At 27.3% G+C, this 72,089-nt stretch overlaps 1 protein-coding gene and 2 long non-coding RNA genes across 4 annotated transcripts; all 3 read right to left on the reverse strand.

The window, feature by feature from the left end:
• Positions 1 to 14,350: 14,350 nt before the first annotated feature.
• Positions 14,351 to 18,817, reverse strand: LOC136076892 (uncharacterized). The gene is made up of 4 exons (XR_010636658.1): positions 16,547 to 18,817; positions 16,179 to 16,275; positions 15,099 to 15,187; positions 14,351 to 14,544 (listed from the first exon to the last, which is right to left on the reverse strand). It is a non-coding gene; the product is annotated as an uncharacterized LOC136076892 (long non-coding RNA).
• Positions 18,818 to 28,503: 9,686 nt separating this feature from the next.
• LOC136076484 (uncharacterized) lies at positions 28,504 to 31,340 on the reverse strand. The gene is made up of 6 exons (XM_065789846.1): positions 30,925 to 31,340; positions 30,403 to 30,496; positions 29,370 to 29,656; positions 29,132 to 29,263; positions 28,941 to 28,988; positions 28,504 to 28,617 (listed from the first exon to the last, which is right to left on the reverse strand). The coding sequence occupies exons 1-6, from the start codon at positions 31,317 to 31,319 to the stop codon at positions 28,563 to 28,565; spliced, it is 1,011 nt and encodes a 336-aa protein (XP_065645918.1). The 5' UTR covers positions 31,320 to 31,340; the 3' UTR covers positions 28,504 to 28,562.
• A 9,198-nt stretch (positions 31,341 to 40,538) lies between these two features.
• On the reverse strand, positions 40,539 to 60,222 carry LOC105850481 (nucleoredoxin-like protein 2). Of its 2 annotated transcripts, XR_010636659.1 has the most exons (6): positions 60,040 to 60,219; positions 59,544 to 59,624; positions 51,841 to 51,918; positions 41,773 to 41,842; positions 41,193 to 41,230; positions 40,539 to 40,879 (listed from the first exon to the last, which is right to left on the reverse strand). It is a non-coding gene; the product is annotated as a nucleoredoxin-like protein 2 (long non-coding RNA). The 2 variants fall into 2 exon arrangements; XR_010636660.1 differs by lacking the exon at positions 59,544 to 59,624 and having other exon boundaries at positions 60,040 to 60,222.
• Positions 60,223 to 72,089: the final 11,867 nt, after the last annotated feature.

The raw sequence follows: 72,089 nt of genomic DNA on the forward strand, positions 1-72,089 counted from the left end.
AAAACATAAGATAATACAGAAAACAGTTTCAACTAAGTTTGTTGTTGTTTAACTTCTATACTACCAGGACATCCCATAATGCATTGCGCGTACGGTTACTCTCTAAAGTATGTAAAAACGAAAGAGTCGATAAACCTTTTACGTTTACAACAAAATTCACTTTTTATCTCAGTTATTTTTTAAACAGCTATTTTCATAGCCACAAATCATATTATAAGTATAACTTGACATAATTTTTTACAAGTGATTAACGGTTTTATTATTAGTTACTCTTTTTACCTCTTGGTTTAATCAGGTTCATAGGTTTAATCAGGTTCTTGGTTTAATCAGGTTCTTTAAATCTTGGTTTAAACTCTTGGTTTAATCAGGGTTTTTTTTATCAGTGTCTTAAAAAGACACTGATAAAAAAACAACAACAACCTTTTAATGTACTATTTAAAAAATCAAAACCATAAAACAAGGAATTGAAAGTTCATGTTAAAAACCACTCTCCCGCTCTTGTTTCTTAAGTCTTGAGGAAAAATCCAACTATCCTTTTAATAAGCACCTAAAAGTGTCGGACGTGTACCCTGCAACCTAACCTCATCCAAGGTTGTTATGACTTTCATAGTCAATGTCTAATCAATACTTTCATCAAAGAATTTCCTCTTTTTGACAGACAAGGGTTTTTATATCAAAGGCAAAACAACTTAACTGTCTTTAAGTATTTTATTTATGACTGCATTAGTTTAAAGCGTATGCCTTAATATGTTTTAAATGATATGTGGCTATGAAAACAGCCGTTTTTTTAACTCACGAAGATGATACATACTCTTTTAATTGACGAAGCCGATGTTTATTTGATTTCTCAACTGTACACCATTGTTGTATAAAAGGCTAAAAAAAAATTCCATAATGCAATAATAGTTTAAAAAACTAATATTATAATTTTTTTTTGTATTTGCAGTCACTGCAATACCTTACAGTTGATTTAGGTGCTAATTTCAAAGATAAACATTTACGATGAAATCAGTTATCGCATGAATCACTTTTAAACTTAAAAATGCAAAAAAATATAGCTTTATTTATAGGATTGTTTGATGTAAAGGGGAGTAATTCTCTTTCTGATTCTATTTCTCTTGTTGCTAACTCTCTCAAAATAAAAGTATTCAAAAAAATATCACAATTAATACATTCTCAATGAAAGAGGTGTCAGGCTCAATGTGCAATACAACAAATTTACTGGGTGTCCACAACACAAAGTCACAGTAATTGACTCCAGTTACTCTCATTTCAAGTTGAATCTGGAAAAAATATTGGTGTTCTTTTTTTAAAAAGTAGTTTTAATCTGTATATTTTCTCTGCAAAAATATTTGAAATTAATGAAACAGACGGCGTTTCAACTCTAGCATGAGAAACTTGATGGAAAGTGGAGCCAGTTATTCGACCAACTCTTACTCTAAACCAGGAATCACATAGCGATTGGTTTCGTGTTGTTTCTTCAACATAAACTATAACGTCAGAAGTCAAATTTATTTGTTTTTTTTTTCATCAAAATAAAATATCAGTTGCTCATTATCAAATGATTTATAATTTTCATTAAAAAATTTTGGTCTTAAAGGTGTTGGTAATTTTGGTATGACAACAGATTCCATTTCAATAATTTCCTTATCAAAATCTTTAAACAAATGAAGAGCAGCAGTTTTGGGCTGCGCAGATTATATTTCTGATAAAAAAACATTTTTTTCTTGAGGTGTTGGAGAAATAGACATTTTTCTTATTCTCTTTTTAGAAAGAAACCAGGGAGCCAAGAATATTTTTTGTAAAAGTTTGGTTCCATTGACAAGGCAAGTCAGTTGGTGTGCCCGATGTCATTCCAATACGAACAGCGGCTTCAATTTTATATAGCATTGCATCAACATGTGAGCATGTTTCGCCAAGACTAAAAAATAGATAAAAACTATAAAACTATAGTTGAATTTTTGAATTCTATTTTCACTAATTTTATATAAAAGAGACATACCCAGCCATCAGTTACAGTTAGCAGTTAAAACATTACCAAGAGAGTCTCAAGAGCAACCCAAGGTTTATGGTTAGAAGATGTGGTCCAATATGAAGGTCAAACCTCGCATTTCAAGATAGTAATATCTTAACATACTTTCAAATAAAAATAGTTTGGACCCAGCCATCTTGAAAGAATTTCCAAGCCTCTAATGCCTTATAGTTTTCCATTGCTATAAATAGATACCTAAAAAACGTTAACATTGAAAATAATGTATATGCATTTTGTATATACAATATTTTTTTTCCATAATATATAATATAAAGCATATTATAATATATATCCGTGTAAATACATTTTTTTACACGGATATATATTAATTTATTTTGTTATAATAAGTAGATATGTACCGAAGCTTTGTTGTCTTTGGCACTACAGATAGCCTAATAAGTTTCAAAATATAACAAGAATACATTTTTTTTTTAGAATTATATATGTTATATATGTAAACATAAAAATTTAAAATTTAAAATGTGTGTGTAAAATAATTCATGTACTTTAGCAGGAAAAAATTAGCACTGAAAAAAAAAAATGAATCGGAAAAGAAATCATAAGGAGTGCAAAGGTATAGTCTGTTTTGGATGTTGCAACAAGAACAAACAATGTATATCCCTACAAAATACGGCTCAAATTGCTTTAAAAAATCTAGTAAGGAAGCATATAGATAAAGGTTTTGATATTAAAGTGAACTCCTATCCTACTGGAATTTGTCCGAAGTGCAAGACTGCAATATATAAGAATGAGGTATTTATCTTTTTTTATCATTTTTAATTTGTCACATTTTGTAAAAATATTTTTTATTTCTTAAATGCAAGATAAAAATATTTTTACAGAAAGGGAAAAATGTTAAAAGTGCAGAAATCTCCTGGAAAAGAGGAAGAGTTACTATTTCAATGCTTGGCAGAATACAAGTGGTGTCTGAATTATGTCAATGCCTAATCTATATTCTGGCAAGGAACACTAGAATTAACATTGAGATGAACTTAATGGAGTACATTGACCCAATCTTACAACAGGAAAAAAAAGTAGTCCAAATTCAAGTTCTTATACTAATGCGTCAATGTGTGGAGATTGTTTTCAATATATAGGAAGAGGTATTAGACACCCTGGCAATAGAATATCAACTGCTGAAAACTTAGAAAAATGATTATGTCAAAAGATCTTAAATTATCTGAACAAGTAATATCCAAAATTCTAAAAACAATTATTGGGGATAAAAAGCAGAGTAAGGTTAAACTACCAACATGTGGAACATCACTACATGTACTCCTTGGAAAAAATATCTCTCCAAAAAAGATTAGTTTAGATACAGTATTTAATATTAAAAAAAAACACGATCTGCCTGAATGTGTTATTAAAAGTATGTTGACTGAAATAAAAAAAGATGTTGGTCGATTAGGATTTGAAACCAATGTGAAGATTGGTGTGAATAGAAAGTCTCATTTATTAAATCAGTTTTATTGCGTTCAGCAGTTGACATTTCAGCAAGGTGCTAATTATGAAGAGTTTAAAAAAGATGTAGTATATATTGAAGATATATCTATGCTTGTTGATGAAATATGCAAACAAAGAGATATTGTTCTCCAAAAATCAATTGTGAGGATCGGTATTGACGGCGGCCAAGGGTCAATTAAAGTTATTATAAGTCTTTTTTAATTAGAAAAACTTAAAGATCAATTAAGGAACCAAAAGGAATCGGGTGTAAACAAAGTTATTTTATTGGCAATTGTCTGACATGTTGAAGAAAGCAGCTACATATTAACCCAAATAGTCCACTTTCTCAAACTGCGTGGGTGGAAATACTTCCTTGCATCAGATCTTAAGCTGATTAATTTCATGCTAGGATTATCTGCCCATAGTGGGAAATATGCTTGTGCTTATTGTATTGGTGCAAAGGACAAATTTAGAACTTTTAGTAGTTTATCCCATCAGTATCAACGATTTGTTCATGCAGGGAAACCACACAAGTTGATGCAAAGCTTCTTTAATATCATCAAGCCATTTCTTTTTGATGAGAGCCCCGATAGCCTGGTATTGGATGTTATACCTCCACCAGAGCATTTATATGAGCATATTATCACACAGGTGTTCAAAGTGCTATTTTCAGATAAGACCTTAACTAAGTTCTTAGAAAAAAAAACTGTTACTCAGCATGGCTACAATGGCGAAGGATTAGATGTTAATTATCAAAAAGTTCTAAAATCATTAGATAAGATGATAACTATAGCGCCGCTGAAGTACCATGAGTGTATTAACACACTAAGAAAATTTAAAGCAGGTAAATATTAATAAATGAAATATTATTAACATACTTAAGGATCTTAATAAGATGTTTTGGAATGACATTAGATCCGTCTTATGGTTACAAAATTAGAGTTTTCATAGACTCCATGGACTACATGAACAATTATGTTGAAGAAAGGCTTAACATCAGTATGTCACTCGGATGGAAGTATCATATCATTAAATATCACTTGAATGATTACTTGGACCGCCATCAGATGTCTATCGGTCTAACATCAGATCAAACCTTAGAAGCTGTTCACAAGAACATTAATAAGACTATCAAGAAGTTTAGTGTCTCTGAAAGTAATCCTTGTCATGGAATAAAACTGAGAAGAATGGCTGAGACATACAGCTCAATGAGATTACAAAGCTTAAGTTGGTTAAGATGAAGAACTTGTATATATATATAAACTACTATAATATACTCATAAACGTCTTTTAATCTCTTTTTTTTCCTGATTTTTTTTTTAATTTATGTTAAAGATATGAGAATGTTTTTTAAATTCATTAAAATATTTTTTTCTTAGCATCTTAAATTTAATATCAAAATTTGATTCGAAAATTAAAAAAAAAAAAATACATTTATACAGGGGTGGTGGAAAGAAATAATATCGGGGGAGGGTGCTAAAAATATTTTTTTAAACTTTTATTAAAATAACTTTAATCGCTTCAATATAATCTTAATCCTATACGTTAACATGTTGTTAAATAGTAAGACAACTGTTAACATATAACTGGAATTAATTTAAAATAATATTAATTTTGCAGAGGTTTCTTGTTGATTTATCATCTTTTTTTACATTTAGCGTCATTTGCAACTATCAAGATTAAACATTTTGAAATAACAGACTTTAAAGTTAAAGAGTGGGGGAGGGGAGACTTTAAATACCAAAGCCCCCAAGTTTTTTAAAAGTAAGGGGGCTGAAGACCCCTAAGCTCCGCCAGTTCCGCCAGACCTATATTTATACATCATCACTATAATTTTAAATTATAAGATTACTTCTGCTCTATAGGGTCTATTTAAACTATCTGTAAAACCACAGACAACAAGGTTATGACGGTAAAAATATTATCACTATTAAAAATAAAAAAATTATCCAATTCTTAATTTAGGAGTGGCTACGATTTTAATTTTAATCCCCCTATCTGGGAGCAGTGCATAAGGAATAAAACGTTCTTGAATAAAATTATCAAGTCTGTAGATTGTGATGTATATTATGAACACTATTTGGCCCAAAACAAAACGAAAATAATGCTTCTACTAAAACAAAAAAGTTAGTTTTTTAATTAAAAACCTTCCTACGCCACACAGTGGCGTAGAAAGGTTTTTAAATGTTTGAAATAACCAACTTTTAGACAAAAGAAAATTCCCAATTTTTTTTACGTTCATATGTATGAAAAAAAGGTTCTTCACACAAAAAAGTTACTGTGATAGGAGAGAGGGAACAAGAAACTCAAAAATCTTAGCGTCCCACCCCTACCCTAAACATGAGGTCAATGAGTTGAATTATTTATGCTTTCATAATTATAAACTAGTTATGTATTCATCAACAGATTTCAAATTTTATGTTTAAATTATTCAGTGTTCAGTTTTTATGACCATGTAAAGAATTACCCCCTCCCCCCTCAAACTTTACAAAAACTGAAGACTGAATAATTTAAATATGAATTTTAAAATCTGTCGATGAATACATAATTAGTTTATAATTATAAAAAAATAAATAATTCAAATGATTGCCCTCACGTTTAGGGAAGGCGTGGGTGTTTAGGTTTAGAGTTTCTTGTTCCCTCTCTCCTACCACAGTAGTTTTTTTGTGTGAAGAACCTTTTCGTCATACATATGAGCGTAAAAAAATTTGGAATATTCTTTTTGCTTAAAAGCTGGTTATTTCAAACATTTAAAAGTTTTCCTTCGCCATGGAAACATGGAAAGCACATAAAAATACATAAAAAGCAAACATGTAAAAATCATAATTTGCAGATTATAATAATAAAAAATGGAAAAAAATACACGACAAAGTAATGATAATAGTTGTAGTAATAAAGAAAAGAAAATTAAAAGAATATTTTGATAATTTTTAATATGGATAATATATATATTTAATAATGTCTAAAAGTTAGAATAAAATTCTTTTTCAGAATTTTCTGAATTGATTTTGTTTAAGATGGAGAAAAGGTACTTTAAGATGTAGTTTTTTGGACTCATTCAAAATGCATACAAGGTTCCTGTTCCATAAACAGACGCACTGATAAACAATAGAATGTTCGCCATACTACTGGGTTTTAAAAGATGATACATTTACTTTTTCATTGTATATATTTCTAGTAGAGTAGGAATGTACCGTAATAAGTGTAAATTTTTATTTAGGGAGTCAAAAACAAAAAGAAGAATAGCATATTTTACTAACGCTGGAAAGGTTAGAATGTTAAGTTTTTTGAGGACTTCGATGTATCCGATTTTATTGGTTGGAAGTTTATTATTCTAATGGGTTGACGCAACTTGATAATGTGATTGTTTCCAGCCCCCAACATTCAAAACAATAGCTAAAATGAGATGAAAATTATGGATAGTAAGTATTTTTAAGTGTAACTTTATCAACATAATGACGAATTATTAAAAGCATACCGTTAGCTCGAGATCGCAGTCAATAACACACTTATATATTTAATAACTCTCTAAGGCCGTTTTTATTATTAATTTTGATATTTATTTCAACATTTTTTCAACATTTCAGTTTTTCGGTGTTATAACATATTAGGCTAGTATTTAACCAGTGAACTATGCATTTTAGATTTTTTCATAAAGAATGATACAATTTGTTGATATGTAGGGGAGAGTGGGGTAATGGCGAACGCGGGGTAACTCCGGACATGGTCAAAACAACACTATAGAAAAGTAAACTTGACAATTTCTTTTTACCTGCTGAGAGGGGATCCCATGGGCAGTTCCAGACGTGCATTAGTGTATTGAAGCTGCGATTGTTGTTTACTATAATTTGATTTTAACATTTTCTGATAACTTTATGCATTTTTTTTTCTTGAGTAACTTTCTACTGCAGCTTCTATGGATATAAAACCTCTCCTTTTTTTGTTGTAGTTGCATAGTATAATTTTTGCACTTAGTTATTACAGTTAGCATTTTATTCCTTACTTACCCAACAGTGTTTTTGATTGCCCGGTGAATGCCAAATTTGATTTTGTTTAACATGAAATCATGTTAAAAAATAAATAAAAACAAAAAATACCATTGCAAGATGATTTAGTAAAAGGAAGCAATTAAATAAAATTACAATTTATAAAGTTACATTCATTACCTTAAACCACAAAAAAATTTTTTTTGCTGTAAAGCTTGTTATGCCACAATAAAATATAAGGTGCTTTTGCTTGTTTGTAAATAGTCTAAAGTTTTTTATTAATAATATAGTAATATTTTAATAAAAAAGTTTCTGTGTATTAAATGAATATTAGGTTTAAAATCAAAAAATTTATTATTATACTTAATCATATATATATAAATATAATCATCTAAATAATTTACTGCAAGATTAATTATAAATTGATTAAATCAAACTTCATTTCAATTCTGTAAAAATTTTCCCTTAAATTGAATTATTCAAACAAACTTTTCATAACTAAGTTGTATACAGTTTACTAAACTGTTTAGTGATGCAAAAACGTTTGTCTAGTTTGTCTCAAAAAATAAAAGTCGAACCTTTTATAAAACGTATATATATGTTATATAGATAACATCATCATCAAGCTTAACATTCTTTTCTTTAGACTAAAGAAAAGAATTTTAGGCTTGGTATCTGATGATGCTAAGATTTCAATTTTAACAAATCATTTCTTAATTTCTTTTGTGATACCAAGGTTTAGTAGCACAAAAGAAATGGATGCAACTGTGATTAAAAACTACGTTAATAGTCCTCATTTGTATGGAATATCAAAAAGTCCCGCACGTCCATTCACATTAAGTGACAGTGATAGACGAAGGTTGATGAGAAAAGCTTCAAATTCTTTATTAACTGCACGTCAAATTACTGCGGAAGCAGGTGTGACTGCTAATTTACGTACAGTTTAGCGAGTTATTCATAATGCTTTTTACCTTTCGCGCAAAATACTTCAGCGAAGACCACCTTTGACAACAAATCACATAAACAATCGAATAACTTTTGCAAAGGACCAGGTAACATGGAAGGAAGAGTGGCAACAAGTAGTATTTTCTAACGAAAAACGATTTTGTCTTGATGAGCCGGATATATGGAATTATTATTTTCACGATTTGCGTTGGTGTATGCTTGGGCACAGCTGTCACATGTAGCGTTTGAAGGTGGTAAACAATATAGTTCACTAGCTGACTTGAAATCATCCATCGCATTTGCATGGGATGCAATTGACATTTCGTACATAAAAAAGTTGTATGATTCTTTACCTTCTAGAATGATTAAAGTGAATTAAAAAATGGTAAAAGTACCCACTATTGATTGTTTAAAGCTGAGACGTCTTTTTATATAAATGACAATTTATATGAATTTTTTCCAAAAGTGTCTTATAATTTTGTCGCACTAAAGTTTTTTTTTTAATAAAATGCGAGTTAGGTTTAAAATAGACTTTTTTTAAATGTTGTTTAGTCTTGTAATCCATTTGCTCTCATTTACTATAAAAATTAGTTTTTAAATATAAATGTATAGTAGAGTTTTATAAATATTTTGGGGTGTCTTATCATTATGTCGCGCAGTGTAGAAGTAAAGCGGTGTGTCATTAATCCATTTTTTTTATCCATTTGGCATCGGAATGTAAAAGAAAATCAAGATTAAGCGTGTCATCCTAATATTTTTTCAAAAGTTTAAAAAAGATTGAGTGCCTTTTTGAGCTTTTTTTTTTAGATTTTTGTTTAAATTTTTTTATATATTTTTTTTATATTTTTATTTTAAATTTAGTCAGCATTATCATGGAAGTATTAGAGATGGAAATGTAACGCTATTGGAATTCCTTAAACCATGCGTGAAATCTTTTGTTCACGATAGAAAGTCATAAATACGATAGAAAGTCATAAATAGTTTCACTTATGTCGAATAATGTGTAAGCACTAAACTCGCTAACTCAATTAATTTCGAGAAATTCTTTATAAAGGTAGAGTTTCCACTTATCCGTTTTTCTACGGAAACGGGATGAGAAAGGGAATAATAATCAAGTGAGCATGCGTAGTTTGTGGACAAATTAAACCTTATACTACACATGCCCACGTGACTATTTTTTCCTTTCCGTGAAAAAAATGATGAGTGGAAACTCACCTTAAGACTTTGAGGATCACGTCACACATGCTTATATTGTGTTTTGATCTTAAAGAAAATAAATATAATAATTAAAATAATAATATTTGTTTTATGCATTAAGTTTACCGTTTGGCTTTCGTCACGCATATATTAAATAAATTAAAACTAAGGGTTCTGGGATCGGAATGCGGACAAACACCTCAAAAATGTATAACAGCAACAATATAAGTTATTCAGTTTTCAATACAAAATCTCAATAACTTTTTGAATTCTTGCTTAGTGTTTGTGAATTTTTAAGAGCTGATTACAACGAAAGCTTTCGTTTTGATCAGTTAGTTTAAATTTGACATTTTAAAGCCCAACTTCTCCAAGTTTTTATTTTTATCAGTAGATAGTTTTCTTTGGCAATAAGTGAAATTTAATAAACGAATGAATTTAATAAATCTTAATACGCTCAGGGTTATATTTTCCAAAAATTATCTAATTACCCCTCCTTAGTATTAAGCACCTGAAAGTAAACGCTTTAACAAAAAGTATTCGACATGGTCAGAGTAATATTAACAAGCACTCTAAACATTGACAGTTAAATTATATTTTTCAAAAGAAAATATTGAAAATTTATTTAGTTAATACGTTTATAAATTTATTTTAAAAGTTGCAACCGTAAAATAAGTACATATTTACAAAAATGTTTAAGAATATGTTTTAATCCATAATTTTTAAGAAAGCTTAAATTTTAACTCAAAAAGAAAAATTTGTTCAAAATGGTTTTTATTCCTTTTAAATTTACTTTTTCTTGTATAAGTACTGTATAAGAATGACATAAAGGAATCTTTACATACACATAGACAAAAAATTGCAATTAGCGAAAAAAATAAAAAATTTTACAAAGATAGTCAAGCGCACAAGCATTGTTAAAAGTTTACAAATTATGAAGTAACATAAACTAATTTAGATGCTAGTGCCAATAAATAAAGCATTACTCGTGCTTTGTAGCTAAATATATATGTTCATTGAGTCGTTCAAAATAAACTCGTGCTTTGTAACTCTTTTTGATTGATGGCCTCTTCTTTTGTAAACTTTCACACACTTAAAATAGTGCAGTATAAATAATTTTTTGTTTATGTAAAAGCAAGTATTTTTAAACTAAACTATCTTGAAAGTTAATAAACTCCAAAATTGCACACTTCTGAAATAAAGCCACATCATCAACGTTACACTGATATAAAATTTGAAACATGCTCATGCTTTTTTAAAAATAAGTATTTTAAAATAAGTAATAAGACTTTGTTTTAACTCTCACACTCCTTGATTCTGTATTTATATCAGAACTAATGAAGAGTTTACAAATTTCTTTGTTAAGATGATTATACATATTATTTGCATCTATGTTAATATTATTTTCATTATTTTCGACAAGAAAATCTACAAGGTTGAATAAAGTAATAAATAATAATTTATTACTTTATTCAAATAAAATAAACAAATGATTTATATAGCTTCTTATCTCTAAATTAAAGATAAGATTAAATTGTCTTGAGTAATTTTTAGTCTAATATTGTTATATCAATAAAAAACAATTAAAAACTGACAAATTAAATTATTTAGCCAATGAAAAATTATTTTTCATTGGCTAAATAACTAAATTAGACTTAAATGCGTTTTCAAGATTCATTTCCTTACAACAAACAATAAACGAGTTTTGGACGCGCCATTTTAATTATGGAAGTTAAAAAAGCTCTTTTCGCGGTATCATTAGAAGTTTATTTAAAACATCAGCAATTTTCCTAAATGCCAACAAATCAATAGACTTTGATGTTTTAGAAATTATTGATGGCCACATTGACATATTTAAAAATTACGAGTTGCTTGTCTCTCGATATGAAAGTCCTGCTGCAAGAACTTTTTTCGTAAGTTTTATAAACAGTTTAAACTCATTTTGTAAACGCTAATATGATTGTGTAATAGTAGTATTCATCTTTGTTATAATCAAGAAGTTTAATAACTAAATATCAATTTTTTTATTTTAGATGCAATTTGGCTTAATTTAGTTACATTTGTTAAAGAAAATTGGTGGAACAGGGCTAGTAAAAACCAGAGCATATGTTATGTCGCGACGTTACTAATTTATTAATGTCAAAAATAAACATGGATAGTTCAGGAAATTTCGGAAAATTTTCATTCGGAAAGTCCTCTATATGTAAAGTTGTTCTGTGTAATTCCAACTTTGATTTATGAATGTACATTTAAAATGCTAACTCTTTTGCCCTATTTTTTGCGGTTACAAATCAGGTTACAAAATCAGGCGATCAGGATACGAATGTAGAAGATTATGTTGCACAAGAACAAGTGCATGAAAAACAAGCGGTAGATGGTATACTAGGAAGATTTTTGATAATTCATAAACCAGAGAAAACAGTGATACAAAATATTTATTTATTTGAGTTTATAAATTTTATTAGTAATCTTTGACTTAATCTTAATGTAAACTTTAATTTTCTGCGAATGAGATTAAATTTAAAAAATATTTGGTAGAAATTGTTACTATAAAGTTTACACTGCAAAAAGATTGATCATTTAATTTTTCTTAATTATCAAAGCATAAACAAGTATAGCGCACGAACATTTTTTCTCTAAATCCCCACTACATGAAAACGTTTTATATATGCTTATAACTTTATAAACAGTTTTATAATATAAAAGTATAGTATAAGTAGTATAGCATAAAAGTTTATAAACATATTGAAATAGTTATAAAAAATATAAAAAGTAAGACCAGATCTTTTATAGCTATATCTTATTTACCAGTTTTAAGACCTATTTAGGTCTTATTACTTATATAAAGTTAAAAAGTTATAACGCAAATTTAATTTATGTAAGTTATAAAGCTTAAATAAATTCAAATTATGCTAACTTAATCAAAGAAACTATTAGACAAAGTCAAATAGTTCAATATACATTTACTTAGACTAAATCATTACGCTTTATATACGTTAATTAGACTAGATTTAAACGTAAACTAGATAAAATCTAAACGCTTTATATACGTATAATAATCCTATCATAGACGTCTAAAATACGTTTTAATATACACGTTTTATGAATATATACGTTTGAATATAGACGTTTGTTCTAAACGTTGATCTGGATTTCATTCTAAACGGATAATCGACCAAATTTGAACGTTTTGTCAAAACGTTGTTTTGATGTTTAAAAGACATTTGTGTGTTTACTGGGCATTTTAAACCTATAAATGTTTACGTTTAATTAAGGTCGATTAAAGGTTTACAATATTGAATAATGTAAGTCGATATTCTAAACGTTAGATCGACGCTAAGTAAACGTCTATATAAAAAAAGTTTGAAATATATATTTCAAGTTAAATGTCGATTTTTAGTCAAAATGGGTAGCTAAACGTTTTATCCATTTTTCGAACAATTTCGACTAAATATTGACCAATTGTGAACCAATCTGTGTTTACTGGGTTTTTTCCAAGTTTGTCATCGAATCTTCAGTTATTCCTATTTTTTTTTAAATTATACCAGCTGGCAAACGTTTAAGGTGGCAAAATCCGATGAAAATAAGTCCTAATAACATTGTTTTATTGCACTTTTATACACATTTTCTTCAGAATTGGTTGTAAGTTTCATGGCATTTTGTTTTGTTTGTCCACATTCGATCCTAGAAAGCTTTGCAAAAAGTTTATCAAATTTATTTTTAGAACCGCAATAGTAACCTATTTACGAAGAAATATAATTTGTTTATAAATAATGTTTATTTGGAACTTTTTTTTATATATACATATAAAAAAAGTTCCAAAAGCGATTATGTATTTCTAAAAAAAGGAAGCTTTTATAACTTAACTAGGACACTTTTTTCACTCCTCCAATTAAAATGTCGCAAGTTAAAATTTCAAAACTGACCAATGTTTCTTGATCCTTGTTTGAGTTTATTTTGCGCCGATTTAGACGATATTTCGTCTGACTTTTTTTTCCCGTGAACTCTAGGAAGTTCGAATATATATATATATATATATATATATATATATATATATATATATATATATATATATATATATATATATATATATATATATATATATATATATATATATATATATATATATATATATATATATATATACACACTGTCCGGAAAAAGTTTCCGGTCACTTAAAGTTTTAAAAGTTTTTTTATCTATAATAAATGATCCCAGTCGGCAAATTTAGTTGTAAATGCGCATTAGAAACTCGTTTAAATACGTATCGATGTGGTATGTATGTTAGCCATTTTATCGTGTCGAATACGCATTAGAAATACGCATTAGATGCGTATAAAGACAGGTATACAATACGACGCCTACTGAGTATCAAACTCGCATTTGAAACTCTTGTAAACACGTATAAAACACGATAACCAGAGAATATTCAATACGATATATTCCTGGTATTACATGCGCATTTAAAACTTTCCAGAATACGCATTATTTACGAATATATGTTAGCCATTTTATCGTGTCAAACGCGCATTAAAAATAGACATCAAATGCGTATAAAGACAAGTATACAATACGACGCCTACTGAGTATCAAACTCGCATTTAAACACGTATAAAACTTGATAACAAGAGAATATTCAGTACAATTTTATTAACTAATATGAATTCATAACATAATGATAATGACTAGCAGTAAGCAACCCGTAATATGGGTTATGAAATATTAAATCATTAATAACAATAAAAACACATTAATAACTTGATATATTATCTAAAATATTAAATACAAATTTATCTATAAATATTTTAACTTTGACTCCGTATCAGCAACGTCATAACTTATAGGTAACGACATAAAGATTGCATTAACATCAGTTGAGTTCTTTTTAAAATCTGTCACAACACAGGTACCAGAAAAGGAAAGTCAAGTAAAGCCTGCAAATACCTAAAAAAAGACATGAAAAAAAAAATTACAATTTTTAATTACAAAAGTACTATTTGCATTTCATTGTTAGTAGAATTAGGATAATAAAAACAGAAAATATATATTCTGTGTCTACAGAATAATTTAAAAAGATTATAAAAAGGCTAGACAACACAATGTATACATTGTTACTATAGTAACACTGGCAAATAACACCACAACTTAATAAGACATTTTATTAACTTAAATACTTGGACTAAAAAGATTTTATTTATTACAATATTTGAACAATCAAGGGATAATTATAGTTAAACAATTTGAGCAACTATTTCATAAAATAGCAAGCAACTCGTAAAATATTTCAGTATAATATAAATGGTCATTATCATTTGTGGTATTAAGAAATACGTAAGAGCTCAGTAATTACATAAGTTTTATTAAATCTCCCTCTCATCTAAGAGAGAGGGAGAGAAAGAAAGTGTTTCCAAAGCACCATGTTAACAAATGTAAAAAAGCACGGAATAAATAGTAGTAACTGGTTTTATTATGTTACCAGTAAACAAAATTATTTTTACCTCGATGTTAATTTCCAGCATTTCTTAATTAAGCTCCAGCTTCTCTCTAAGTGTTGAGTAATGATTAATAGAGTAAATTTCACATCATACTAAATTTACAAAATTAAAACCATGTTTCAACAGTTAGCTAACTAATTAAAAGATGACAAAGGGAAGACAAACTAAAAAAAAAAATGAAAAAAAGAACATAACTATGATAGAAATTATAAAAAAAAAATAATTTAGATTTAAAAGTGTTAATTGTTACTATGAATAGTTAAACTCATACTTTGCTTTGTTCTAAAGTGTCTAAAGTAAAATCAAATTAACAGACATTAACACTGCTTTACACTGAATTCTGTCAAGTAAGTTTTTTGCATGCCGAGTTGCATTTCTTATATTTCAACAACGATTAATTTCATCCTGCCTAGATCTATTTTTTCATTTGACAACTATTTTTAAGTTGCCTATTAGCATTTACATTAATAACTTCGTTGAGCCTAATACTATCTATTTCAATTTCACTGCTATCATTAAACATATTAATCTTACTATTGTTACAATTGAATAAATGAACGTAAAAGAATCTTACAAATTGTGATCTTTTCTAATCAAAGACTTTATTTAAACTTAAGATTTATTGAAATCCATATCTTTTTATATGTTTATGTACATAAGTCGTTTATCAAAAATATTAAACAATATTTATTTACTTCAACTATTTTTAATTTAACAAAGAATCCACAATCCACAAAATTATTTTTACCTTAATGAACAAAAATAATAAATGCACAATCTTGTATAAAAAATTGAAGCAATGTCAGTCAGTATATTTTACTCTAAAGTAATTATATATATATATATATATATATATATATATATATATATATATATATATATATATATATATATATATATATATATATATATATATATATATATATAAATATACAAAAATATAGGCAGATTTAAATTTATAAACTTTCGTGTCAACAAATTACAGTCAGTTTTCCATGTTAAATATAAAAATATATATCTAATATAATATATATCAAATATAAAATAAATCCAATATAAAATAAAACAAAATAGTAAACTTACTCAAACCAGTATCAGTTACACCGTGTGAAGTAACTAAAAAACACTTCAGTTCTTTTCAATCACTCTAAAAAATAACTTTCAGCTCTTTCCAAAAGCACTAAAAAATAAAACAAAACTTGCTTAGCTGAGTTGCCTAGTTTATAAGAATCTGAAAACAGATAAGTAAAAGCCAAAAACAAACAAACATTTATTTGTTAGAACTACTATATTTAAACAAATTAAATTAAACAAAGAATAACGCCAATTTTCCTTAAAAGCTAAAAAAAAATTTCAGCTCAAATTTGCTTGCAGACCTTGCTTGTAAAATAAAATGTGAATAAGAAACACATTTAGAAAAGCCTAGATAAAATTTATAAAAATTTACATACATTTGTTCTTTTATATCGCATAAATCCATCATATGATAAATCTGAAATGAAAAAATGTAATCAATAAGTAAATACAAAAAAAACATCAAATATGAATCAAAAATCAATATATCTGATAGAGATAAGATGTCATGATAAGAGAGTAGTAGTTGTTAAATATTGTTATTTCATGTTAGCTTTTAGAAAACAAATCATGTTGGTACTTCATGGTTCTAAAAATTCAAATTGAGATATAAACAAAATGTATATACGGCAAAATGATTTCTTGAGTGGCTTTTAGTGAATTTCTTGAGTGGCTTTTAGTGAATGATTAAAAGCAGTGAGTTTCAATAATAAAACCACTTATAATTTTTAACAATAGACACCAACATAAAGGTAAGTCAAATGTAACAACATTAGTAACATAAATAACAACTTTACGCAAAATCTTGCTCAACACGTTTGCCAAGTCACACACTTTGAAAACATGGAAACAACATAATATAAACATATATAATAACTATAAAACACAATACATTTATTTAACTTTATATAACATATATAAACACCTCATATAATATTTATATACACAATAGATACATTTTATACTATTTTAATGACACATATTTAAAACAATTACATAACACATATTACCACATACATATATTTATCAAAAACTTTTTAACTTTGAACATAATATAAACATATATGCAAACTATAAACATATATAACTTGAATTGCGCGAACAAAAAATTTAAAAATAACATAAAAAAATCTAAAAAGATTCATATATATTCATATATAAAAACATATATCTCGTAATAAAATATCAAATTATAATCATATTTAATTTAAATCAAATACTTATTGAATAAAGAGCAAAAAATAGATAGAAGAACTGCAATCCTTATAACAAAATTTAACGTTTAGCAACAATAAAATGTCAGTGTTGGCTCGAAATTTTAATTTATTTTTCTAAATTTTTTAAAACAGTACAAAAAAAAGGTAATAGCATAACAGAAATGTTAATAAAATAATAATCAACATAATAAAATAAGCAAGGTATGAAATGATAGGATTTATAATATATTTGAATTATATTAGTTTAGGACTTCATAAAACAAAATAAATTTAAAAGTAGTAATAAATATTTTTATGATAAAATTTTAGTAACTTCTTTAGTACAAAAAAGTACTGTAACCGTATTGGAGATATGCGATACTGCTTTAGCAGAACGATATCTCTTCATACAACTTTTCATGTATTCCTGACTATTCCTTTTCATTCCAGACAAACTTTTTACTAAATTTCTCTAGAGAAAACTTTTTAACTTAAATTTTGCTTTCACAATTTCAGTTTAAGCATGCGCTTTAAAGCAAAGATTTTCGTTTTTCCGTTATATGCTGATATTTGATCAAAATCGGGTACGATATCGTATCCGATTTTGATCAAATATTAAATAATACGTATTTTTGATAAATAAGTGGTATTGAACTCGAATTCGAAACTTAAAACTAAATGCGTATTTTTCTGGTATCAACGGCGGTATGTTATACGTGATCAATACTCCGAGTATTTACAATACTAGATATGCCGTTTGGGATATTAAATTTTAAAATTCTTTATAAGTCATAAATTAATTCGATTAAGATGTGCTGATGTTTTAAATAAACTTCTAATAATTGATATTAATTTTTAAAATTGTATATAAGCCATAAAATAATTCAACTAAGATGTGCTAATGTATTTTGATTATTTTTAGACTCAAATTTAAATTCAAAAACAAAGGCTGAAGACAAGTCAATTATACTCTCACGTAAACGAAATAGACGATTAACAGCCCAAAAAGTAACATCTAACTTCAATGCTGCTTATTATAAAACTATTTCAGAAAGAACTGTAAGACGTCGCTTGAAAACTGTTAGCTTAAATGGTAGAGTAGCTGTTCGAAAACATTTTTTAAAACGAATAAATTAGAAAAAGAGGCTTCAATAGGCTCTAACACATTCAAATGGACAGATATAGACTGGCGAAATGTATTGTGGACGGACAAATGCAAAATTCTTGTTTTTGGAACAAAGCGACGGATCTATTTGCGACGAACAGCTACTGAAAAATTTCATCCACAGAGTATACAGCCTAATGTCAAACATGAAGGATGGTTAGTAATAGTGTGGCGCTGTTTTCCTTTTAATCAGGTTGGTAATCTCGTGAAAATAAATGGAATTCTTGATAAGAACGGATATCATAAGACATTATGTAGACATGCCGTGCCTCGTGGAAAGCGTCTAATATATATACTGTTATATATATACATATATATATATATATATATATATATATATATATATATATATATATATATATATATATATATATATGTATGTATATATATATATATACATATATATATGTATATATATATATATACGTATATATATATATATACATATATATATGTATATATATATATATACATACATATATATATATATATATATATATATATATATATATATATATACTGTTTTGTATATATATATATATATATATAAATATATATATATATAACAGTATATATATATATATATATATATATATATAACAGTACTGTTATATATATATATATATATATATATATATATATATATACTGTTATATATATATATATATATTTATATATATATATATATATATATACAAAACAGTATATATATATATATATATATATATATATATATATATATATATATATATATATGTATATATATATATATATATATATATATATATATATATATATATATATATATATATATATATATATATATATATATATATATATATATATATATATATATATATATATATATATATATATATATATATATATATATATATATATATATATATATATATACAGTTGCGGACAAAACTACGTGAACGATTGCAGATAGTTTTTTGAAACAAAAGTTTCAACACCTTAAAAAAAGTTTTTTCTCTAATACTATATATGATTGGATAGAGCGTTTTTTGCTCTATAAGATTGTGTAAAGTGTATTCTTTAATAATACGTATAAAATCATAGATGTATAAACGATAAATTAATTTCGAAAATTTTGAGCGACAAAACCACGTGAACGATTTATAAAAGCGTCATTTTTGATGCAAATTATATTATATTCACATCGAAATCAGTGCTTTTAAAAATCGTTCATGTGGTTTTGGTATTCTAAGAACTTACAATCATTTAAATTTCTCAAGATTATTCTGTTTAACATCAAAAAATTTAAAAAATTAAACTATAATGGTTCGTCAAACTGATTCAAAAATTGAAAGCTTGGTTTTGCGTTTGCGCAAAGAAGAAAAATGGTCCATTGGGCAAATTGCAGCTCATGTGAAGATGTCAAAAGGTGGAATACATAAAATTATACACCGAGAAAAGAGCAAAAAGATCGTTAAGAAAGGTGGTCGTCCACGTATTACGGATAAGCGGTAATATTCCTTTAATTTTATTTTTTTTAATATTTAATCTTAATAATATTAATGTTAATGTTAATTTTAATGTTTAACATTTTATTTTTTAGTACTGATCGAAAAATTGTGCGAAAATCTCTTGAGAATCCACATTTGACAGCCCCTGAAATTCGTCTGCAAACAGGCATGGAAAACGTAAGCACACGAACGATTCAAAGGCGTTTAAACGAAGGAGGTCTTTATGGGCGCAGATCTGCAAAGAAACCATTCCTTAAGCCCAGGCACGTCAAAGATCGCCTACAGTTCGCTAAAGATCACTTAAACTGGACGGTTGAAAATTGGAAAACAGTTTTGTGGTCGGATAAAAGTAAATTTAACATGGTTTGCAGCGACGGTCGAGGTTATGTTAGGTGTCCAGTAGGTAAAAGATTTGCAAAAGAGTATACAATAGGAAAATTTGTAAAATTTGTAAAATTTGGGGGTGGCAATATAATGGTTTGGGGGTGTTTCTCCTGGGCTGGAATTGGTCCGTTGTACCGTGTAAACGGTATAATGGACCAACTACAGTACAGGGAAATATTATCTAATCAAATGTTGGCACACGCTTGAGAAAAAATGCCTCACAATTGGGTTTATCAACATGATAATGACCCTAAACATACAGCTTTGACTGTAAAAAATTGGCTCATAAATAATAGCATAACGGTTTTGAAGTGGCCTGCCCAATCTCCCGACTTAAATCCAATCGAAAATTTATGGATTGAAGTTGAGCGACGCTTGGGAGGTCGCAAATTTCAAAAACCGGATGAACTTTTTCGAGCCGTACAGTATGAATGGGAGGCATTACCAAAACAGTTACTAGAAACTCTTGTAGAATCTATGCCAAGACGGTGCAAGGCCGTTATCGATTCTAAAGGCTATGCAACTAAATATTAATGTTTTTTTTTTTTTAGAATCAATTACTTGTTGATGTTAGTAAAATTATTCTTTTACGTTTGTATAATCGTTCACGTGGTTTTGTCGCGCAAAATATTTGATGCTTTTTGAACATTTAGATATGTTTAATTTTAAACAAATTATTAGAGAATACACTTTACACAGTCTTATAGAGCAAAAAACGCTCTATCCAACCATATATAGTATTAAACTATAAACTTATTTTAAGACATTGAAAATTTCATTAAAGAAACTATTTGCAATCGTTCGCGTAGTTTTGTCCGCAGCTGTATATATATATATATATATATATATATATATATATATATATATATATATATATATATATATATATATATATATATATATATATATATATATATATATATACATATATATATATATATATATATATATATATATATATATATATATATATATATATATATATATATATATATATGTATATATATATATATATATATATATATATATATATATATATATATATATATATATATATATATATATATATATATATATATATATATATATATATATATATATATATATATATATATATATATATACGTTTTGCTGTAAATTCAAAACATTCACACTATTGCTTTGTTTTTAAATTCAATAAAAAAACAGTCCGAGTTTGCATAAATTATTATTATAACTTTAGGCATTCATAAATTTAATAGTTTTATTTATATTGCTCAGTCAAAGTTATATTGCTTTGTTTAAAAATTCAATAAAAAAACAGCCTGGATTTGCATTAGTTTGTTGTTTCTAAAACGATAGGTTATAATTTTATAATGAACTTTCAACTTAAGGTTGTTCGCCGTAAAACAAGAACTTTTCGCATTTTTGTCTTCCGTATTTCAAGTTGGTATTTTGCGGAAGTTGCGCTTGCGCAAATTCACCTTCAGTAACGCATTATACTAAAAAAAATATAATTATTATTCCGTAATAACCCTTTACAAAAAGAAAATTGCGAAACAAATCGTTTCAAAAGAATACTTGCGAAACAGATCCTTACGGAAGGAGCGTTTCGGAATAGACTCGAAAGCATTCATTTAATTGTTATACAAAAAAATGTTATTATTGATTATATAAATAAATTAATGTTGTTAAATAATTCTTTAATAGTTTTTACATATATTTATATATATATATATATATATATATATATATATATATATATATATATATATATATATATATATATATATATATATATATATATATATATATATATATTTAGCTACCTCCGCAACATGTCTCTATCCCAGTGTTTATATATATTATATAAACTAAAATACTAATTTTTTATATATCATATAAAAAATTAGTATTTTAATTACTTAGTTAATTATACGTATTTGATTCATAAAACGTAATTAAATATATTTATTATGCTGCGTTTCGTAAGTTTTTTTCCATTACAGGAAAAGGGATCTCAGAATGTTAGGTATTTTTTAAGATCCTGCTAAGCTCCAAATATTTGAGCATATACTTTGTTTTCACTTTTATTAGTTAAAGTAATACTCCGGCTAGATTGCAAAAATGTTTTAATAATTTTATACTATAGTTTTCATATGTCTTAAGATAAAAATTTAGAACATTGTTTTTTCATTAGGAACTTCAGAATGTCAGGTTAAATAGTAGGTAGTATTGTTGCCAATATTGCTTAGGGAATCATGAATTTCTGCATAAGTTATTTATTTTCCATGCTGAATATATTTTTAAATATTTGGTTCACTTATCTTTTATACTTTTTACATTCCACCACACAATGCTAGGTTAAGGGACCTCAGAACGCTAGAAAATTACTTGACAATATTTTTTACAATATTGTATTTTTTACAATATTGTAAGTTTACTAGAAGTAAAAAAATGTATATAAATATATTAGGGTGGTTCTAAAAACAACTTTTTTTAAAAATGACTGCTGGCACCCCCTGAATATGTTGTGTATAATGAAAAAATGCTGGATTTGAAAAATTTTTGAATATAAAATATTTTAAGGGGTTGCTACCGACCCTCGAACATTAAATAGATCCCTAATATTATTAAAAAAAGTTTTTCAAAAGTATGTCATGTTGGGTCTCAAATGAAGCAAAATTATATAAAAATTTCAAAAATATGGATTATTTTATTAAAATTTGATTATTTTAGATTTTAGTGAACAGAAAATAACGTTTTTAAACAAAAAACAAAAAATAGGGTATTTAACAAGATTTTTCAAATATAATTGTTTTTATTAATGTTTTTTTATAAAATGATTCATATTTTTGAAATTTTTATATGATTTCGCTTTGAGACCCAACATGACATACTTTTGAAAAACTTTTTTTTTAATAATATTAGGGACCTATTTAATGTTCGAGGGTCGGTAGCAACCCCTTAAAATATTTTTTATTCAAAAGTTTTTCAAATCCAGCATTTTTTCATTATACACAACATATTCAGGGGGTGCCAGCAGTCATTTTCAAAAAAAGTTGTTTTTAGAACCACCCTAATATATATATATATATATATATATATATATATATATATATATATATATATATATATATATATATATATATATGTATATATATATATATATATATATATATATATATATATATATATATATCACCAGTATGTTATTTTGGAATGATTTGCTTGGAATATTGAAGTAAAAATGTATACCAAAAAAGACGTCTTTTGAACGTTCAAAAGACATCTTTTTAGGAATTAAATGACAATCAAAATACTTTTTACATTTCACCACACAATGCTAGGTTAAGGGACCTCAGAACGCTAGGAAAATGAAAGTTAATTAAAAAAAAAAAGAAAAATTATTTGCATTTAATTTCATCTCGACGTTATGAAATGAATATTCTGCTTATAGTTTCGACACGAAACCTCATTCAAAACACACTTTAGTGTGTTTGCTTTGTTTGCTTTTTACGAGCTGAGCTGTGTATTCATGAAAATATCGAAAAGGATCAAATATCAACAGCAGTAACAGTTTCATCTCCAAAAGATGTTCGCTGTGGCTCAGCAAAATATTGAAAAAATAAATACGAAAGTGCCATTGAAGTTTATCAAACAATATCTGATAAATCAATATCACTGGAAGAAATACCTAACTTGTTGCCTGTAACCAAAGTAACACCTAAATTGAAAAAAGAAAATGTTAAAGTTAACTAGGTTCACTGCTCAATGTAGGGGAAAAAAAATATTGGAAACGGTTTCTTTATTCAAGGAAGACAAAACCAAAAAGGAGAAAGCAAATAAAAAAAGGAAATCTAAGCTACAACAACAAATTGAGGCATTCTTTGAATGTAAGGAAAAGTGTACATGTGGAAAGAATGTTTGCGCAGCAATAAAACTTCGAGAATGCTCGTGTTGCCATAATGTTTTGAAATCTACAGTAAAGCATCATGCCAAGATAAAACAGGCTTAAATCCGAATATGATCAAACCCTTTTGTAAAATATTCGGTTTTTGTGAAAAATGTCTTCAGTTTGAGTCTGATGAAGATAACATTGAAAATTCCTATAACTGATTTTATCTAGAATACAACCTAGCGTTCTCTATTCGCCTCTTTTTGAATTAAAGTTTACCTTGATCTTATTTTTATATTTTTGTTCATTACATTTTTTTTAAGTTGGTTAATGTTATAAAAAAAAAGATAAAAAAATAATAACTTAATTTTGTTATATAGTTTTGATTTGGTACATCAAAACGTTAGGTGCGGCATTTCAAAATGCTAGATATTTAAAAAAGCGATTTTAAGAAAATTGGATTTATTCTGCGCACGCATCTTTTTAGCACTGTTTTTGGAGTCTTAAGGCAACATTTCTGATAAGGTTCTGCAAACTTATTTTCAGAAGGGATTGAAATATTTAAAATTATTAAAAAAAATAAGTTGATTGCTTATAGACTATTTTCAACGTCTTCGTAATTTAGATTATTTTGTAAGGATTATATGTAATATTTTTGTTTATGACTTTATATTCATTAATCATTATATACTTTAATCAGATTATTATATTCTTTTATCAGATTATTTTATTATTTAATTCAGATTTTTATATTCTTTTATCAGATTATAATAACATTATATTCTTTAATCAGATTATCCAACGCTTTTAGAATTTAATTAAAAAAATAGAGTTCTATGTTGGTTTAATTCAAACATGACATTCTGAGTTCCCAATACATTCTGAGGTCCTTTTACCTGTAAGCACTGTTTCGCAAGTTGCGATGCGAATGAGTTTCGTTTCAAAAGAAATTTGGTTTTTTATCATTATTTTTAAAAAAAAAACCCTAAAATGTTCATATGTTGCAATACTGAAAATAAAATTTTATTATAAACATTTTGCTACAAAAAAATTTAATTTTTTACAATTATATCCGTATGGCCAACAAAATTTTTTTACAGACTTCAAAACGTCGTTTAGCGAAAGAGCTCATTTCGCAAGTGCGACTTCCGTAAACGCTATTTTCGTATGAAGCAAAATAGTTTTATTTCGTAATTAAACTTGCGAAAGGCTACATTTCTTAAGTAGCATTTGCGAAATGAACATCGACGGGTTTTTTTGTTTCGTAAAATTCGGTACGAAAAAAAAAATTCCTGATTCTCAATATCCTTTCGAAAGAATTTTTTTTTTCCGTAATTATACGAAATCTACCGGTTAACAACTCTATTCCAACTAGTATTTTTTTTGTCTTAATGTGTATGTTATACCAACACCAGCACAAAAAGAGTCTGCATTACTTTATTTTTTATGTACAAAGATATTAGACAACTCAGATGAAGCAACAGTTTCAATAACAAATGACTATGCAAGGGAAACATCTTTAAATGTTGCCTGAAAATCCTCTATAGAAATGATTTTTCCAGGGCCAACAAGAACTTTTTTTTTAGTTTTAGTTTTTCTTTAACCTCAAAATTATCTTACCTCTTGATTTGATGATTATTTATAAGTATACAATGAACCACAAAACATGATTGATGTAGCACTCTTACAACTGTTTTGAATACATTCAGGATACTTCACTCCTTTTTAAAATATGCATCGTTTGGTTCCAGAATTATCTGACGAATTGTTTTCATCGTAGTTAAAGATATTACTAGAAGGAATATGTTTTTCTTCATCATACTTTAATGTAGTTTTCAAATTATCAAAGAATTTATTAATTTCAGAATACATAACTGATTGAGACTTTTAATATTCTGACTCATTCGCTGAGTGAGATCAGCATTGTGATATTAAAAAAAAAAAAGAGCCTCTCTTTCAGAAAAGTCATTGTAAAAATCAGAAACAATTCTGCTCCCGATAGTTAAAATTAACTTTCCTAAAACACGAAGATCCATAATATCAAAAGAAAAACCCCAAGCAGCAACAGCAATAACATGTTGTACAATTGCTAGTTCTTGTATATTTGAAAAAACTGTTCGTTTTCCAGGTTTTTTCGGATTAATTTTTTTAATCTTGTTATAAAAAGTGTTAACTGGCACCCCGTGAATACCTAACGCTTTTTTATATGAAACCATTGATAGCTACTATAGCTTTTGAAATATAGCTAATGTAATTACACACAAAAATTACTTGACAATATTTTTTACAATATTGTAAGTTTACTAGAAGTAAAAAAATGTATATATATATATATTAGGGTGGTTCTAAAAACAACTTTTTTTAAAAATGACTGCTGGCACCCCCTGAATATGTTGTGTATAATGAAAAAATGCTGGATTTGAAAAATTTTTGAATATAAAATATTTTAAGGGGTTGCTACCGACCCTCGAACATTAAATAGATCCCTAATATTATTAAAAAAAGTTTTTCAAAAGTATGTCATGTTGGGTCTCAAATGAAGCAAAATTATATAAAAATTTCAAAAATATGGATTATTTTATTAAAATTTGATTATTTTAGATTTTAGTGAACAGAAAATAACGTTTTTAAACTAAAAACAAAAAATAGGGTATTTAACAAGATTTTTCAAATATAATTGTTTTTACTAATGTTTTTTTATAAAATGATTCATATTTTTGAAATTTTTATATGATTTCGCTTTGAGACCCAACATGACATACTTTTGAAAAATTTTTAAAATATTTTGTATTCAAAAGTTTTTCAAATCCAGCATTTTTTCATTATACACAACATATTCAGGGGGTGCCAGCAGTCATTTTCAAAAAAAGTTGTTTTTAGAACCACCCTAATATATATATATATATATATATATATATATATATATATATATATATATATATATATATATATATATATATATATATATATATATATATATATATATATATATATATATACCACCAGTATGTTATTTTGGAATGATTTGCTTGGAATATTGAAGTAAAAATGTATACCAAAAAAGACGTCTTTTGAACGTTCAAAAGACATCTTTTTAGGAATTAAATGACAATCAAAATATCTACAAGTAAATGTTTTTATCATTGTCTGAAAAAACAAATATCATATGTATAAATAATATAAAGTAAATATCAAAGACACAGGCGTATAACAACTTCAATTTAAATCGAATTAAATAAATATAAAAAGATGATAAGACAATACCATAAAATAAATATTTTAAGCTCCTATAAATATATCTCTATATTGCAACTAATTTATAATACCGAACTGTTTCACGTATTATGTTATAAAAAAGATCAGAATTACTTATATGCAGTCATAAGGAGCTTGAAGAAGACTGAAATTAGACTTGTCAGCGAGTACCTTTATACTAGACGTGTAGTAGACATAAGCAAGTTAGTTCACTTTGTAATTAATGTATTTATCATTAAATTTTTTTTTAATAAAGACTATTTTTATTCTTAAAATAAAAATTTAATTAAAAAAAAGTTATACATAAATAATATTTTCTGAGCTAACCTTTTAAACTCAGCACCCCAATTCCTAGCCTAATAGGGGTGTCATTTTTCTTAAGTTTAAATGGTTTCTTAAAAAAACTTGGCTAAATTATAATATTTCTGTATTAATATTTCTAAAAAACGAACAACAAGTAAAACAACAATTAAAAGAAGCTATGTACAAATAATCTGTGCGTAGTAATAGTCTATGCGGTAGTGGTGTAATGGTAAAGCCCTTGCCTCAAAAGGGAAAAGTTCCGAGTTCAATCCCCACCAAGTTCTTGGTAGTAACACGCTGAGCTTATTTCTCAGCGCAGCGGCCTTGTTTAAAAGGTTCGTGTTTCGGAGTAATATAATTGAAAGAGGGTTATAACCACAACTAAAGTAGCCTCCTCGACTGTAGTGGCCTACTCGGCCTTGGGAAGATGAATTAACTTGAAAAAGAAAAACTGTATTTTATGTTTTTATATAATTATATTATTGAAATGAAATATGCTTCAGATGCAATGCAAACGAATAGAGGTTCGATACATAGGTAAAACAAACACCTTAATACAGACGCAACGTTTGTTTTTTACGTGGTTTTAACAAATGTTTTTTTAATAAAAAAAACAAATAACATAACTTATATCCAATAAACCTAAAGAAGAAAAAAAAAAAGATAAAAAACAAAATATGATATATTTAACTCATAACATAAGATACAATGTTACAAAATATATTAGAAATAAGTAAAGGGCTCTAGTGGCGTTAATGTTGAGACGTCGAGGCCCAATCTAATAAAAATAAAAAAATTTGATCAGGAATAAAATTACACGAGATTTACAAATTATTAACTGTAGACAACACGTTAATTATTGTTAAAACTTGAAATTATATATATATATATATATATATATATATATATATATATATATATATATATATAATATATATATATATATATGTATATATATAATTTTTTTAAATGCAAAAGCAGTAAAAAAAACAACGAGAAAAAAAAAAGATTGTTGATTAATAAAAATAAATATAATATAATATTAAAAACAAGAAAAAAAAAAAAATATATATATATATATATATATATATATATGTTTACCTTCGTCCATTAGCCATAATTAAAGCATCACTAATTAATCTATACTCCCTATAAACAAAATGAAAAGCATAAATAACACAGAAAAAATCAATTTTCAATACTATTATTCTAATAAGTGAGATCATAAAACTACTTTTTTTAGAATCATGTAAAAATTGTAAAAATAAGAAATTTAACGGTTTTAAACTTGCTTTGTATTTTCTGTACAATAATTGATTGCCATTTTAAAATTGACGTCAAAAAGCGTTACATCTGCTTTATTTTTTAGCAAAACTTCAACCAAATCCTTTTTTTTTGTCTGCACAGCGAGCATGAGAGGTGTTCTGAAAATTTATATTTTAAATTATTTTAAATTGTCATAAAAAATCAAGCACAACTAGAAGTACGAGTCCTATAAAATTATTTTGTTAAAGTTTCGGAAAATATTACCTTTCCTTTAAATCTATACTATTTACATCTTCATTTTCAAGAAGCATTTGAGCTACTTTGATCACGGAGATGTCCTCTCTGGCATAGCATAACTTATGTAAATAATTTAAAGTCTCTGCTTTTCGTGTACTTTTTTTTAAACGGTCGTACATACTTTTTATTACCTCTATTTCTTGGTCACCGTACTTCTGCATAATATAACATAACGTAGCCCGAATTATATTGTTTTTGATGTAGGTGTACTTCATCAAAACCTTTACGCATTGTAATGCTCGAATTTCAACAGCCTAAAATATTTACAAATTTAATTAAACAAATTCTGGAAATTTTTTTTATATAACATAAAAAAAATTAAAATCAACAAAACAGTACACTGCCTACATACTGGGCCCCCTGAATTAGTTTGTAAATATAAAAAATATTTATACTTGAGAAAAAAGATAAACATTTAGGTTTTTGACTTGGTTGTCTTTGTTTTTATATAATTCTAGTTTTGAATCCCGCTAAAATTAAATTGAATTTCAGTCGGAAACTAGACCTGATGGAGTGGCCTAGTTTGGTGGCCTATAAAATTTCTGAAAATTATCTATGGGGCACCTAATATTTAATATAAATTCCTATCTGGTAACTTGTTTCCTAGTGCAATTTCAAGTTTGTGTGTATGTATGTATGTATGTATGTATGTATGTATGTATGTATGTATGTATGTATGTATGTATGTATGTATGTATGTATGTATGTATGTATGTATGTATGTATGTATGTATGTATGTATGTATGTATGTATGTATGTATGTATGTATGTATGTATGTATGTATGTATGTATGTATGTATGTATGTATGTATGTATGTATGTATGTATGTATGTATGTATGTATGTATGTATGTATGTATGTATGTATGTATGTATGTATGTATGTATGTATGTATGTATGTATGTATGTATGTATGTATGTATGTATGTATGTATGTATGTATGTATGTATGTATGTATGTACCATTATAAAAATGCTGTAAAATATAACACTATACCTTAAATATTAACGTCTTTCCAAAACTATGACGCTTATTGATATTGGTTTTTTCAAATACCGTGCAGCCCAATGATGCACCAAGTTGTAATAAACTATAAATAAAGCATTATGTATTCGATTTTTTTTGTATCTTAACATTATTAATTATGATTTCTGGATCAAACTTTTTTTGACAAACTGATAAAATTAAGAATCAGTCGGAATTAAACTTTTGAAACGACAATAATTTTATAAATTATTATAATGGTCTAAGATTTTTATTACAATCGTATAAAATAATTTTATTTCTTATGCAGTTAAAAATTCTCAATTTAATTTATACTTTTAAGTATATCAAAAAATTATAAAATCGATGTTGATTATTTTCGTTTATTTTTTTTCCTTTCCTAAATTGATTGCGTAATAAAAGTTTGTGTAATGCAGATTGCGAAGACAATATAACTTACTTTTTTCTTAAAATGACCGTCAATGAATTTATTTAATTTTGATGTATAAGTTGATAAATAATACAATCAAATACCTGAAAATCCTCGGCAAAGTATATTCTTTAGGCGTTTTATTGGAATTACTTTTCCAAACTACATTTATTTGAGTTTTTTCTGAAAACTCATGTTTTGCCTTAATCAGGACTTCTTGGTCATCATCTTTTTGAATTGTTTCTAAATGATCTTTGTTTGAAATATTTTCACCAGCTTCGCTTGAAATATTTTCACGGATGAGTCTGTATGAAACCAATTTGATATTTTTAGAAAAATATTTTTCTTCTCTCAGAAATGTTGGAATTTCCTTAAAAGGTTTTAAATCAAAATTTTTCTTTTTTAACCAAATGAATTTAGATAAAAAAGACTTCTCTTTGACTAAAGAGTACGTTGCTTTTGAAGAACGCAAAAATTTAATTATTTTCATGTCAAACATTTAAATAGTTTTCCGAAAACTAAAACTTAAAAATCTATGACTTTTTTTAAAATTGAAAATTTGACGTCACTTAAAAAATAGTACATATACAGTGACTTCAATTTTCGTTTTGTAATGACGTAACTTTAAAAAAATAAAAAAAATGAAATAAAAATAAAAACAACAACAACAACAACAAAAACAACAACAAAATCTCCAGTAACATTGCAATCTTACTTTAATAAAGAAATCTTATTTCTCATAAAAATATCTTTAGTAAATATCATAAATATCTTTAGTAAATATCATAAATACCAAGTTTTCAGAGAGTAACTTTGTCGTTTCCTTTACCCATTTAAAGTTCGTACCAAATTTAATCTCATGGAACTTTTTTGTTTAGAAAAAATTTCTTCATATTTTAAATTAAAAACAGGATATTGTCTTCACCGGCTTTTGAAAAGGTTTAAGGCAATGCGGCATTTATTAAATATGCAATTTTATATATTGGATTTCAAATATACTTTTTAAAAATGATTTAAAAGGTTTGAATTAATTAAATTTAGAAATAAGTTCCGAATTACATGGTTTTAAGTTTAAATTCAAGTTTACAAATAGTATAATTACTAATGATGCGTAAACACCTGATAATAATGAATAATAACATAAGAATAAAATAATAACAACTCCAAAAATCATAACGTTAACAATAATATTAACATTTATAATAACTATAAATAATAAAAATGGTATTAATAACAATAAAAATAATGGTATTAATATAAATAATGATATTAATAAAAATAATGGTATTATTTAAAAATAATGATATTAATAGCAATAAAGGTAATAATAATAATAACAATGATAATAATAACAATCGTATATTTAAATATATCTATACTTATTTACATACGCACATACATACATATACTTACACATTCACACACATATTAACACACAACACACATACATACACATACACACATTTATACGTATACATATACCCATACATGCATACGCACATACACATTCAATCACTGTACTAGGACGACAAAAAAGCTGTACATAAATTGTTAAGATTCTTAAAAAAAAAAAAAAGATTGAATAAAATATAGAAGAGAGAGAATTTTTAATAAGACGATTAACATTGATATATTGCTTTTATTGATGTTATTATTCTAATAGCTATCCAAATTTTTTTAATTTATTGAGAAAATTATATCGAGAAATTATATCGAGAAATTATATCGAGAAATTGAGCTTTTAGTTTTAAAAGAATAAGGGAGATTGTTTCAAGCATTGGTGCACTACAAAGATATTGTTGCATGAAGAGGATCTTAGGAAGTGAGAATGTTTGTTACATATTTGAAGGAAAAAGTTCTTAAAGGAAATTGGAAGTTTATTAGGAAGATAATTCCATACAAAAAACAATTTAAACAAGTAATATCGTCGTTTAGCCTAAGAATTTTAGATTATTTATACAGCAGAGAAACATTGTCAAATAGGAAATTTTGAAAGTAAATAATTTTAAGGGCTTTGTTTTGAAGTAAAACTAGTTGGTTTAAGGGACCTTTTTTTTTAATCCAAATCTGACACGCATGCCTAAGGTGCGATCTAAATATGGCATGATAAATAAAACGGGTGACAACTAAAAATCTGGAATGAGAAGAAATGTTAGTTTTGATGAAATAATTTATTCATAACAATTTTATATGGTTGATATATAATTGATGACAATTTAAAATATAAAATAAAATTAATGGTTTTCCACAAAGGATACTTTATCCGCTTCTCAACGCAACTTTGTTTTAATGTTCGCGCAAGCTGTTTGTACACCAGTTGTGTCCATCTCTTTTAAGTATTTTTTAATTCTATGATTGAGTTGTGAAATATTTCGAGCTTTCCAACCATCCTTGTACACTAAAGAACTTAGTTCTCCAAAAAAATCTTCAATTGGTCTACAATGAGGAAGATTGGTGGGGTTAACATTCTTCGGTACAAAAGGAATATTTTCGCTTTGGAGGAACTCAGTAACACTTTTCGCAAAGTGTGACGATGCTTTATCGGGCCAAAATATGTAATTATCATCTGAATGGAATAAATGGGATTAAAATTTTAGTCAAGCATTGGTTTCTGTAAACTTCTTGGTTGACAGCTAGACCACTTTCCTTGAAAAATGGCTCTGAAATTCCTCTGTCGGAGACAACAATATATAATATTACTTTCTTCTCAAATTTGCTTCGCATTTTGAATTTAACATCAGGTGGTGTAACAGAAGAGTCGTCTGTGTAATAAATTTTGTTACCAGGCATTTGGAGCTTACTTAAAGTAAAATAACTTTCATCATCCAAAATGAAATTTTTGTTTCCAAAATGTCTCACAAGATAACGACAATCTTCTTTTACTTTAGTAATTTGACTTTCGGTGTAGGTTGGCGATTTATGCTTTTTCCTTGGTTTAACTTGAAGCTTTTTGAGTTATACTGCTGGGAACACTCAAATATTCTAGCGGCATTGCGCTAGCTAATGCCATCTTTTTTTTAAATCGAGTTTTTTACTTCTTCAAATTTTTTGTGGTCATTATTGTGGGCTTTCGTCCGGATCTTTGCTTTCTTTCAACAGTACCACGTTTTAAAATATCGTAAATTGTACTTTTCGATATACCTTTTTTCAAAAAATGTTCTACAGTAAACATCTTGCCAATACTTTTATGGCGTTCATGAAAATGTACAACACGTTCTCGAAGAAGCTTCTCTTTAGACGACATTTTATGACAACTAAATTGACAATTGTCAAACAAAAGCTATAAAAATTATTACTTGAATCATACACTACTTGATAATGTTTCGAAGTGGCAAAGTTAAACAACTGAATATGACTTGCGCACAATTTTTTTTGTCCGGATTTTTAGTTGTCACCCGTTACTCATAAGTATTTCAAAATTTACTAAATGTCTGATCTTGGCTAACATTCCAATTGATTGGCTTAACTTAGTCTGTAAGTAAGTTTGATGGTACTTAAAAGAAAGACTCTCATCCAGCCAAACTCCAAGGTACTTTACAGTTTCTGACGAAGTTAATATTTTTCCATTAATGTTAAAAGTGCATTGTTCCTTGTTTTTTTGGTTTTTGGTTTTAAAGACAACTATTTTAGTTTTTGTAGCGTTTAATGAAATTTTATTTGCTCTAAGCCAATAAATAACAGAAAATATGGCCTCATTAGTTTTTAACTGCATTTTTTCAAGCGAATCTTCAACAATTAACAGGTTAGTGTCATCAGCGAAATGGTATGTTAAAACATTATTAATGCAGGTGTTTAGTTCGTTGATTTATACAAGGAAAAGCAGAGGCCCCAATATTTTATCCGTTTAATAAACTTTGCAGATCGATGCACTCATTCCAAACCACTTTTTATTGAAATGAAAGTTCTCAATATTTATGTATTTGTGGAAAAATGACATATCTTTACCCGTTTTTAAAAATCTCTTTTGTTTGAAGCCAATAAATAAATATACACTTAGAAACTATAATTTTATACATGAGCCCTTTTGTCGATTCAAGTTTAATCAGTTTTGTATTGCATATCGTGCACCGTATCTTTGGAATAAAATTGTTTTGTCCAATTTCGACATGCATTTTGCTTTTCCCATTTTCAAATATAAACTGAAAAATTTAACTATTTTAATGGATGATGTAGTCAGGTTTTTTTTGCAGGTCGAGGAAAACAACACAAACAAACTTTTTTTTATCAAGGCCATTTCTTGAAGTTTCTGTAAAATCAATTAGCGCTTGTCTTGTAGAATGATTACGTTTAAATCCGTATTGTAATTTATGAAAGCAGTTCAAGGTATCAAAAAAGCTGTACAGTCTTTTGTGCATAGCTTTTTCAAATATTTTTCCGATGTTTGATAACAAAGAAATAGTTCTGTAATTGGATGGTTCAAGCTTTGACCTATTTTTGTGAATTGGAATAATGTTAGCAATCTTAAAAACGTCAGGAAAAATTCCTTTTTTAAATGAGTTATTAACCATTTTAGAGAGTGATTCAGATATAATTTTTGAAGATTTAAATTGAAGTCGGAAGACTATTAGGGCCAATGCTTTTCAGACTTTTCTTGTCCCACGCATAAGAAAATTGGGATAAAACTTGCTGGAAGAACTGTTATCAACATTTTTCTTAATAATAAAAGAATTATCTCTACCAGCGAAGTAACTGTTGATCATGTAAAATCTTTTGAAAAAAAAAATTTAAAAATGTTTAATAAATTATTTATAATGTAAGTATTTTATTTTTTAATGAAAAAAGAAAAATATTTTAATATTTTTTATAACTGTTCTTGTTTCTTACATTGTTTTTACTAATTCTAAATTTTAAAATAAAGACTCTTTTTATTTATTTATTTCTTAATAAATGTTCTTTAATATCTAAAATTATGAATATATACAACTTTATTGGACTTTTTAAATTTAGAAAGTAAAAAAATTTTGAAAATGTTCAAAACGCATTAAGTTTTTAAAACATTACGATTTTAAAAACTGGCCTTCTATTTTTTTCTTCAAAATGCAAAACATCCGGCCATATAAATAAAGTAGGCCATGGTTTTAATTACTTTTCTTAACGATTTCTTTTATTATTATACCGCTGACCTCGTGTTTGTTTTGCGCGGACACCAAAAAAAACACAAAAACAAACAAACAAACACGGTAATTCCGCATCAAATCACCCAAAATTTAGAAAATTTTGAACCATGGGTCTTCAAATTTTTTAAAAACCTGTTTGGCTATTGCATCTTAAAAAGAAAAGTTAACATATAAAATTTTAGCTAAAAATGTTGAGAGGTTGACAAGATACTGCAATTTTAATACTGACCTGGTTTCCTAAAATGACCCGGTTTTCATAACACTCTGAAAAAACATTTTTCTTAAAATAATAAGAAACAAAATGGCAAAAACATGAAAATAAACATATATAATGTTTTTTTGATGCTGAATTCAATAAATGTACTTAAAATGCTAAAATATGAAAGAAACATGCTTAAAAATTAATAAAACAACTAGCTTCTATAAACCAACTTTGGGGCCAAATATCTCAAAACACCCCCATCAAAAAAATTTTTTTTTGCTGTTAATATTTTCAGCTGTTTATAATCTTACTAGGCACAAAAAATCTAACTGGAAAAACAACTAAAACATACGGAACTTTAATTTCAAAGATGTATTACTTTTTCAAGAAATTCCCAAAAAATATTTGTAAATAAAATAAAGTTAATCGTAATTTAAAAAGTTACTTAAATATACAAGATTTGTAAAGGTATCAAAGATGAAAGTTATTTTGACTGTGTTTGTAATAGTTTACAATATTGCTCCCATTTTACTTGTACTTCCTCAATTTCAGCATTTTCAAACACATAGTTTCTACCAGAACTAGAGCAAGCTTGTGGAACAGATAGTTTTTTCAATATGTTGGTGTTTGGAATAAAACAGTAGTCGTCTCTTTCAGGCCAGTTAAAACAGATTGATGGACCATTCGGATGAAGAAACTTAACTTTAGCATCAACTTCATCTAAGTTGGTTTTATTTACAATGCCGATCCACCACTTCTCATCACAGACTACAGCGGCATAACAACCTAAAGTGACAGTATCAAGTTGAGATATGTCTTGTTTTTTTTTAAGATTGTGGATTATTGTATAATTAGTGTCTGTACTACACTTCTTTGCCCCAACCTTGTTATCTCCAAGATGTATAAATTGATGAAAGCTACGAGTACCTGGTAGAGTTGTTACACCAGTGTACCTTTTTTTGCTCTTCACGTTGCAATTGTAAGTCCAATCCCTTTATGTAAATGAAGTTAACAACTTTGATTTTATCAATACAAAATTCATGCATAGCTTCTGATGTGAGAATTTGGTTTCTGTACGGTTGTTTTAAACTTTCTTGTGCTGTTAATCTTTTTACAGTACCACCAATCCCATCGCATGGTGACTTTCCGTGGGACGTGGCAAAAAAGTTCCATTTAATTTTAAGGCAAAATTCGCTCTCTAGTTGACATAGATTGTAAAAGCTTTTACAATTTTTGTACTGTTCTGCGCAACCATCAGTGAATAAATGTAATTTGGACAGATTAGAAAATTTTATTTTTAATATTGGTATGATCAGTTGGAATATTTTGTACACATAAGTTACATCATGTATAATGTCATCTGATATAAAACAGTAAGAAATATGTTTCAGTTCACCTTTATCATCTTTATGGTATATGACTAATGGATGTAAAGAACATTGTTGGGTGTTCCAATGATAGCTCTGTATTTCATCTTGGACAACAAAAGCATAATTTTCAGCAAAGTCGCCAATAATGATAATGTTTGATTGATCCATATATTGTTTCAGTTAGTTAAGGTACTGTGATTGAGAGTGAGCGATAAAAGAATGAGCTTGTAGCTTTCCAAAACAAGATGCTAGTAGTTCAAAAAACGTTGGAACATCAGCTGTTAAACTTAATAGTGTTGCACGGTCAGTAGTTTGCCATTGCTTGTAGTGTATCTCAAAATCATCTTCGTATTCTCCAAAAATCTCATACAAATATTTGGTGAGGGGCTCTTTACCAGGACAATCATCACACTGTGCAAGCATGCATTCTTTGTTTTCTACTGAGCAAACGGTTTTTGAAAGTAAGTCCTTATACTTTAGTCCAATATTTAAAGCATCTACTAGCAATATGGCATTTTGGTGATAAGAACAAACACAAACAGAATGTGTACCACTTGCACCTGGCATAGTTCTACATAAATCACTTGAATCATAAAAAAGTTTAACAGAATCTTCTATTTCTTTTTGTAAGACTTTCCCTTTATTCAAAAGTGAGATAGCCAACAATCCTTTTTTATTAAAAAGTTGTCTAGCCTTTTTTGCTTGGTATTCTGTAACTGCAAAGTTATTTTGCACTTCTAATGTTGACCAACTTGGGGGTGCCGGTGTTAGAAGTTGAACAATAGTTCTTTTGTCAGAACATAGAATTTTTTCTTTTATCAAGCTCATAATTTCATCAAAGTTTTCAGCCTTCTTTTTAATGTCATTTGGTTCATAACACAGTTTTGAGGGAACATTGAATTGACTTTCAGTTTTTCTAGTAAGGTTACTTACCATTTCGTTGATGCGCGCAACTTTTCGCTTTCCTTCTGAGAGTATATGTTTTGATGACTGAGATTTTAGAGGAGATATAATAAAATTTTCAATTTCTTCATTGATCTCCTGTCTTTTTGATTTAAATGATGATATTAGAAAATCTTCATCTTGTTCACCCTGACTTTGCTTCTCTTCTTTAAGATCTGCTTTTTTGGCAATCTTTTGCTTACAGGCTTTGCAAAGTTTCTTCCCAGGAGCAATATTTAAGCTACTTCTCATCATGTCTTGTGACTCATTTATCGTAACTACTCTAAGATTTTCTAAAAGTAATTGAATTGTATATATAATTGCATGTAGCTTTATGTATTTTGTATATAGTATAATTGTATGTATAGTTGTATATAGCTTATCTGCACAATTGTTTAAAACATAGTTTATGTTTTGGAAAACACAAATTAAAAAAATATATATATTAAATTCTTAAATTCCACTTTTACTTACTTGTAATTTTCTTTGTATGTTTTGAATGGATCACAGCATGCTTTCTGCCATATAAGATACATTTTAAAATAATTTGTAGCATGTTTTTCACATAATGCTGTTAAGTTTGATAGTTCAATGTTACAGAGTAATGATTTAGCTATTTTTTCTTCGTTGCTTAAAGTTCCAATAACATCTTGTTGGCCTTTGCATGCATCTGATGTCATTAACCCAATAGAACACATCTTTTAATAAACTACTTTGTATAAATGTATTTCCTTTAAAAAAAGAGAATTCTCCTACTTAATTAAAAGAATTCTCCTACTTAAATAAAAGAATTTTCCTACTTAATTTTTAGTAAAAAAAAAAATTTAATATGGAAATAATTCAAACCTTTTCAGAATCCCACTGTTGTAAAATTTTTTACACTGATAGATATTGTTAATAAGTTATCATTAAATTAAGACTTCCTTAAATATAACAAAATTGTTTTGTTTTTTTAAGGAGACAAATAGAATTCTGTAAAATATAATATTTTACAGAATTCTATTTGAAATTATTTTAAAATAGCTTATTGAAAATTTGATACATCTTTGAAATTAAAGTTCCGTATGTTTCAGCCGTTTTTAAGTTAGATTTTTTGTGCCTAGTAAGATTATAAACAGCTGAAAATATTAACAGCAAAAAAAATTTTTTTTGACGGGGGTGTTTTGAGATATTGGGCCCCAAAGTTGTTTTATAGAACCTAGTTGTTATATTAATTTTTAAGCATGTTTCTTTCATATTTTAGCATTTTAAGTACATTTATTGAATTCAGCATCAAAAAAACATTATATATGTTTATTTTCATGTTTTTGCCATTTTTGTTTCTTATTATTTTAAGAAAAATGTTTTTTCAGAGTGTTATGAAAACCGGGTCATTTTAGGAAACCAGGTCAGTACTAAAATTGCAGTATCTTGTCAACCTCTCAACATTTTTAGCTAAAATTTTATATGTTAACTTTTCTTTTTAAGATGCAATAGCCAAACAGGTTTTTAAAAAATTTGAAGACCCATGGTTCAAAATTTTCTAAATTTTGGGTGATTTGATGCGGAATTACTCATATATAATTGTATATTAATAAATTGATTGTAGAGACAGTTCTATATATTTATTGTAAAATATTATATGTTAGTAAATTGATTGTTGAGTTCCCGCTTAAATATCTATTTTCCATTTTCATTTTTGTTAGCTGTATTACTCAATTATGTTAACGGGTAAGGATGATTAGACCTTTTCTTCTGTCAACTCCGGTCGAAATTTTTACAAGTTATATTTTTGTGTTTTAAAAACATTGTAAAACTTGCTTTTAAACAACAAAAAAATAAAAAAATAACGAATAAAAAGTAATGTTGTATATCAATTTTAGATGATAACGTGAACATTTTTTGAATATTTAAACAGATATTATAAAGATCAATGGTGTTTACCAAGCCGTGCTTAGGAGGATGGGAGGGGGTTTGCAAATATTATAATTGATAATATGAAGATTAATGGTGTGTACTTAGTGGTGAAAATTAAATTTAAAGTATGAAACACATTAAATTTCGTTTTTAAATTATTGTTTCTAAACAAATTTGATGCAAAACATAAATTTGTGCCAAAACGTAATTTTTTGTTATAAAAAAACTTAACATCACTTTAAAATTATTTACTTTACAAAACTATTTCAAATACACAAAGTACATTTTTAAAATAATTAACTTACAAATTATGCATAGAATAATATAATTCAAGAATAATTTTTAACATTTATCTTTTACATTTAATTATTAATTTGTATTTTTGGAAATATTTTAATAATACGTTTCTAAAATGCAGACGACTAAAGTGGGCTTTAAAAAATCAACTTTAATTTCTCCAATCAGCAACGGCTGTTGATGGTTCTTTTTCAGAGACATCATTACGACCATTTGCCGTAACAAGAGACCCATCCTCCACAAAAAACAATAAAACAAATATAATATTATCAAAACATTCACATAAATAAACAAAAAACTGTCACAGCACTCTAACATCATCTTTGTTTTTAATTTGCAACTATAATTTCATATTTATTTTTGTATGTTATAAATATAAATTATTAACAGCAAGTTAAAAGACTTAGCGTTGTTTTTAAAAATTCTCACATGTTGATCTTATACGATCTCGTAAATTGATCTTATACGATCTCGTAAAAAAAAGTAAATATAACATACTTTGGTAGAAAATAAATAAATATGTATTGGAAAATTCTATTAAAAGTTACCTTTCTACAAACAATCAATTTAGGTATTCCGTTGACATCTATAAGCAAAACAAAACATAACAGTTATTTGATAAAAAAGAGCAAAAAAAAAACAAAGGAAATAAAACAAAATTAAATAAATAAAAAACAGGGTATGAATTTTGTCTGTGAAAACAGTTATAAAAAATGACATTAGCAATCGTCTTTCCTGTATTATAAGTTTATTTCAGTTCGTAAGGTTTACTTAAGTTTATTTCAGTTTGTAAGGCTTACTTAAGTTTATTTTAGTATGGTAGGGTTTCTTAAAAGTATAACTTTTCAATGGATCATTTATTAAAGTAACAAAATAAATTGTTTCTGTTTCAATACCTTAATTCCCTTACTTTACCTTCACTCAACAGACTTATAAACCGATTATGATATGTAATTTCCTAATGGGTTCATAAGACTGTGAAATTATTCTCGCTGCACTGTGAAAATATTTCCGTCTGCATACTTTTAAATAAAAATATATAAAAATGAGAAATCTCACAAATTTTAGTTTCTAATTTTTATCAAAATCACAATGTAAAAATAATACTAATAAAACAGAAACATTTACCAAATTTTTCCTTCAGCTCATCCACTATAGCAGAGCCATATTCCACACAATACCAGTCACCATGAGCTTCCTACTTAAATTGTTGTAAAATTAAAAAGTGGCATTTAATACCAATTAAAACTACATTTAACTTAAAATTATATATACAATATTTATTTATCTTATCAATACACGCTATATGCTATCATATAATATTTTAAAATTGAACTTAATACTGCTGTCGTTACTCATTCGTGAGTGTTTGACACCGAATTCACGGCAGCCATTTGAAAAGCCAAATTTTAAATTTAAAAAATAAAATTTTATTAAAACTGTATTACATTAAATGAAAGGAAGTTTTAAGATTATTTAATATCAAAAAAATATAAAGGTTTTGGAGTTTGCAGCTATTGTACTACTCCCCTTTTTAAAATATTCTGGATCAAAAAGACAGAATTAAAAAAAATCTATCAAAGTAGTATTATAGTACGTTTTATACTTTTATCAGCCAAATGAGCTGCTTTAATCTAAAATTGCACGAGGGATTGTCGAATCAACAATCCCTTTTAAAAAAGGTTTTTTGATACACCTTAGTTATTTATATTATTAACATATTTATAAACAAAAAGATATTCTATAACTATATTAATTATTGCTAATGGTAATAAACAGATTTAGAGATACTTTAGAGATTTATAAAGGTTTGATAAGAAAAGCAGATTTAATGACCTAACAGCGTGCACATTGATCATTGTCGATGTGCACGCGGTCTTTTTTATAGATAAGAATTTGTATTGTTTTGTTTGTACATAAATTTTGTGCTAATTAATTTTAAAATATTACCTAGCAACGCTGTTAGAAACGGCACTTTTTTTAGCTAATCAACAAAGTCATTTTTTTCTCCGTTTTTAAACTTCAGAGAAAATATATTCAAATAAGGCATAAGCGTATGAAAAATGGTTATTTTGAAATATAAATTACTATATTTTAAGGATAGTATACCTTTAAGACACTAACGCACATGGTTTGTTTAAAATTTGAAATATAATCAGGCGGGGTAAAGTGGGTCTATGTATGTAAAATATTGATATGTAATTATATTATCGAAGTTGTTGTTAGTAACATTATAAACCTATTAGTTTCATCAAACCTAACATTTTTTAGAACTGTTAAACTCTTATGAGTGAAGTTTATATCTTTGAAGTATATATTAAGAAACATGTGTATTTATTTGTATTGAAACAATACGTTCACCTAGGTCAAATAAATATTATATAAGACCTATTTGGTGTTAAAATATTTTTTTTTGTGACATGTTATGATTTATGCTAATTTCTTTCACTAAAAGTTTAACAGATTTTTCCTAAATATTACTTTAGAAAGTATTTAAAAAGTGTCAAGATAATACAAGAAAAAAATAAAACCAAAGTACAATGTTATAGTTTGGAAAAAGCAAATATGTTAGTATGTGGAAAAAAAAGACTATTTATCATGCTGCTAAAGAATGTTCGGTTCCAAAAAAAACATTTAGACAAAAAATAAAACAATAAGAATTTAATGCAAACAAACGCGAAGGTCGTAAAAGTGATAATGATGTAACTATGATTGTAGCTGCATTGCAGTATTGTTAAAGATATGGTCTTCCATTAGATGCTTTTGATATTTGTAATTTAGTTGCTCAATTTTGCACAACAATGAGGATGACAACTCCTTTTAAAAATGGAATTCCTGAGAAAGATTGAATAATTTCTTTTAGAAAGCGTCATGTTGATAAACTTCGATTACGTAAACCTGAAATACTTACATTTTCGATAGGTAAAAGTTTAAAACGTGTAGTAATGTTTTTATTATGAATTATATCAGACAAAGTAGTAAAAAATAAATTTTTTACTACTTTGTCTGATATAATTCATAATAAAAACATTATACCAAGTAGTAAATAAAACCTTGACGAGACTGGGCTATCCACAAATCATTTAACGAAGAGAGTATTTGTTAGGGAAGCGCCAAACGTTCGGCAAAACCAAACGTTCGGCTGTTTTGCAGAACGTTTGGTTCGGCTGATCCTTGGCCGAACATGCAAAAAATGCAATGCAAAAATGCAAAAAATGCAAAAAATGTTCCGCCGAACATGCAAAAAAATGCAAAATTTTGAAAATATAATGTTTTTTTAGATTAGACTTCAAATTTAACTCATTTGTACCTATCAGGTAGTTACAGTAAAATAAGTTAAATTTTAATATAAAATTTAATTATTTATTTTATTATATTATTATTAATTTTTTAATTCAAACATAAATAACCACAAAATCCATAATTAAAATTAATTAAGAGTAAATAAAAAAGTACATATACAGTCATCTACAACAACACATCATTCGGACAGTCTTAATATTCTGTTAACCGAACCAAGAGTGAAATTTCTTTACAAAACTAGCTGCTTCGTGTATTAATTCCTCCTCTGTCATTTTTTGGTAGTTTCAAAGAAAGCTGAAGGTTTCTGAAGAAATCTGTTTTACGGCGCTAAAAAGAACTGTAAGTCCTACAAAAATATTATTTAATGTTACATAAAAAACTTGCTTTCGGAATTAAGACTTCAAGGGAGATTCGCCTCACTCATATTACTCACATTTTTATCGTAGAATTGTTTTCTGCTATCGTTCCTAAACAATTTTATTTCTATATCAAGGCTAGATGCAACAAGTTTAGCTTAATTCAAAATTGCTTTCCAATTGTCACGAATAGCTACTAATTGTGAAAGTAAGCTTTCTATATTTGAAACCTCAATCTCTAAAGTTGCGTTACTGGCTTGAATGGCTTTGTTGCAAATGTAATTAGGAATTAATATTCTGTGCTACACGAATCTTATTTCTAGTTTTTAGAGTAAGATTTAGCTGAAGCAAGTCTATAAAAGCCAGCTTTACTCCTGGAAAGTGAGCTACAAATGGTTTGACACTCTCTATTCGATCTAACCATCTGGTGCCAGATATGCAGTGAAGAGAACAATAAGATTCATGGCGAACTAGGTAACGTAAAACAAATGTTATTTGCTCAACATATGTTGAGCAAACCGCATTTTCTTAATTTCTATGGGCCCTGGTGTGGCGCGACGACAGCACCCCCTCTCTAGAACCTGGTTTTCACTTCGAGTTCAATAGCTAATGTTTATATTTAAAATTAGCAATAGTTCGGTTGCCGAACCGTTCGGAGCCAAATACAAAATATCATGGCCAAACGTTCGGATTCGGTGTTCGGCCAAAAACCGAATTTGGCGCATCCCTAGTATTTGTACATCCAAAAAGCAAAGATGCTTATGAACTGGCTGCTTTTTCTGGTAAAGCTATGTACTCTGTGCTCTTCTGTGTGTCTGCAGATGGAAGATATCTTGCACCATTTGTTGTTTTTAAGGGAAAAGTGCACCTGTATTCTAAATGGATTGAAAATGGAAAATTTGGTACCATAAAAGCGGCCATGGATAACCATATCGAAATTTTTTGTCTTCCGCTTAATTGCTCACACGCATTACAACCGTTAGATGTGGCTGCCTTCGTACCATTTAAGAATGAGTGGAGAAAAATTTTAAAGCGGTTTGCAAGAGAAACACAACACAAAAATATTGGTAAGACAAATTTTAAAGGATTATTGAAACAATTGTGTCAGAAACTCTCTCCAGCAAATGCTATAGCAGGATTTCGTGGTACAGGTGTCTCACTATTAAGTAAGGACAAGATGGAAAGAAGAACAACTGGTATTGACTTTCTCAATCAATCACCTGAACGTTATAGCCCTAAATCGGTAAGATTACAAACACCAAGATCAGCTATGCGAGAAGCTTTAAGGTCAATCATATGTTCTAATGTATCTGCAGAAACAGCTGCAATAATGGAATAACAAAAACAAAAAAGGAAGAGAGTACAAGCAAAATTTAGAGAACTCCTTACAAATGAGAAAGTCAAACGACGGTTACTTAAGGATCAAGAAGTTAGAGAGGAAAAAAATCAAATTAAAAAAAAAAAGTACAAAAAAAACTATTACCTTTACTGAAGTATCAAAGAAATACCCAAAAAGATAATGTGGGTCTATATAGGCATCTCCAAATAAAGGCTTCCCAGACCTATTAATAGTATTTTAAGTAATAGTATTTTTTAAGAAAGTTTGATTTTAAGACATCTTTTGTCAGAAAGCTGATACCTAAACTTTGCTTTTTTTTTAACTCAAAGTCAGAAATAGGTAAAAATAGGCTCAGATTACCCCACCCCACCCTACTCATTGTAAAAGCAAGTAATGATATTTTTTATAGTTTGAATCTTATTAAATCATTAAAATATTTTGTTTCTTTACTTAGAAATATTGTTCATCAACACAGCCAAATATGGTTTGAACAAGTCTAAATATTGCATTTCAAGTTATTTTAAACTGGTTATCACTGTTTCTTTACTAGACCATCTGAGTACTGAGTTTAACACAAAGTTTGATGATACAATTTTAAAGTGTTATAAAGCATCTGTCCTTTTTTTTTTTTGAACCTGTGTTTTTAATTTTTTCATTATAATGTTTAATTACTTTAAATTCAGTGTTCTTGTTATACCGGTTGGAAATACCACATCATATCTTTAAGTGTCTTTTATTTACCAAAGGTTTTATTAGGTTTATTTATTATTACCAAGGCAAAGGCTTTATTAAGGGGGTTCGACCTGTGGGAAGTTTAGTTGAATTTCACTTAACTGGCTGGATTTCAAAAATGAACATTATAAGCAACAAACCTTTTCTTTACTAAGGCGCCTAAAAGGTTATACAAGAATGGTAAGAAAAAGTTACAAAGCAAAATGTTAGATAAAATCTAAAAGGTTTAGTAAACAAGATTTAACAAGTTTGTTACAAGTATATGTGAATTGTGTTTAAAATAAAATTCAAATTTAATAAGAGTACAATTTCATAAAATATCTCAGCTATCTTTTGTTAAACAGCTATTTTCATAGCCAGACATCTTTGGAAAACATTTTTTAGCATTGTACAGCTATAACAATTAGTTTTTTTTTGACTCTTGGTAAGTATTTATAAAGTTAATTTTTAAGTAAATCTACAAAACTATATAAAAAAAACTTACACAGCAAAATATTTAAAAAATAATTTTTGCAAGATAGTGTTAGGACGTAGTCTTTGCCAATCATTATGAACGTGAGGATAAATAAACAGGTTGGTTCCATATAGTTGTAATAATGTACCTTATACGTTTTATTTTTGTTTATAAATAAAATTTATAAACTCTTGCGCATACTATGGATTTACTATTTGATTTTTATCAAATAGCATGAATTTTGCGTACAGAAATCTTGTATTTATAAAATTATAACCTGTATATATTATACATTACGTCATCAGAGAATTTTCAAAAAAATAATTTTTAATTTTCAAAATCATATTTTCAGCTTTGGTGGAGACCATTTTAGCAATATTATAAGTCATTTAAAAAATTATTAATACATTTTTATATAACACACTCAATCTGGTCAAAACAAAACAAAAAAATAGGGAGGGGGAGGGGACATAACTTTTTTTGGACTTTCCCAAAAAAATGTGCATGTCCCTGCTTACCTAAATATTAACTAGTTTATTCTACATTTTATTAGTTTAGTAAAAGCTTCTCTTCATTTAAAATCTTATTTACCTATAAATAAAATTCTCACTTGCAGAATTAATGTAAGGGGGAGTGATTTCATTGAAAGGATCTACTTTATTATAGTTAGGGGTGCACCCGAAATGAAAATTTGAAAATCTGGCAGGATTATACTTATATTATTTTTAACCTTCAAGATTAAAGTTAAAGCTTGCACCTCAATAGTGTGGCTATATAATATATATTTATAACCTATAGTATATATATAACCTATTTTATTAATTTGATACTTGTTTCATTTAAATACAGTATGTTGTTTTTATTTATTTTTGTAATTTTATGTACTAAAAGTTTTACCCTGCATAATGTTTTTATATAAAATTATTTCTTTATTTTCTATTTTTCCATTTAGCTTAAAATTGAAATATTTTCTATAACAGGCATCCTATATTTTTTAACTATTTAAAATTTAAGTAATATTTAAAATGAGACTATTCTCAGAGGCAGGTAACTCCTCAGAGGCAGGTAAAACATTTTTGATGAAAAAAGAACTAGTTTGTTGCCCAAAACTGAAGAGGATATATTTTTCTACCACAATATTCCTAAACTTCAAGAAATCCTCACATAGTTGATTATTGCATATAAAATTACATTGTGTTTGTTTAGAAATTTGTATTTTTTTTTACCAAAGTTCACATATAGTTGTTCATTGCCCTATAAGACAATGATTTTTTGATTTAATTTATGGTCTGTGTCACATGTCTTAAGAAATAAAGGTAAAAGATGAATTCAATTCCGGAATGAACTAAAAGTAACAAATTTTGGCTAAAATTCCGGCCAGAATTTGTTACTTTTATTTCAACGGAATCCGTACCTCCTTAATTATAGTGTAGAAAAATATTACATTACTAAATAATCAACGGGGTCAGGTTTCTTTTATGAAAATACCGACAACAACAAAAACTAGTTCTTTCTCCTTACGTTTATTATAAGAATTTTTAAAGTAAGAAACTTTAGTCGGTTAACTAAAAACCAAGATTTTTATATGAATAGTTTTCTACCGTTAATTAAAAAACATTGAAGTTTTGAATATATAAAAAATAAGTATAGAAATCGTCGGTGTGGAACACATACCTTGACCCATAATTTACTAGTCCGGACAGCCAGTATATATATTTTATGCTACCATATAAATATTTATAAAATTATTGAGATTCCAAAACTTTTCATCACAAAATAAAACAAATAAATAAATTAAAAGTAAATAAAGTCAAAAATAAATAAATAAAACTAATAAATAAGTAAAACAAGTAAACAAGTAAAACAAGTAAATAGGTAAAAGAAGTGGACAAATAAGTAAAGCAAAGTGGACAAATTTTTAAAACTTATTAATTAGTACCAAACTTTTATTAAAAAAAAGCAATAAGTGTTTAACAAGCTCTAGCCATCTTCAGTTGAGTTAGAATAAAACTTTTTAATTTAATATACAACTATACAAACAGTAATTAAAATAACCATTTTTGACAAAACAAACAAATAGTATAAAATACAATATTAAAAGCAATAAAAAAAGGTTAACGACTTCTATAAAGTGGTATCATAATTAAACTTACAGTATCGGACAAAACGAGTGCAACCAAATAATGCTAATTTAGTTTCTTTATATGGAAGTGCTGCATTTTTTCAATATAGAGAAATAACTATGTAACTGTTTAGAGACAAAGTTCTTCAAGTTTTATTCATCACAAAGTTCGTTATTTGTACACGAAAATTAATAAATTAATCAAAAGTATTAAAAAAAAATTGATTTCCTTCTGGAAAAAACAAGTGCAACTCGACAAAATGTTGACCAAGCTGCATTTCGCTATCAATATTTCGTGGCGAATCCTTTGTTGTCGATCACAGCCTTGCATCTTCGAGGCATAGATTCGATCAGGCGATCAATGAAACTTTGTGGAATCGCTGCACAGGCCTTTTGGATTTGTTCAAACAGTTGATCCATATTACGAACACATTCACGATTAACTCTGCGGTTGACGATCTCCCACAGGTTCTCGATAGGGTTGACATCCGGAGATTGAGGCAGCCAATCCATCATTGATAGGTGGTTGTCTTGAAACCACTGCTTGACTACTTTTGCAGTGTGTTTCGGATCGTTGTCTTGCTGAAAACCCATTTTATTGGCATAATTCCATTCAGCATGAGGTAACATAACATCTTTCAGGATATTTTTATACATGAAACGGTCCATTATTCCATCGTTTCGATGTATCGGACCTAGACCGTCAGCAGAAAAATACCCCCAGACCATTACATTGCCTCCACCATGCTTCACGGTCTTATGGCAGTAACGTAAATCGAGGCGCTTTTCGGCCGGTCGACGTACACGGCAAATACAATCGCTCCCAATGATGTTGATGCCATTTCTGCACATTCCAGTCAATATGAGATGTAGCAAACAGGAGTCTTTTCTTCTGGTTTTTTAGTGAAATAAGCGGTTTCTTTGCAGGGCGTCGAGAAAACAATCCGGCTTCAACAGCACGTCGTCTGATTGTTCGGTCCGATACAGGCAGCTCTAATTGCTTTTGTATCTCGACTGATGATATCCATGGATCCTTCTTGACGGATTTGACGATCATAGAATCCTCTCTAGGAGTGGTGGAACGCGGTCTTCCACCTTTGTTATCTGCTGCCAACTTCCCCGTAGAACGATATTTGGAACATAGTCTTGATACGGTCCATTTTTTCACGCGATATTTATCACAAATACTTTTTTGTGACATTCCACTTTCGTAATCGCCATTAATGTTCTTTCTTAGTTCCAATCCAAGACTGTCGGGAGCCATTTTTGCACCTGAAGTCATAAAAATAATAAAAATAAATAATCACGCTTCTCAAGGCTTACCGTGTTACATTTACCTTGTGATGATACAATAATGCTCTGTGGAACACAACAACTTGGTTGGATGTGGACTGTATTGATGTAATGAAACACTTGTTGTATTTCACTTCTTGTATTGATGTTCTTCGATAAAACACTTTGATAAAACTCACTTCGATAAACTGCCTTGATAGTACTGACTGATTAACTTCCACATACTGACTGAATTACATGTCGATTTACATGTCTCTTAAATAGTAAAATGAACCTGTGTGAACCTGTTTTTGAAGATTCTAGATGCTTCTTTTCGATGCTTTTGGAAGCTTCTGGATGTGTCTGGATGCTTCTGAATGTTTCTGGATACTTCTGGATGCTACTGGATGCTTCCAGATGCTTTTTCTGGAAACTTCTGGAAGCTTCTGCATGCTTCTGGAAACTTCTTGAAACTTCTGGATACTTCCTTTAATTATTAAAAAACTTCCATGACGTTGACACGGATCAGACTAAAGAAAATGAAACAAACCAAAAAAGTTGCACTTGTTTTGTCCGCTGCAAAATGGCACTTGTCAACGAAATTTCGCCTGTGTGCTGTCACCTGATTGCTCATATCATGGCATGCTATGACTCCAGACTCCTGAACTGTTTGCTGTGGTAGTATAGTTCGTTTCGTTTTTAAGACATGTAAAATTAGGAACACTTTTTAGCATTGTTCAATTTTGGTTGCAAATGTTTTGTCCAATACTTTATATGGAAAAGAAAAATTTTGTAATCAGTTTATCTGTTTGTTTAAATCTAGTTTTTTTCCATTTCATGAACAATCTTTTAATTTAGAATCGAAATTTTAGTGGCAGATCTTATTATTGAGAAGGCATCATTGCTATAATTGAAAAAATAGACACCGTTGGCATGGAGATTATTGTAGATCTGTGAGCTTTGACACTCTTAAAGTGGTCATTCAGTCGTGTTTACAGGTGGTGATAATTTTCACCAGTAAAAAATAAATTACATCTTAAAAAGAAAACAAATTAGAAGTTGAATATAAAATTAACGGATATGGTTTACAATGTCTTTAAATTCTATCACTTAAACATTTAGTTAAATTTAACTCGTGACTAAAAGTGACACAAAAAGAGCCATTAAAATCCGAAATTTCTTCATGAAATAGAGGTAAACAAGAAACTATTTATTTTATTCGTATAATTTTCAAGAAAGTTACTTGGATTCTTTTTCTATTTCCATGGTAAATGAAATTGAATTTTCAGATCTGTATATAAATTATGCCATAATAAAAACAATGAAAACGGAATGTGGTTATAGATAAGAATGCTTTTTAATATGATATTAATGGTGGTTTAAAAGAAATTAGTAATCAGAAGAAATGCAATGCAGGGAGAAACAAATAGTATTTATGTGGCTAGACTATTGTACATGACACAATTTAAAGTCTCTTTCTATAACAAAGTTTTTTTTGCTAATAAACAAAAAACTTTGATAATGAATATTTTACAAAAAAAAAAAAAAAAAAGTCAAGCAAACATTTTTAAAAAAATAACAAACTAAAATTTTAATGTTAAATCAAAAAAATTATTGCCTTCATGTAGTTTATCATATCTTCGTGGCTTTCATCAGAAGATATAAATATAACTTCTACACCAGAATCGTTTACATCCTAAATTTAAAATATAATAAATATGTGCATACGTTTTTGTATATATCAATCTGAGCGTAAAAATACATATAATGTTATCTATTAAATTTCTTGAACTTTTGAAACAATTATTTACGATATAAGTAAACACAAATCAACTGTTAATATTTGCAGTAATCTACAAATAAAATTTGAAAAAAATTGATTAGTTGTCAAAAAGTTTTAATTTTAGACAAATCTTTGAGCTTGTAACCATGAGCTAAGTAGTTCTTTTAAGTAAGGAAAAGACGTCTATGATGGCATACTTAACTTTGATGCTTCATTATTCAGTATCCTGAAGACCAAGAACAAAAGTTTTGACATAGATACATTCTTTGTTACTTGTAAAACAATAATAACTTTAGGAGTTTTCATCAGTTTTATTTTTTTTTAAGTTATTTTTATTTTAAAAAAAAGGACAAGTATGTCGTCATAGGCAATTACTGCTTCTATAAAAGCATAGGGGAGGATGGGGCTGATTAGCATCAAGGGTAACATAACCTTAGAGTCTTCCCTCAGAAATTACGCGTAATCATCCTAACTAATCCTTTTGTGCTACACAGCAGCAGTGTAGAATTTTGCGCATGCGCAAAAGAGATATTGCGTTTTATGTGTTTTTTGAACCAAAAAATTTGTGAGTGAAGTAAAAAATCCTTTTTACTTCACTAACAAATATGTTGTTTTTATGAAAAAAGGTTTTTTCAACTCGTGAATATTGCAACACACCTAACTCGTCAGTATGCCATCATAGGAAGAAGTCATCATTTTCACTTAAACGAGCTATGTCTGCCTTGTTCAAAAGATAAAATTAAAATAAGTATTTCATTAAATGCACAAAAATTGGGAATATAATGCATGAACATTTTATTTCTGCACAGTTGATAATAAAATCACAATCTTAAATATTTAAAGGGATTAAAAATAAGTAAGCTTTTTGTTAATTATAAAAGCAATATTTGTGCATAAGGGACGTATTTTTACTAAAACTAATGTAAAGTCAGTATAGACATGTTGGTCTAATCACTTTTTTTCCATAACCAATATTTATGAAAATATGACCGGTATGCCATCAAAAAAAAAAGAAAAAAAAAAAATAGGCGTTATCCTATCATAGGTGCCTTTCCCTTACGCCTAATAAATTTACCCGTACAAATAAGTACAGGTGACAGCGTATATATTTTTTCTATATATCCAAGTTGAAAATAATCTTCTTTTTGGGTGATAAAATTGAACTGTTGAAATTAAGTAAAACTTAAGAGTTCCAATAATAACTTGTTAGAGATTGTTTTATGTTTTTTGATGAGGATGTCAACTAGTTACTCTGATTAAAATTTACCTAAACTAATTTTTTTTTTTTTTTTAATAAAAGATCCACTATTTGCATAAAAAACAAAAGTGGTCACGCTCCGCAGAGAAAACTAATTTTAACTTTAAATATTATTTTATGTATTAGGTTATAAACTTTTTAAACTAATTTATTTAAATTTTTTATAGTTTTGGTTCATTTAACTATTAAGGTCTTTTTGTCATTTCATTTTACTAAAAAATGTATATATATATATATATAAATTAGTAAAAACACTTATATAACTTTTATCTTCAACATCATGTTTCTCCATCAGTAGGTTCATCAGGAAGCTTTCTGATGAACCTACTGATGAAGAAACATGATGTTGAAGATAAAAGTTAGATAAGTGTTTTTACTAATTTGTTATTGCTCTGTTCTTTAAGAATATTGAGCACTCTCTTTGTAGAATACACTGACATAATTTATATATATATATATATATATATATATATATATATATATATATATATATATATATATATATATATATATATATATATATATATATATATATATATATGGTTAATTACTGAGCAAATTTTTACGAAATTATCCTCAAAATTCATTGTTGTTTTATTAAACATTTTTTTTTTTTACAAAGTCAATTTTTTTAATTTCAAAACCAAGTCCATATTTGAGCATAACCTGTGGTGTTCCACAAGGTTCTATTCTCGGACCACTACTATTTTTAATCTATGTAAACGACTTAAACAATGCTTCCAAATTGAAAAGTATAATGTTCGCTGATGATACTAATCTTTTCTTATCCCATACTGATGTTTATGAACTCTTTTCAACTACAAACAAAGAACTCAATCTCATTTCTAATTGGTTCAAAGCTAATAAATTAACTTTAAATATAAACAAAACAAAATGGATTATCTTTCACTCCTGCGCAAAAAATTTTTTTTACCAAGTAATATGCCTCAAATTTATATTGATGAAACGATAATAAAAAGAGATAATGTTATAAAATTCTTAGGTGTTTATCTTGATGAGAATATTACTTGGAGAAAACATATTGATCATATAAGCACTAAAATTTCTAAAAACATTGGCATTTTATACAAAGCCCGAAATTATCTAAACAAAAAAAACCTAACCCAACTCTATTATTCATTTATACACAATTATATAAATTATGCAATCATCGCCTGGGGAAGTACGGATAAAAGTAAATTACAACATCTTTATCGCCGTCAGAAACATGCAATCCGCGTAGTTAATTATGCGGATCGCTTTTCACATTCAAAATATTTTTTTGATTATATGAAGGTTTTAAATGTTTATAAACTGAACGTATTTAATGTCTTATGTTTTACTTTTATATGGAAAAACGATTTATCTTTATTTGTTTTTAATGATCTTTTTTCTTTAAAACCAATAAATAAGTACACATTAAGAAATTTTAGTTTTTTAAGTGAACCTTTTTGTAGAACTAAGTTCAATCAATTTTGTATTTCATATCGTGCACCCCATCTTTGGAATAAAATAGTATTACCTAACTTTGATCCCTCTATTACTCTTCCTGTTTTTAAAATTAAGTTAAAAAAATTAATTCTCTCTATGGACAACATTCTAAAATTCTACTAAAAATAAATGTAAAATGTATTTGTTAAATCTTCAGCTTATTATATATTAAAATGTGTTGTATATTTGCATAATGTAAATACGTTAAATCTTATGTGTGTGTGTATATGTATGTATGTATGTGTGTGTATGTATGTATGTATGTATGTATGTATGTATGTATGTATGTATGTATGTATGTATGTATGTATGTATGTATGTATGTATGTATGTATGTATGTATGTATGTATGTATGTATGTATGTATGTATGTATGTATGTATGTATGTATGTATGTATGTATATATGTATATATATATGTATGTATATATATATATATATATGTATATATATATATATATATATATATATGTATATGTGTGTGTGTGTGTGTATATGTATATATGTATATGTGTGTGTATGTGTGTTTTGCATATATATATATATATATGTATATGTGTATATATATTTTATTTTATATATATATACGTTATAAATATTACTTTTTAAGGTTCCGATGATAAGATCCTTATGATCTTCTTTTGGAAACCTAGCTTTATATTGTTAGTACGCTGAATTGTATTATTTGCGTAATTGTATTACGACTTATGTTTATATATTACGGCTTATGAATTATGTAACACGACTAACATTGTAAACTTAAATAAAAAAAAAATAAAAAATAAAAAAAAAAATAAAAAATATTTCAATTGGAATAAGTGCAGTTGTTTCAATTCTTTATTCGATTTCTTTTGTTCTAATATTGTTAATTTTTTGAGACAGTAACTTTTGACTTATTCGCAAGTATACAGTATGTTAACAATATAAAAGTAAAGTTAAAAAATTAATTTGTATTATTTTAGACGATGTTTCGTCTGACTTTTTTTTTCCCGTGAACTTTGGGATATCAGACGAGAAAACTTGGGTTTTTGCGCTAATGCAGTTAATCATCTACCGAAACAAATACGTTCCTGCGGCTTTGCTCTGATTTTAATGAAATATCGTAACGTTTCGGGGGGTTTTATTTTAAAAATGCGCTAAAATTTAGTTAATTAAATTATCAGTGCTATTTAGAAGCTATATGACAAACGAAAAGGATAATTTAGAGCTTTTAAAATAGTTTGTGAGTTATTTTGTATTGAATCTTTGAAGGATTACCAAAAAGAATCTTAATAGCTCTCAGCAATGGCGTAGATTGTTTTGTTTGCCAAGCAACCGGCAGTGAAAAATCAATTGTGTTCCAATGTTTACTCTTTTTTACCTTCGCTTTGTTAAGAGAAGGACAAGCACCTGATTTGATATGAATATGTTCTAAGATGTGCAATAATAAAACTTTAGTTGTTTCTCCGCTTTTGATTTTAATGAAAGATCAAGAAAATTTTTTTAATAAAAAAGGAATCAAAGTAGCTTCTATAAAGCATAATCATCAAAGAAAAAATATAGAAGATTATCAAACAGAGGTAATAGTTATCATTATTATACATTATTTTAGTTACCAAATAAAGTTTTTCATTTCTCTAGAAAAGGTCTAGTTTTTGCTTGGTAATTACCCTAAGAAATTATACATTTTTTTCTGAAATGTTGTTCATAAATTTTGGAATTGTGATTTCAATTTTCTGTAGAAAACATGTAAAAATATTTTTTAGTGAATGCAAAATAATTAATCATTTATTGAGAAATTTTTTATGCTAAATGCATTTAGCATTCATTATGATATTTCATTAATTCTAAATGCGTTAAGCATTTATTATGAAATATTATATTATTCTGATATTGAGTTTAGATATTCTTCAAGTATATATATATTTTTTGAATTATGGAGTGTTGTTTTTATTTTTTAAAAGTATATACTGTTTTTTTTAAATAAATTACAATGAAGCAAATGTAATATTTTGTTCACTTGAAGCAATTGTACAATTTAAAGATCAATTTTCAATGACTCTGTCTTTCATCAGAAACTTGTTGCAATTTCAATTGATGAAAGCCATTGTGCAAAAAAGTGGTAAGTGATTTTGTTATATGGATAAATTTGCTGCGTAAAGTAAACATTGATATTTACAACTTTAATGTCAGACCTTACACGATTTTATTTATACCTTATTTGTCTGTGATTGTTATCGAGGATGTTCAAGTACACAATCAGATGCATTTCAATCTCATTATAATAGACTCTCAAATAGCGATCACTTGTCCCTAAAAGAAATCCAGAATTGGCATCGACAGCAACTGCAGCTAACAGTACTGCTGACTTTATTATTGATAACACTGATAAACAAATAAAATTTTTGTGTGGAAATCTTGTTAACTTGGTGGTTTTTTAAGAAAAATTAAATATACTTATTTCAAATATGCAACGCATTTTTTACCATCACGTCAAGTTGTTAAGATATTTAGGTTCAAATCTTTAGTATTTGGAGTAAAGTCCCTAATATTATCGAAAAAAGTTATTCAAAAGTATGTCAACCTGGGTCTCAAAAGAAGCGTATTTACATAAAGATTTTAGAAAACATAAATATTTTTCCTTAAAATTTATTGACAAAACAATTATGTAAAATAATGCTAAAGACTCTTAAAATATTTTAACGGAATGTTTTTTAGCAATAATACAAAAAGTACTTATTTTTATTACAAACGAATAACCTTTTTAATAGCTAATACTTTTAAACAACCTCCTCACTTATTAAGGAGACTTAATTCAAATATTGAAGTAACTAGTAAGAAAATTGGCATATTCAAATGCAAAGATATTCGATGCAAAATTTGCAAACTTCAAGAAGTAGATGTGTTTAAAACATCTAACGGTACTATTTGGAAAGTGAAAAGTCACATCACATGCAACAGCAAAAATGTAATTTATTACCTAAAATGTTTAACATGCAAAAAACAAGCATATACTGGTAAAACTAATAATTTAAGATTACGTATAAACGGACATAATTCCAGTTGCAGAACTGGCTTATCAACTGATCGATTTGACAACCATGTTTATACTTGTCAACGTGCCCACAAAAGTGTAATTGAACCTTTTTTCCAACTTTTCGTCTTTCTTGAGCTTAACAATGAAAGTTTTATGATATCAATTGAAAAGCATTTGCACAAACAAAAACATGATATATTTAATTGATATATCCTGTCTATAATTACAATTCAATCCTTCACAATAAATAGTTACCCACAGCAACAATATGAAAATTAAACTATTTTTGTTTTTAATACAAATATCTTGCAATAATACCAAAACAGCACTACTGATGATTATTTGAAAGGCCTCTAATGCTAATAGTTTTAATATATAAAAAAGTATTTTTTATTAGTATTTTTTTGGTTATTATATTGTTTTTAATAAAAACATTTTGAGAAAATAGATTTACTGGATTTTCTATTTGTTTCATTAATCTATTATTTATCATTAATCATATCATCTATTGTTTTCTATTTGTTCTGACAATTTTTGAATTTATATATATATATATATATATATATATATATATATATATATATATATATGCACTCTAAAAAATTAAAGCAAGCATTTTAAAAATTAAGCGTACAAGAAGGGAGTGAGATCTGTTGCAAGGACAAGTCCCTGATGAGTAGCGTTAGTGCAGGTCTCAGGCTCTCCGAAACGTCATTGGTGATCGCAGTGCATTCCTGATGAGGGGGATCATCATTATCCACTAATTAATTCTGATTGATTATCATGGCACCAACGATTTTTTACCTCTTACACCCACGTATAATATCGCTTTTTGAGCTTTATATTATGAATTTGTTACATTAACGACATTTATATACTTTTATGTCACACAGATGATTATCGGTTTTCAATTTATTACCAAGAGTTTAGACCATAAATAGTATCACATTTATTAGCTTATTTTTTCTTTTTATATTGCCCGAACTATCATTTTTTATCATTTTACTTAATACTTTGTTATCTACTTATTTTATTGTTTTCGTATGGTGCGATAATTTTAGCCATGGTTGCCATTAATAAACCAGCGGATCTATATTAACTTGTTTACTCATAGACCATTGTTTTATCATTTGTTTAGGATGACTAAAGCGTGAGTTATTGTTCGCCCTATCCCTGAGTCCTAAAATTTTATTCCTCCTACAAAATAGTCTTTACATTCATTTATGATTCTCACCCAATGACATCATCTACAATCTACTTCTATTTTCACATCAAACTGGTCTACGTAACTGGACGGCTCCGTTAGTCACTTTTTGCAACCATTGTGTCGCATAAACAAACAAATTAGGCGTACAAGAAATATTAGCGAATTGGGTCTTTATATAGATATAGTAATAAATTAGTAAAAAACACTTGCTTAACTATTTCTTTTTTTCTGATACAAGATTTTTTTTTCACTGGGTTATTAGAAAGCCTGGTGATCCAATAAATAGAGGAAACGGCAAAAAATATATATTTTTTTTATATTATTATTTATTTCCATAATAAATAATATTTTATTAGGGTATTAAATCTTATTAAATCTCTCCAGGATTTTATTTTGTATAGTCGTATTTTTGTCGTATTTTTGTCGAATTTAAAAACAGACAGCTATACTTTAAACATAGAAATATAAATAACCTTTTTGTAAAGCTTATGTTATACATTAAAAAAATAATAAATAAAGATAATAAATGAAGAATAAGTTAACGTATTACATATGCATTAACCTACTTTATAAAATTCTTTTAACACAGGTGTAAACTCTCTGCAAGGAGGACACCAATGAGCTGAGAAATAATAAAGCACAAAATCCTAATAAAAACAATTTTAAAAGTTTTAAGACATTTATTTAAGGAAATAACAGAAAAATTTTTTTTTTAAATGTTTCAAGCTTTTAAAAATTTTAAATAGCTAAATAATTTTAAAAGTTTTATATAAAAAAAAACATCCAGTTTATACCACTCCAGATTTTTTTATATTTTTCTTGGACCTAAAGTTCTTAAGCATACTAAATTAAAAAATATAAAAACAGTTTTCCAACAAAAATTTATGGAGCAACAAATTAAATAAATGTAGTTTGTTGTACAGTTAATGAAGCCAATGTTTGTTTTATTTCACTTAATGTATCATTTTACTAAATATATGTATAAATGACCTTATTTATTTATCGAAATTTCAAAACTATGACATAAACAGAAACTTAAAAAGTAAAGTTAAAAGTAAAAACCTTTTCACTAAGTATGCTATCTGCTAAGCCACTAGAACCATCAGCTTTGTATAAAGTCACTCCAGATAGGGAATCCATTTTTTCGAATATCAGTCAATTGCAGTCTTTTTACTTTTAAAAGTATTTATTTCTAACTTGAATTTTGTTGTAGTATTTTATGATTAACTTTTTTTACAGCAATAACAAGTATCAATATCTCTATATAATAATAAATGAATAATCGGTTTATAATAAAAAATTAATTATTATATTTAATCGCATATATACTTATCTAAATAATTTACTGAGAAACTACTTGTAAATTGATTAAATGGAAGTTTAATTAGATCCTTAGAAAACATTGCGAAAATCCCTCAAGTTGAATTGTTTAATCAAATTTTTCCTAACTAAATAGTATACAGCTTAGTGATGCAAAAAGTTTATCTAGTCTGTCTCAAAAAACGAAAGTCGAACCTTTTAAAAACGTATTTATATGTAACAGAGATAACATCTTCAGATACCAAGCTTAAAGTTCTTCTCTTTAGTAGCACGAAAGAAATTAGTTAATGAAATGTTAAAATTGAATTTTTTTTATTAATTTACTATTTAAATATAATTTGTTAATTAATTATATTTTTATACTTTAACTAGTCACTTGAATTCATAAAGTTAATATTTTATTCTTTGAAAATGAATAAAATTGGACAAGTTAAATTGTAAACATTTTTCTCCTCAATTATTGATTATGTTTTTGTCATAAAAATGGCAAAGCAGGCTTACTTGTTTCTCGTATGAACACTCCAGCCAGGTTAGCGGGTGTACGAACACTCCAGCCTGGTTAGCCGGTGTAGGAGGTACGGATACCTCCTACACCGGTTACCAGACTGGAGTGTTCATACGAGAACAAAGTAAGAAGAACGAGTGTTCATGCAAAATATACTTTTTCATATACCGTTTATACCGTCACAGATTAAAGTACAGTAACACCTACCTGATGGCACAAATCAATTGAGTTCATTTCCAATGATATTAGCCAAATTCATTTCAGAGGCCTGGTCTTGAAATTAATTTGATATGGGGAAAAAAATAAAGATCGTAAATTTGTCATTAGAAAAAATTAGCTAAACAATACTGTCGCTGTTACTATTAGTTCCTAATTCATTTTCATTAAAAACGTAAATGATTAAAGAATCTTATGTGGTACTTTTGAGGAATTGAGAAACAAAATGCAAATGTATTTACGCTATTTAAAGCTAAAAAGTAAACTAAAGCCTAATAGGCTAATGAATATTGTTATTAAATAGTAATCATGTATTTTCAATGCAGTCTCATTTAAAATACCTAAAATTATAGCGGAATGGTCATCAAAAAAGATGTTTTACGATAAGAAAATCAGTAAAGATGTCATTTACAGATATTGTGATCATAAAAAGGAAGGGAATTGCGGACTTAATGTAAAAGCATAAAGAATGCTACAAAGTTACAAAATGAAATAGTTACCTATTAAATGTTACATGCAATAAATCGATGAGTATAAAATTATATAGTGACTATTTAAGATCAGTCGTTTTACTTTTTGATTGATTTAATCCTGAAGGAGAATATTGCAGTTGTCCTCTTAAATCTATTAGGTTGTGTACTGGGTTGCTTACTTTTACTTTTGTGTTTTTTAAAACACAACAGTGATAAAATAATAGCTACAATAATAACTATAGAAGAAATGACTTTGGCTCTATCTTGCACAGATCAGTTACAAAGTGTAACTATAGAAGAAATGACTTAAGCTCTATCTTGCACAGATCAGTTACAAAGTGTAACTATAGAAGAAATGACTTTGGCTCTATCTTGCACAGATCAGTTACAAAGTGTAACTATTTTTAAAGTTGACTGAGTTCTAAAAAAGTATAAAAAAGAGATGACATAATTGATATATCAGCAGATCCAGAACTAGACTATTTTTAAAAGGATGTATCATTAATTGTTTAAAAATTGAAATAACAGATTTAAAAAATGGCTGTTTAGCTAAAATGTGTTTATTTTGTACCAATAAAATTGAAATTTGAGCGCAAATAATCTGTTTGTGAACATTTACATTATAAATACTCACAAAGAACTGCCTTTGTTTTATAAGATAATATTTGTTTTAATACCCCATTATTTGATCCAAATATACTTCATATAGCACTAAAATTGAAAACATTGAATTCTACATCAATAAATTCACAGATGATTCAAATGATAATAATACTTGATAAAAATTAGTACTATAAAATAATACCAAAGATGTCACTAATATAATCATAAATAATACTGAAAATACTGATGTAGAGCTTTTTAATAATAGTATTGTAAATATTGACCTTAGTAACCGCGTGGCTCCAAAACGATGTGGTATTAATTACATAAGCATAAAACAAAACACAAGAGTGGCATGATTTCAGAAAACATAAAATTAAAGCTGCTTGACTATCTAATTTACTTAGTTTACTTGGGAAACTTTTAAAGTTTTATATTACATTGGAATGTTTTAAAATAGGACATCTACACCAGGCCTAGCCCATTTAGAACATATTTAAAAAGGTAAATTATTTGAAAGCTTCTTTCTAAAGCAAAAGTTGAAAAATGCCTATAGTTTATTAGCCTAATCAACAATAAATATGGTTGTAGCCCTGATAAATTAGGTCCATCAAGTTTGTTTGACTAGAAAACTCAAGATTGTGTTGATTGCGTTGGGCCATTAACTACAAGTAGAAAATTTTTCTTAACATTATGTTCAATGCCAGCTACAGATTGAGTGTACAGATGCAAATTTTGATATTTTTTAATCATACCTGCTTGAAAACAATTCATAAAACATTTTTAAATTAAACAAAATAATACCTTATTAGTAATTGTTGAAGAAGCAATAAACTCAATATATGATTGGAAGAAAATAAGAAACTGAAATTATCTTGAAATCAAGTTTTGAAATCTAATTTTGTTATGTTAAAAGTCAAATTTGGCAATCTGGTTTTGTTATGTTAAAACTATTAAGAAAATTATTAAAAAATTTAAAGTTTGTTTCCATTGTAATTTTTTCGAGATAAAAGCAACTCTAACATTTTGAAAATTTTATTTTTAAACTTGTATATTGTGTACAAGTTCAAAAATAAAAATAAAAAAAGAGAAATATATAGTTATAAAAATTATAAAAGGAACCCTTTATATATACTATATATGAAGGGTTCCTTTTATAACTTTTATAACTATAATTTTCTCTTTGCTGAATTGTATTTATTTTTTAGCATATCACTTTTTTTTATGATTGATTCAAGTTTTATTTTAGCTAGTCAGTTTTTTTAACATCTTTTTTCTTATTGTTCAACTGGAGTAATAATGTATTTCCTTCTATTTCTTTTTTTATAAATGTAATAATAATAATAATAACAATCTTATTTTATATATAGTTATTTTTGTTTTTAGTATATAACTAATGCTTATTAAAATGTAGTTAGTAATCATACATAAATGTCTAAATAGTTGTCTTGCTCGCTTGTTATTTTTATGATTGGTCGCTCGTTAGTAGCTAGCGGTCCGCAAATCGCTGTCTCTATTGTTGCAAGCTATCTCTAGCTTATATTTTTTTTCACAGAGGGTTGTCAACAAACGTTCTTATACTGTTAGTCAAAAAATCAAATCATTGGATGTAAAGAAAAACACACTCCTGACACACATGCCTACCCAGCCAGCACACTTACGTTGGGCCAACGTATGTAAAACCATCGTAAACGTCGGCTGTTTTTTCCAATGCAAAACCAACGTTGAATTAATGTCATTTGTTTAATGATGAAATTAATACCGATGGAACTAAAAATAGCTGGCTCATTTACATTGGTTCAACGTATGTAAAAACATCGCAAAAAATTGATTGCTTTTACGATGTAAACCCAACGTTGATCCAATGTTATTAAACCGACGTTGATTTAATGCGATAAACCAACGCTGAATTAATGTATGTAAAAACATCGCAAAAAGTTGATTTTTTTTACGATCTAAACCCAACGTTGATCCAATTTTATTAACCCGTCGTTGATTTGATGTATATACATACATTGGAACAACGTTGGATTTTATACAGTGGATTACCGTTACGTTTGCATAGAGAAAAGGCGGATATACAAATATACATTTGTATAATTTATGAGAATTATTTTTCATTTAGATATTTCAGTTCATCATGGAAATATATTTGCTTATATATTTTTCTCTTTTTTATGTAACAAAATATCAAGCCACAAGCAAAACAAACATAAATAATGTGTCTTTAATCAAATGCTTAATTATAAGAATAATTTCATAAAGTAAAATTTGTTAACTCAGCATCTAAATGGCGGAAATGCGTATATAAAAATGCATTTAAACATATATATACGATTATACACGCCCATAAATACATAATATTTCATGTTTAAATGTGTATGCATAACATGAAAAAAAATAAATTCGGTTCCGATAAAAGGTAAATATAAAGTTGAGGAAATCCTAACCCTAACCCTAACGTAAAATATAACGGTGAATCAACTTAAAATACAACGTTTTACCAACGTAAAATACAACGTTTAACCAACGTAAAATACAACGTTGTGCCAACGTAAAGTACAACGTTGAATCAAAGTAAAACATTACGCAATGCCGACTTAAAATACAACATTGAACCAACGTTGTTTTTTGGTTGTTGGCGACGTCGCATTTGTAACCAAAATGATATAAAAACAACGTTGGCGGTCGATGTTGGGCCAACGCAACGCACAACATTGTTCTAACGTTTTATCAATGTATGTGTGCTAGCTGGGGTGTTAGTTTTAAGGAGTGATATCTAAAACTCTAAAATATGAATATATGTCTTTAAAATATATTTTTAAAGTTCTAATGCTCTATAAAATTAGCTTGCTAGATTCATTGTTGTAGGTGGTGGTTCTTTTGTTGATAAAAACATATAACAACACGTTATTTCAGTCGTTTTAATATGTAAATTTCGATTATTTGCATTTCTGTTTTTCCAATCGCTGCGAATAACAGCCACTTTAGTAATCCTATTTATTGATCTAAACCAAAGCGAGCTAATGTCATTTTACTAATCTTAGCTTAATGTCATTTTACAGATCTTGATTTATTTTTTATTTATTTTATCGTTGTTTTTTTTAACAGTTATTAAGGTGCTCCTAAAAGTCCATACGGTCTTATCTCAGAGCACCACAGAAGAGCATTTAACTAGGGAGTTTACACCTATTTCCTTAACAATGTTGCTTATTCAGCTATATGCGTTGAACCTTGGACCACTAGGTTCTGAGCCAGGACTCTAACCACTGCGCCACGGCTGCTCAAAGTAGATATTGGCCTGACGACATCGGGTCTACATCATTCTGGTGAGCAAAAACTACGTCGGTCCCCAAGTAAAAATTGTTAATATATATTTTTTATTTTTATATATTAAGATGCTTTAAGAAGACCTATCGGTCTTACCAGAGAGCAACGCAAAGGAGCATTTAACCAGGAAGTTCACACCTTCTTCCGTACCAGTTTCATTTATTTGGCTGGCGTGGAACTACAAACCTCTTGGTTCTGAGCCAGAACTCTAACCACTGCGCCACAGCTACTTTATATTAAACTAATTTAAAAATTAAACAAAAATTGATGCCATCATTAAAACATTGAATTAAAATCAAACCAAGAACGTAATAATAGATAATTATATTTTACGTCCTCAATTAAACCAAACTAAAGCCTCGGAACGTTTCCTTACCAAAAGCAAACATTTACAAAAGCAACCCTGCAAAATAATTTTATAATCTTTATCTTAATTCAAAATTAAAACAAACTACTATTTCATAAAATATTATTATCTCTCCATTTTTATGGTGTGAAATTAACGCCCAATTAAAATTTTCTCAATTTATAAAAAGTAGCAGTAGTTTACGCCACAGCTATGGTTTGAGAAATAACATGAAAGTTAAATATTATCGCTTTTTTAGCAGCGGAAGGCAGGTTTGATTTTTTACAAAAAAAAAAAAAAAACCTTCCAGAATATGTATATATGGTCCATTTGCAACAGTCTTGCATAATCAGAACATTTTATATATTAATATATATAGCGCTCTGGGGCCGTATTCTCATCTCTCCGTTAAGCTTAACGGAATGTTAGTCAAAAAATCTTTTTTACTACATTAGAAAACAAAAAATTTTTAGTATAATTTTTTAAACATAAATGTTTTATTTCAGTATTTGTTTTATTTAAACAAATTTAAATAAAATTTTTGTCATGTCTTTACTAAGAAATATTGTAATGAAATTTTAGACAAAAGCCCTGGTAAGCTAAACGGAAAGATGTGAATACGGCTGCAAAGCCTTGCCCTAAATATATGTTGGTAGAAAAATAAATTGGCATATATTATTTTAGCCGAACAGAAACCTGGCCTATTTTTAGTCGATATTGTAAAGTTTATAAAAATTTAACCGTTATCCAACCAATGCGCAGTGAGGCAGATTAGTTCAAAAACGGCAAAAAATCACACAAATAAGGTTTTATCAATTATAGACTTAAAATGTTAAGTTTAACTACTTATTAGTAAAAAAAATCAACATTAAAAAGTTGCTCAACAAAAATTAAAAAATATGTTTTAATATAAGATACGTGAAAATAAAAAAATTGCGACCATAAAATTTTGAAAATGTAATGTATTTTTAAGGTTAATTATATATTATATTATTTATAATCAATTACACAGGTCAACAAAAAATTTTTTTTTCTGGTGCCGAGCAACAATTTGTTTTTTGTATAGCATTTCGCATTTTGATATCAAATATGCAACTCTTTTTTTACCATCACCTCAAGTTGTTAAGATATTTAGGTTCAAATCTTAAGTATTTAGGGTAAAGTCCCTAATATTGTCGAAAAAAAAGTTATTCAAAAGTATGTCAACCTGAGTCTCAAAAGAAGCGTATTTTCATAGAGATTTTAGAAAACATAAATATTTTTCCTTAAAATTTATTAACAAAAAAATTATTTGAAAAAATGCTAAAGACTCTTAAAAAATTTCAACAGAATCTTATTCAGCAAAAATACAAAAAATACTTATTTTTATTACAAATACATAACATTTTTAAAATCTCTATGAAAATACGCTTCTTTTGAGACCCAGGTTGACATACTTTTGAATAACTTTTTTTTCGACAATGTTAGGGACTTTACCCTAAATACTTAAGATTTGAACCTAAATATCTTTACAACTTGACGTGATGGTAAAAAAAGTTGCATATTTGAAATCAAAATGAGAAATACTATACAAAAAACAAATTGTTGCTCGGCACCAGAAAAATTTTTTTTTTTTGTTGACCTGTGTTATTTGTGTCAATCAATTTTCATATCTCTATTAATGATTATGTTAATTTTCTAAAAGTCTACCCTAAATCTACCCTAAAGTCTACCCTAAATCATAAAAAAAGATTTGTTATAGAAATAATAAAAAAAGAAAATGTATTTTGATTTAGTAGGGACAAAGATCTTTGTCCATATTAAATGAAAATACATTTTCTTTTTTTTATTATTTCAATAACGAATCTTTATTTTATGATTTAGGGTAGGTAAGGGTAATATGAACACCTTGGTAACATGAGCATACTAAAAGATTTCTTAGATGTAAGCAGTGTAGTATAAGTTGCTTTGTATTTTTTGAATCGACTTTATGTGGTGAAAATAGGAATCAGTATAATTAGCGTAAATTAATATGCAGTAATTAGCGACTCTTTTTAATTAAAATGTTATTAAATTTTTTGCGTTGTTAAAATATTATCATCACGCATGAATAAATCTGTGGCGCGGAATTTAGAAGCTAAATTATGGAATTTAATTTTTCATAAAAAAGCGTATGTTAGCTAAAAATCCGTTTCATTTTTGTTTGAAAAACAATGAATTGAAACATTTAGTTTTGACTTTATTTAAAGTAGTTTTGTTTAATATCAGCTTCCTCAAATTACCCAGTGTTTTTTATTGAAATTATCTAGTTTAAAGAACTAAAATTGCAGTGATTTTAATTGCTTTTTGAATAACAACAAAGCATAGCAAACAATTTTAATATTTTAACAATAGGTGAAGTGGGGGCATAACCGCTTACGTAACGCTTGGATAAATATTATATAAAAATAAAAACGAAATGTGTTTTTTTAACAGTTTATTTAAATAACCACATCATTAAGCTTTAAATTGATGCATTTAAGAAAAAAATTAAACGCTCATTGAAAGTGTCATTACACAACAATTACACTTAGTGAAAAAAATGGTTTTGCCCCCATTGTGAGGCACAACTGCACTCTCACAAAAATTGTTGGGGGTAAACTTTTCTTGGTACATTTTCTTTACAATTGTCACAGCTCAGATCATTTTCTGATTTTTTTTGCACGTTTTCATACAGTGAATGCATTTGTAATACTTACAGTACTTTGTAGTTACAGTTTTCTCATTCGGTATACTCTAAGCTTTATATTTTATTCAAAAACTCATTTATAAAAAATAAATAAAAAAAACAAAATCTAATTTCCAGCATCTCAAAACAAAACCACTTCTATTCATGTTTTTACATGAACGCATTCAAGTGTGACGATTGTAATAATTGTTATTCGTATTACTTAACTTTGATAAATATTAAAAGTATGCGGTTGTGCCTGCTGTGCGTCTATGAGGTTCTGCCCCAGAGGACAAACTTTAGAAAGAATACAGTTTCATAGCTTACTTATTAAGTTATGTTGATATCAAAAATGGTTTTCATTTGATGAAATAATAACACATATCTCTAACGCTAATAACACATATCTCTAACGCTAAAATCAAATATTGCTTAATCCCCCTAAAAAAGGTCTGGAAAAATAAATGCAAATATAATATTTTTATCAATATAAACATTATTATGCAGTACTTCTCAGAGACGTAACAGGCACTCTTTTTGACACAAGCGAAATGAAGGAAACTGTTTTACTAACGCGTGGTATGTTTTTTGCCATATTACATAACATTTTTCAAAGGGAAACATTAAAAGATGGTTTTGCCTCCATATGCGGTTATGCCCCAACTTCCCCAACAAACTTAATTTCTGTAATCTAAATTCGAAAAGTTTGTAACTTTATTGTTTAAAGGTTTGAGATAATAAAGTTGAAAAAATAACATATTAATTTTTTTTTTTTTGAAAACATAGTTGTATTGTTTTAATAAAAAGTGGCTTATAATTTGATCTTTTAATAATAAATCTTGTTAATAATGAATCATTTTATTCCACAAATTAGTTCTAATTGTCAGGTTGGTATTTTTTTACTTAGTTAATCTTATTTATTTGAGCTAATTTAAAGTGCTTATATTATTTAGTGGTCTGGTTAATATGATCACTTTTGGTACTTTTTTAAAACCTCTGTGTTTTAAAGAAAAAATTTCGGGTGCCCAAATATCTAAGTGGATCATGAGAAGTAATCCCGAACAATTTTTTATTAAAAAAAGTTTTGCTTCCAGTATTATTATTTTTAAAAATATTTTAATTTTTTCATAAGGTGCTCATAATACCCTAATCTACCCTACAATTAATATGTACAATTATAAACAAATGTGCTAGCCAATTAAAAGTTCCACGGCGTTCAATGTTCAATTTGGGTTTAAACTAATTATTAATCATTATTTAAAATGATCACAAAATTTTTGCTGAATTTTCTTGCTTCTTATAGAGATATTTTAAACTGAGTAATGCATAATTTTGTTAAATACAACGTACGCCTCAAATATAGTAGTTTTCGGACGTGTGTGTAAAAATACTCAATCAAATATTTTTATTTAAAGACATTTGAATATAAGTGTTTGTAATTAAAAATGAAAAGATTGAATCTATTTTAAAAAAAGTGAATTTGAAACAAAAAACAAAAGACCTAATAAAATCCTTATTGAATTTATTAAAATTTCTTATGATAATAAAATCCTGATGATAAACTAAGCGAACTAAGTAGGGGAGATCAGGGAGACCTTAGACAGTTTTTACTCTAATTGGGCTTACTAAATAACTGTTGCATTTTTTTTAAGTAGCATATTTTTTTTTGTCAAACTACAATGATTAAATCTTTTAACATTTTGACTTTCTTTTTATTTTTTGATTTTTAATGTTTAAAAACTATTTTAAAAATGCTTGTCAAGTGTCCGACTTCGGACACGTATATCGGACATGTATAGGGAAGATTATGGACATTAACAAATACATACGCATCTTCACTATTGTCTTCTTGTAGGAACTAGCAATGCACGCACTACATCGGTATAGGAAATGAATGCACGTTCTTCACTAGTTCTTTTAAATATATTGGAAGGGATTTTCCTTTTGTAAAACTCCACTTCATAACCACCTTTCACTTTTTTAACAATTTTTGCTGTATAGTTACGACTTGATTGTTTTCCACGTCCATATTCTATTACAATTATAAATCTTTTTTCCGGCGCATCAAAAGTATCAACATTGCTGTCATTGAATCCATCGTCATCAAGTTTATATGTTCTCTCAATTCTTAAAATTTGTAGGTCTATTGATTCATCTGACAAAAATTCTCAAAGGATTGCTTTTTTTAGAAGTTTCACCAATGTAAAAAATTTCGTTTATATATTTTTTGATTGTACAAAATGTTGATTGTACAAAATGTTGATAAAGTTTATTTTTTCTAGGTTAAATAATCTACAGAATTCCAGATATTGAAACTCGAAAACTGAATACTGGATTCTGGATACTGGAAAACCTATGAAAAAAACATAGTAAAGCCATGGAATTTCAATTTGTATTCAAAACACCCGGGGTATGGAGTTTCCACGAAAAACCCATGAGTTTGGAAAAGCCACAATCTTTTGTGGTCAAATAGAATGTTTTGCTTTTAAGATTTTTTCATGGAATCTTTACATTTTTATTTTACACCTCACTAATATCATTGAGTTTTCTTGATTTATGGAATGTTATTGCAGAATGAGATCCACATCACTCAAGTGAAAATCTTGTTGAATCCTACAAATCTATGAAAATAGCAGCTGTAATGCGCACCTAAAACATTAAAATTTGACTTCACCATGTTCACGTATTTAATGCTTATGCATAAGCGTACTGAAAATATGTATTAAACAAATATTTAAATAGATTGAGAAAAACATTTTTTTTTATAGAATATATAACTATTAACATGATAATTATTTTATATGATTTAAATATATATATATATATAATATATATATATATATATATATATATATATATATATATATATATATATATATATATATATATATATATATAAATTTGAGAATTAATAATTACGAGCTTTAACTAATTAAAAAAAGTTATCAATACAATCCAGTAAAAATAGATATCAACTGAGTATTTGGCACAGCTAGCCGCCAATTAAATACGAAGCAATGTATTAATAAGTATTTTTTTTTACATAAGTTTAATACAATCAAAGTAATATTTAACTTTGTTTTTAATTGGGGGCTAACTCTGTGTCGACTGTGTACACAAAAAATATTACTGAAAATATTTATCGCATTAAAAGTATATCAAGCAATACAACATTAGCAGATATGGCAACCAAATACAATAAATGAAAGAATGTTGATTACTTTGTAGTTTGAGCACTGATATGATACAACAATTTTTAAAAATTACTTTGAAACATACATATTTAGTTTTTATTGCTAAGATTTGGTCTTGAGTACATTACAGAAGAGTCCTGAAGGACAAAACAGTATGACCTAATGTTAAATGTAGCTCCTTAAAATTTTTTTTTGTTAAACACTCTCTTTATGGGATGTATTATTGCTATTTGCTTTATGCTGCCCCTTTACTTTGTAGTTTGAGCCTGGAAACACACAACAAATCTTTCAAATTGCTTTAAAACAGATTTCTAGTTTTTATTGCTAAGATTTGGTCCCATAAAATCAATACATTACCGAAGAGTCCTGCAGGAAGAAACAATTTTTCAAATTATAGTTGCATACATACAAACATACATACATACATACATACATACAT

Source organism: Hydra vulgaris, chromosome 02, assembly GCF_038396675.1.
Source record: "Hydra vulgaris chromosome 02, alternate assembly HydraT2T_AEP".
In the NCBI taxonomy this organism is placed as follows: Eukaryota; Metazoa; Cnidaria; class Hydrozoa; order Anthoathecata; family Hydridae; genus Hydra; species Hydra vulgaris.

Coding starts and splice junctions, on each gene's coding strand:
- LOC136076484 (XM_065789846.1), bottom strand. CDS start 31,319: ATGTTTGACATGAAAATAATTAAATTTTTGCGTTCTTCAAAAGCAACG. Junction 29,657..30,402: donor GAAAGACGTTAATATTTAAG/GTATAGTGTTAT, acceptor TAAATATTTTAG/GCTGTTGAAATTCGAGCATT. Junction 28,989..29,131: donor TATTGTACAGAAAATACAAA/GCAAGTTTAAAA, acceptor TTTTGTTTATAG/GGAGTATAGATTAATTAGTG.